The sequence below is a fragment of the Lontra canadensis genome, unplaced genomic scaffold, assembly GCF_010015895.1.
Source record: "Lontra canadensis isolate GAN:19392208 unplaced genomic scaffold, GSC_riverotter_1.0 scaffold194, whole genome shotgun sequence".
Classification (NCBI taxonomy): Eukaryota; Metazoa; Chordata; class Mammalia; order Carnivora; family Mustelidae; genus Lontra; species Lontra canadensis.
Window position 1 is genome coordinate 687,540 of NW_022631188.1, and position 70,289 is coordinate 757,828.

A 70,289-nucleotide genomic window follows, 5' to 3' on the forward strand; every position below is an offset into this window, starting at 1 on the left:
GAATAGAGTCCCGCATCGGGTTCTCTGCTCAGCAGGGAGGCTGCTTCCCTCCCTCCCTCTCTCTGCCTGCCTCTCCGTCTACTTGTGATCTCTGTCTGTCAAATAAATAAGTATCTTTTTAAAAAATGACCCAGTAATTCCACTTCTGGGTATGTATCCAGAAGAAATGAAAGCAGTGTCTCAAAGATATATTTGCACACCCATGTTCAGAGCAACAGTATTCACAATAGTCAAGAGGAGAAAGAAACCCAGATGTCATTGGAAGGATAAATGGATAAACCAAATGTGGTACACACATACAATGGAATATTACTTTGTCTTAAAAAGGGAGGAAATCCTGTCACATGCTACACATGGATAAACCCTGAGCTTGCTATGTGAAGTGAAATAAGCCCGTCACAGAAACACAAGTACTGTATAATTCCTCTTATACAAAGTTTCTAAACTAGTCCAATTTGAAACAAAATAGAATGGTGGTTACCATTCGGTGGGGAAAAGGAGAATGGGGAATCTTTTAATGGGTATCTGGTGTCAATTTTGCAAGATAAAGAGTTCTGGTGATCTATTCCACAATATGGATATATGAAACACTACTTACCACACTTAAAAATGATTAAGATGGAAAATTTTATGGGTTTTTAAATCACAACTACAAATACACATAAATATACATTTTTTTAAAAAAATCATTTGGGGGCGCCTGGGTGGCTCAGTGGGTTAAGCCGCTGCCTTCAGCTCAGGTTATGATCTCAGGGTCCTGAGATCGAGCCCCATGTCGGGCTCTCTGCCCAGCAGGGAGCCTGCTTCCTCCTCTCTCTCTGCCTACTTGTGATCTCTCTCTGTCAAATAAATAAATAAAATCTTAAAAAAAATCATTTGGTCACAAACATATGGATTTGTTTCTGAACTCTAAGTTTTCAAATTTTAATTCCAGTATATTCCAGCAGTGTTGTATGAGTTTCCAGTGTACAGTGTAATGATCCAACAATTCCATGCATTACTCAGTGCCCACCGTGATAAGGGTACTCTTAATCCCCATTAACTATTTCCTCCATCCCTCCCCTCTGGTAACCACTAGTTTGCTCTCTATAGTTAAGAGTCTGTTTCTTGGTTTCTCTTTATCCCCCCTTTGTTCATTTCTTTTGTTTCTTAAATTCCATGTAAGTGAAATCATAATTCTCTTTCTCTGATTGACATATTTTGCTTAGCATTATACTCTCTAGAGCAAGTCTTGTTGCAAATGGCAAGATTTTGTTGTTTCTGATGACTGAGTGATATTCCATTGTATATATGTACCACGTCTTCTCCATTCATTCATTCGTCAATGGACATCTGGGCTCTTTCCATAATTTGGCTGTTGTAGATAATGCTGCAACAAACACAGGGTGCATATATACCTTTAAACTAGTGTTTTTGTATTTGGGGGGCAAATACCCAGTAGTGTGATTGTTGGGTCATAGTGTAGCTCTATTTTTAACGTCTTGAGGAACCTCCATACTGTTTTCCAGAGCGGCTGCATCAGTTTGCGTTCCCACCAACAGTGCATGAGGGTTCCTTTCCCTGCACATCCTCGCCAACACTTGTGCTTTCTTGAGCTGTTGATTTAAGCCGTACTGACAGGTGTGAGGTGACATCTCATTGCAGTTTTGATTTGCATTTCCCTGATGATGAGTGATGCTCTCTAAGCCATCTACATGTCTTCTCTGGAGAATGTTCAGGTCTTCTGCCCTTTTTAAATTGGATTATTTGTTTTCTGGTGGACTCCCAGTTCTTTTTTTTTTTTTTTTAAATCAGTACACTCATGGAAAGATTTAGCATTCTTTTTTTTTTAAGATTTTATTTATTTATTTGACAGACAGAGATCACAAGTTGGCAGAGAGGCAGGCAGAGAGAGAGGAGGAAGCAGGCTCCCCGCTGAGCAGAGAGCCCGACGCGGGGCTCAATCCCAGGACCCTGAGACCATGACCTGAGCGGAAGGCAGAGGATCCAACCCACTGAGCCACCCAGGTGCCCCATCCCAGTTCTTTTTTTTTTTTTTTTAAGATTTTGTTTTTTTGACAGAGATCACAAGCAGGCAGAGAGAGAGGAGGAAGCAGGCTCCCCACTGAGCAGAGAGCCCAATGCAGGGCTCAATCCCCAGGGCCCTGGGATCATGACCTGAGTGGAAGGCAGAGGCTTTAACCCACTGAGCCACCCAGGCTCCCCATGGACTCCCAGTTCTATCCCACTGGTCTGTCCGTCCTTCTGTCAGTACCACACAGCTTTGGTTACTGTAGCTCTTACGAAGCTCTGAAATCAGGAAGTGTGACTCTCCACATTTGTTCTTCTCTTTCAAGATTGCTTCAGCGATTCATATTGGAATTTAATATGAACTGGACGAATGGCTTTTTCTTCTCTGCAAAAAAAAAAAAAAAGAAAGAAAAAAGGTTTTTGGACTCTTGATGGGGATGTATTGATCTGTAGACCACTTTGGGTAGTACTAACACCTTAACAATATCTGTCTTCCTATTTAGGAACATGGATGTCCTTTCTGGGTCCTCTTTAATTTCTTTCAGGCACGTTTGATAGATTTCAGTGAACAAGTCCTTTGCCTCCTTGGCTGAATTCATTCCCAGGTATTTTATGCTTATGCTATTGTAATTGGGATTGCTTTCTTGATTTTCTTTGTGGATTGCTGTTCATTGCTGGTAGATAGAAACGGAACTGATTTATGTGATTGTCTTGTACGTGCAGCTTTGCTGGGTTCATTGTTAGCATTATACAAAGGACCTATGGGTTCTTTGGGATCATATACCTCTGTGAATAGAGACAGTATTATTATTTCCTTTCCAACTCAGGTGTCTTGGATTGCTTTTTCTTGTCTCCTTCTCTGGTTGGAACATTCAGTACAATGTGAATAGCATAGTGGTGAGAAAGGCATCCTGTCTCATTCCCAATCTTAGGGAGGAAGCTTTTCTATTCACCCAACATTTAGGACGATGTTCACTGTAGGTTTTTCGTAAATGCCCTTTATCGTGCTGAGGAAGGCCGTGCTGTTTTAAGTGGTGAATCACAGTCTCTTTTTATCTCATGTTCCACGAAAGGGGAATATCTGTAATAAAATGGAATGAAATGGAGTTAAAATCGGAATACTGTGTCATTTCAATAAATTCTACACCAAATTTATTTAAAAACTGAAGGATCCCAGAGGACTCGCTGAATTCTCTACTGAAGAGTCCTGGCCTAATGATTCAGAGAGAAACAAGTTTGGGTACTTGTCCTGGGACTGTCCCAGGAGCCTTCTGCTGCTGGAGCACACTTACCTCATGTATGCTCTCTTGTCGGTGCTCACTTGTCGGTGGAGGTATCAGGTACTTGGGTCACCTGACCTCTGCACCTACTTTCTATGCTGAATGTTCTGCCCCTTTTCAAAATGTATCTTCATTTTTAGTGAAGCGGGAGCTAGTCACAATTCAGCTGAATTTTAACTTGACTTTTAAAATCCTAGACATGCTTTACCCTGGGGAATATTGGCTTCACCATGATAGGAACTCAATTGTTAGGATGACATTTGCCATCCTAAGGAGAGCTTAGTCAAACCTGCATTTCCTGTTTGATTTAATTTTTAGTTTTTTAAAAATATGGAATGCTTCATTACTTTGCATGACATGCTTTTTTGCGGGGCCCAAGCTAACCTCTGTTCACTTTAACTCTGGTGTATGTGTGCCCAAGCCAGCACTATTCTGTATTATCTTACTCACATGTTAAAAGCCAAAGGAGTCAGGTGCTGACCTTGTATTACCCTCTGAACTGTTTCATTCGTGCACAACCATGTAGCCTTGCCTGTGCCCATCGGATTCGCTTACAAGCAAGCTGCTCTGTGTAAGACCCAAGGGAAGCAGAGCCGATCTGGAAATTAGACGCTGGGGACAGGGAAGTGATGACCCCCAGAGAGACCTGCTACTGTTTCTTTCACAATCCGTGGGTTGTCCTAAAGTGCTGTCCACCTAAATTCTTATTCTGCTAAGAAGTCTGTGCTTCTAAAGGATGAAGAAGAGAGGCACCTGGCTGGTCAGTTGGAAGAGCGTCTTGATCTCGGGGTTGTGGGTTCAAGCCTCACGTTGGGTGTGGAAATTACTAAAAAAAAGAAAGAAAGAAAGAAAGAAAGAAAGAAAGAAAGAAACTTTAAAAAAAGGGACTGAGGAAGTGAGATTGAGGGAAGACTGAGAGGCTATCGGCAGGGGACACTGGTTCTTAACTGCGAACACCAAAAACACATGATAATGTATTCACAAACCTGTAGGGAAAGGAGAAAAAGGCAGACTGCAATGAGTTCTCACAAAATTACATTTACTTCGTTTAAGGATTTTTATTCTTTGGACATGTGCTTTTCAGTTTTGATGTTTAAAATGCTTTTCCTGGGTGGCTCAGTGGGTTAAGCCTCTGTTTTCGGCTCAGATCATCATCTCAGGGTCCTGGGATGGAGCCCCGCGTTGGGCTCTCTGCTTGGCAGGGAGCCTGCTTCCCCCCCCCTCTCTGCCTGCTTCTCTGCCTACTTGTGATCTCTGTCAAATAAATAAAGTTAAAAAATAAGCAAATAAAATGCTTTTCCTTTTGTTTTGATACTTTAGCGATTAATGATTAATAATAATAAAAGTTGTAGTTTCAGACCAGATGACTTTATATTTATCTAAACGTATCACATCCAAATTTGAAATAACTGGTTGCAAAAGAGTCTCAGAGTATGAAGAACAAAAGGCATTCAACACAAAGGCCATTTGGGAGAGAAAGGGAGGGCCCAGACTTCTGCCTTTTTGGAGCTTCTCACCATATAAGCTGATTTCACGGACTGTCCAATATTTGGCTTTCCAATAGCCACACACAGTAAATAATATAAAATATTATATGTAACTGCATTTCACTACTTACACAACCCTGAATCTGCAAGTAGGCTGAGATTTCTTGTGGGAAGGTAAAATTTATTTGTAGCTTGTACTGAATGAAATTGTAATGAAGCTCGAAGCGTCAGATTTCAAATAAGCAGGTTAGAATAAACTTCCAGTGACCAGAGTAAATGTCTAAGGGGACAACATCCTCCCAGGGTGCTGGCTTGGTGCAGACAAGCAGACGGCAAGGAGGGCAGGAGCTGAGAGGAATCCCCACTGACTGTCAGAGCTAAACAGGGCTGTTCTGACTTCCGCGCAATTCCAGAAGGCACAAGATGCAAGGGTAGAGAAGGAGACAGAATGCAAGATAGTGAGCGAGAAATAAACCTCAGGACCCCAGAATCAGATCTGTTCATTTGAAGGTGAATGAAAGACACAATTTCTTCCTCCAGGAGATGAACCTAGACAGGAAGTAAGCCAAAGAGACAAGTAAATTTAGACAGTAACATCCACAGGGTGGTTTGGGGGCCACACAGAGGAGGTTGTGGAAAAGGCTTGAGGACCAGGGGAGTGTGTGCTTGTGAGACAGACAGAGACTTAAAGCCTCCTTGGCTCTTTACAACCATGGAATATAATTCCATAATCTTGAAGCACCGGTAGGCTTAGCCTTTGGCCTAAGTAGGTTAGCCACCACAGCATCAGACCCTTTAATTCCCTTATCACACCACATGGCATTAACATAAAGGAAATGCAACACTTTGGATAAAGAAGAGAGCACGGTTCAGTCTTACTTGCAGCTTGAACCTAAGTGAATTAATAAACCTTTGTTTAACCCCCTGGGTTGAAAATACTCCCTACGCTTTACTTCAATGTTTTCCAAAAGGAATATTACTAGCAGGTTGGATGGAAAAATTCTTTCTTTATACTCCACTGCAATATACTCTCTTCTACACAACTGTCTGTACGACATATGAAAATATGTGCTATTTACTATGCCATGTTTAGAATTTCTGGACCCCACCCACAAAATAGAAGTAACACATCCCATTCATTGCAACAACCAAAAAATATCCCCAAATATGTTTCCAAATGTAGTCACAAGGTAGCGACACTCTGGCTGGAGGACCCGGGAATATTCGCACAGAGAGTTTCTTTACTGCTCGAATACACCAAGTATTTTGTTGTGATTTGCTCTATAGTTTCCTTTTAATTCAAAGTTGATTCTTTTTTGGAAGGGAGAATCATATTCCTTAGCTGTTTTTTGTTTGTTTGTTTTTAAGATTGTATGTATTTATTTGACAGAGAGACAGAGAGGGAACACAAGCAGGGGGAGTGGGAGAGGGAGAAGCAGGCTTCCCGCCGAGCAGGGAGCCTGATGCGGGGCTGGATCCCAGGACCTCCATCCCAGGACCCTGGGATCGTGACCTGATCCGAAGACTTATCGCCGGAGCCCCCCAGGCGCCCCTCCTTAGCTTCTTGTGTATGTGTTTCCACTGTAGCAAGTAAAGAAAGGCCATTTCCCAAGCAAGTGGAGAGCACACAGGCTGCATCTCCTAGACAGGGCAAACCTTGAGAAACAGAACACCGCTTCATAGTTTTAGACAGAATGGAACACTTGTATCAACAAATATACTGTGCTTAATAAATGTGTTACTTTTTTGTTTGTTTTTCTTTTAAGAGCGTAACTTAAAAAACGGTCCCCCGTGGTCGGGGTTTCGGTCCTCCCAGACCAGTACCGCATGCTTCTGACACTGCGGGGTGCAGTAATGTTCTTCTAGACGTTGAGTCCCATAGTAGTCAGGTAAATGAGTATGGGAAGGCTTTCCACAATAAAGCCAGCCTTTCTCGGTACTCAAGGACACACACTGGAGAGGAGGACAGAACCCCGCAGAGTGTGTGAACTTCAGGCATCCCTGGGGCCGGCTTGCAGAGGCACTGACGGCCCGCGGCGGCGCGGGACCACGCGACGTTTCCACGGCCGCTCCCTCCCTCGCTTTCCTGCTTCCCGGCGAATTCGCGGCCCTTCCGCTGGGACCCACACACGGCTCGCTGCTCGCCTCCGGCGGGTCGGGTGCCGACCCGGTGAGGCACTTACTAACGCCTCCACGCCTCCCTCCACCCCAGCTCCCGTCCACACGTCCCGTTTACATGGATTCGTCCCTCAGGGTTTCCAAAGCGCCGCGAGGCCCATCAGCGCCGGTGCTGGCCGCCCTGGAAACGCACGCGAGGCCTGCGGGGCGATTCAGAAAGGCCCTCCCTGGGGCTCCTGCCCCCGCACAACCGTGGCGCGGACGGGAGAGAACCCCCGGGGCCGGCGGCGAGAGCACGCGCGCACCGCAGGATCGTGCTGCTTCCGGCGCCTCACGTAGCCCACCGCGCTCCATCCCCACCCTGGGGCGACCATCCCTGCTCTCGGAGCGCGAGCCCGTGAGAGCTCAGGCCGGGTCCGCCCGGTGCGCGCCAGACGGGGCTCCCGCCCCCCCCATCCCTGCGCCCTGCTGTTCCAGGGGCGCAGACTTCCGGCGGGGACAGCCACCGGGCGCGGGGTTCTGTGGCCAGGTTGGGGGCCCCGAGGCCGTCCCCGCTCTCCCGCCAACGTCCTGATGTCACAACCAATCAGGATGCGCGCGCAAACCAGCAGTGCTCGGTCATTCCCGGTGACTCCAGGCTCCGACAACGGAGACAGGGAGGTCTCGAGTTCGCGCCTCTTCCTGTGAACGTCCCCGAGCCCGCACCGCGCGCGAACCCGCGGGAGCTCCGGCGGCCAGCCTGGAGGAGGGGGCGTGCGTCGGGCCGCGGGGAGGCCGCGTTCCGAGACGAGGGGCACGCCGAGGGGCCTAATCAGGCCCCCTCCGGCCGCCCCCCTGCAGGTTCTCAGCGTCCCCGCAGGCTCCCCGACCCCGCGGGCCGCAGCCGGAGGACTGAGCAGGGATCCCACGGAGGCCTGGGCCGCGCGCGCCGCAGGAGCGTAAGTAAAGTTCGGCTCCGGCGGACCTTAAAGAGGCGCGTCCTAGAGCAGCCGGCGGGGGAACCAAAGTCTCTCTGGAGGGCTCTCTAGGACGCGGGCGGTCTCTGTTCACTGTGCTCAGAGGCCTTCCAGGCCATCCAGGGGCGACCACTGCACCGTCCCTCCAGAGTTAAGTTTGCTCTCCCACCAGCACTGCCCAGAGCACCTGCAGACCTCTTTCTCTGTGCTGGGAAGAGGCGTGCACGGTGCACACATTATCTCATTTGATCCTGGAAATAAGGCCTGAGGTTAAAGGGTCTAATGGTCAAAGAACTCAACTGGGAGGCAGCCAGATTGAGATCTTCACAATTTTACTCAGCAGCAGTGCTTTCCCCCCACGCCTATGATAGCAGAATTCTGCAGTTTGACACCTTTGAAAAGCCATCCTACTTGATTGTCTAACTCATGTTCCACAACCTCTCTAGACTTACTTGGGCTCTAAAACATGAGCAAATATTAATTGCTAGTTCTCACATACCTGAAAAGCACAGTAAGGAAGCAGGATCTCTCAGGATTCTTGACAATGACCCTAATCCCATTTAGGAGGGTTCTACCTTCCTCACATCTTAATCCTAATTATCTTCCTAATACCATGACCTTAGGGGCAGGGTTTCAACATACGAATTTTGGAGGGACCCATTCAGTCCATAACAGTGATTTTCATTGATTTTGAGCTATCTCAGAACTCTGAGTTGTAGGAAACTGGTAACAGTGCAAATGATTTTCATCCACAGAAATGCAAGGGAAATTGTGCCCAGTGGAATGCAAATGATCATCGCCTTGCAAATTGACAGTTTAAAAAAACCCTATTTGTAAATTTACTTCAGCATTCCAGATTGTCTATAAATATGTAACACTTCGATTTTTTTTTCTTTTTTTAAACATTTTTATATTTAAATTCAATTAATTAGCATATAGTGTATTATTGGTTTCAGAGGCAGAGGCCTGTGATTCATCGTGAATTTTCTTCTGAGCCAGTTGTAACATCTTACTGTTTGTTACATTATTTGACACATACTCGTTTTCATTTATATGAGAATCATAAATTTGTAATTTTTTAAAACACAGTCTATTAACAACTTGGAAACTAAGAGCATACAAACCAATGACAGAAAAAAAATACCAACCTGTGGTTGGCAAACGTAGACCAAAGAACACGGTTTGGATCTGAAACTAAAATGGGCTTTCTTTACTCCTTCTTCCCATGTCTATACCTGGAACCCAGTAGACACACTCATCTAGCAGCTCTGTGAAGGCACATGTGTTCTATCAAACCACCAATACAAAGAGCTAAAGAGACCACTGGACCACAGCTGAATATTACTGCCACCCAAAAATGTGAACCCAAGAGGGAAAAACTATTACTCTCACTCAGATTTTTCTTCCTATGGGGAGGACAAAGAAGAGGGTGAAGACAGTTAAGTATCTTCCCAATAATTCCAAGAGGCATTTATGAGTGAAACAGAAAGGGGAAAGTTCCTCTCAGTGGGTTGGGCCTCTGCCTTCGGCTCAGGTCATGATCTCAGGGTCCTGGGATTGAGTCCCGCATTGAGCTCTCTGCTCGGCAGGGAGCCTGCTTCCTCCTCTCTCTCTCTGCCTGCCTCTCTGCCTACTTGTGATCTCTCTGTCAAATAAATAAATAAAATAAAATCTTTTAAAAAAAAGTTTTGTCAAAATTCTGAAACCATGTATTTTGGTATTTGTTTTAAAACTAAAATTAGGGTGCCTGGGTGGCTTGGTTGGTTAAGCGACTGCCTTCAGCTCAGGTCAGGATCCTGGAGTCCTGCGATCAAGTCCTACTTGGCAGGGAGTCTGCTTCTCCCTCTGACCCTCCCTCTTCTCATGGTCTCTCTCTCTCTCTCAAATAAATAAATAAATAAATAATCTTTTTCAAAAATATAAAACAAAAGTTAACCTTTTAAAATCCAATTATGCCAGAGATATGAAAAGTCAGAAGCATCTTTATTTTTTTCCTTCTAGAATTTTCCAGGTGAAACGGTTACTATCTCCTCTCCCTCACATTATCTTCCTGCCTTTTTGTAACTCACCCAGTGAGTCAGAAGCTACAGATTCTTCCAGGGTCTTCAGAAATCCATTTATCGGCTCCTCTGAAAATGATTTTATGAGGACAGTGTTCATACATGCATAAGATATAGTATGTGTTGTACGGGTGTTTAATAATAATAGAAACCTTGTCAGAGTTGGTTTTGTTTCCCCTTGTCTTTGTTATGCCCCAATAATGGGTCTGTGATTAAAGGAGCAAGACTGATACAAAGCAAAGGTCAAGCAAAGCTTTATTTCACGCCAAGCATCAAAAATCTAACCGAACATTCGGGGACCCACCTCTTACAGGAGAGGGCGACCCTTCTCTGTTTCACAGTCTACCTTTTAAGGGCAAAGGCCATGTGGTCGGGCCTGGCCACGCACAGGTGACCAATGAGATTGTAACACACACAGGAAACTCCAGTGATGCTAGGTGACCAATTGAGCTACAATTTACCCTAGTAGACATTTGACCCACCCTATCACCTTGGTTTGGATTGGCACCAAAAAGACTCCCCAAGGGCGGGGCCAATACTCCTTGGTAACCAGGGAGACAGTAGGCATCCTCCCCCCCCACTCCTCCCGCGACTGATCGGATGTCTCCACCTGGCGTGACCCACCCTTGTATCTGGGCTTTGTTACCTGGAGCTGGTTTCCGGGACTTGTTTTTGAGTGAATCCCCTGGGGGAAGGGGAGCAGGGACAGTTTAACCTTAATGAAAGCCTCTTGCTAAGTAGGTCTTTACAGTCTTAAGTTTCATTGCACATCTCGCCTGGGCACAGTTAACTTAAGTAGCGCCGGGAGTGAGCCTACTTGGTAGTAGTGAAACCACTTGGTTCCAGCCGTCTCAATTCAGAACTGGGCCCTTCAGATGGGACAGTTGGATCTCGTCCATGACGAATGTCTCCAGAGAATTCTGTTGTTGTCTCTTCACCCGCGCCCTCTTTCCCATTTTGACGATTCCTGTAAAATTGATAATGAGAGAGTAGGGTCCTGAGCAGTGTTGATGCTGTGCTTATGGAATGCAGGTGACGTCAGTTGTGCGGTGGCTGCTTATTTACGATGGGCTGGGGGAGGTGAGGAAAAGGGAGGTTTGGAAAGTACTGTCAGGTGCTAAGGATGGCTCACAGGATACCCGGGCCCTGCTACTCTCAAGTTAAGTTGGTTTTCCCCTGTAGCCAGGTAGTCACTGTAAGACAGTTGGGAGCAGGAATGTTCCATTTCTCCTATCCCACGTCCTTATCAAGAGGCTGCAGTTCTAAAACAAATTCAGTTTTATTTATATTTCTTTCTGCCTCGGCCCCCCTGTTTTAGGGAGGGGAAGATGTTAGCGCTTCAGGAACTGAGTCATGGGTCTCTGGAAGTTAGGCTACTGGTAAGAAAACCCCTTCCTTGTAAATCACTAGGACTTTTGCAAACTGAGGGAGACTCCGGCCTTGCAGGATCATCTTCTCTACAAGTCAGCTGTCCGTTCTTCCTTTAGGGCCGCCGAGTCCCTGAGGATGTCACACATTCCCCTGGCGGGGGCTGCGGCGCGCCTGCTGCTCCCTCGTCACCAACGGCGAGAAGCGCTCGGGCACCCAAGCCCGAGTGTTCCAGAGCGACCTGACTGGGGGCGGACGCTGGTCCCTGAGACGCGGAAGCGCGGGCCTGCGCTCCGGAGGCAGAGCCGAAGTCCTTTCATTGTAACACAAGGACAGGAATTTACTTTATTCTAGTTTTTTTACCCTATTTGGTGGTGTCCCCGCCGCAGCCCCGGGTGGCCGCCCCTGACGCACACGGGCCCTCCTCCTTCGGGGAGGCAAGGGCGCCATCGGGGCGGGACGCAGGGGCTGCGGCCCGCGGTCTGTCCGGAGAAGGTGCCCCCGGGCGCAGCCGGGCGTCCGCGAGAGGACGGCCGGGCCGGAACACGACCAGCGGGGCCGGAGCGGGCGGCAGCCGTCCCCTCCGGGTGAGTGAGAAGGGACCACGTGGACCGAGCACACGAACCCGGACGCTGCCGCGGGGAGGGGCGTCGGGCTCCACGGCTGCTGCAAATGCCGACCAGCACCGAGGACCGTGAAGGCCTTCCTGGGCACTGCGGCGGGGAAAACTGCCGCAGGGGTGTGCCGGGCGGGGACGCGGTCCGGGACGGAGCCGGCCGCCCGAGCCCGCGAGGAGAGAGCCGCCATTACGCCGCCCCTCCCGCGCGCCGCAAGCCGGCGCCGGCCCCAAGTCTCGCGCTTTCCAGACATCTCGCGATGCCATCCTTCAGGGTCGCGGCTCTCCTTTAAGGCGGCGCCAGATCGCTCGGCTTTCAGAACGTATCGCGATATTTTCGCTTCCGCTAGTTTCGGTGTTTTAAGAGCCCCTGTAAGAAAAATTTAAGTCAATTTTTAATAATGTAGGTCGTTAAGACCGCTATCCCCGCTGCTCCGATCCGTCTCGTTGTGTAGGAAATTAGGAGGAGGAGAAAAATGATGTGTCAGAAGTGGGATTCGAACCCACGCCTCCATTCGGAGACCAGAACCCCCAGCGCGGGGAAGCGGAGCTTGAGTCTGGCGCCTTAGACCACTCGGCCATCCTGACACCCTGCGGAAAGTGGCAGATTTTTCGCTAAAGTAGCTGTGGAGGAGTGACGCGCCTGTGACGTGCGCCCGCGCGCCGGCGGGAGTGCTGACGACACGGGGCGGCCGCCTCACGAGGGAGCTCGCGGGAGGACGCAGCTTTCCCCGGCGGGACGGCGGCGGGCGCGCCTGGAGGACTGAGCGCCGGCTTCCCCGCCCCCCGCTTGGCTCCAGCCTCTCGCCTGCAGCCGCGTCCCGGCCCGCCTGTGCGGGTGCAGGAACAGGTACCGTGGCAGCGGCAGGTACAGGGGGAGGGTCAGGGAGAGGGACAGGGCAGCGGCGGGTGCAGGTGCAGGGCCAGGGAGCTGCACAGGCCCTACTCCCAGTCCTCGGGCCGCTCTCGCGCGCGGGGATCCGAGCCCTCCGGCCCGGGTCAGGCGGGGGACAGCTGAGGCCCGGCGCCACGCCCCCCCACGCGGGCTTCCCCCGCTTTGCCCTCTGTGCGCGGAGTCCTCCGGGCCCGGGGCCCGGGACCGCAAGCCGCGAGCCTCGCCGGGGGCCGGTCCTCCGGCCGGACGCGAGCGCGGGGGCTCGGGGACGCGGCGGAGGAAACCGCGCAGCCTGAGGGGCGGGAACGGAGCGGGCGAGCGCCCGGGGCGCAGCAGGGGGTCGACCCCTTGCCTCGGCCGCCCTGCTGGGGGCCAAGCTCAGAGCGTGGGGACGGATTTGAGACTTTTAAGTACATTTTGTCGCAGCGGGTTATTTTCTGTATTCACGCGAAAACGTTTTTCTTTGTGCTAGGCAAAGGCTGGGTCTCTCTTCTTCGTGAGGAGAAATAATGAGCTGTGGTGGCCGCCGCTTAGATGTCCAGACTCCTCGGTCTCGCACCGTTTTTGGTGGTGAAGGAGCAAATGGCTTTGCACTACGCGGCGTTCCTGTTCCGTTCCTGACCCACATCGAAGGCCACGTGAGAATCGTGGCTGCAGAGCCTTAGTCTTTATAAACAAAAATCGCTATAAAATGGAAAGCTGCTGTTGAGCGCAACCTTCTTGCCGTCAGCCTAGCATTTCTGTGGCGTTTTCTCTCACACTATATTGTGAATACAATTTTTCTATACAAATTAAATAATTTAAAAACTCACATATGAAACATTTCATGCTTTTCAGCCTTAATGCTTCATGGCTGATTTTGTTACTTGATGTACTGATTTGGGCAACTTAATTCACATTTTAGCAATCTGTGTAGAAAACTAAAAGCCCCGTTAAGTATTTTATAATTTTAGGCTGTGTATAACCATGCTTGGGATGTTGTTTGAAAGAAAGAAAAATACATTTCACATATTTCTGCACCTTCATCTTCTAAATAAACCTGTGGATGACTTAGTGAGGGGTAAGCGGACCTACGTCTTCTACACGCCGACCAAGGATATACTTGTGGCTAAAGTGAGTTGATAATGTTATGCAAAGGATAATTGTCACCAGCTCATTTCCTTATGGTCCATAATGAAATAAACATCCTGTAGACTGTTAATTCTGTAAACAGATGCATGTTCAAAAGCTCTATGATGGTTTTGTAATCTTACTTTAATATATTTTAGCTATTTTATTTTTTTCCCTCTGGGGGAATACATTTAATATGGTGTAGAAAATGCTTAATGACATTTTCATATAAGGTTATATAACTTTTCCTACATAAACATAAAATTTGTTGTAGAAAATTCTTTAAACCAAACATTTTGATCTAGGACTTCAGTTTAATATGTTCCTTGAATCTATTTTTATGTAGCCCTTAAAAACATCCGAAAATTCATTGCTAATATAGCAATAAAATACTTTGGGTACTGACAGCCTCTTTGGAGTGTGTATATATAAAATTACAAACTTGAATTCATATTCTTTTCTGTGATATGTTGTACTTAAATCAAAATGCTTTTGCACCTTTTTTTTTTTTTTTTTTTAAAGATTTTATTTATTTGTCAGAGAGAGAGAGTACACACAAGCAGGCAGAGAGGCAGGCAGAGAGAGAGGAGGAAGCAGGCTCCCTGCGGAGCAAGGAGCCCGATGCGGGACTCGATCCCAGAACCCCAGGATCACGACCTGAGCCGAAGGCAGCGGCTTAGCCAACTGAGCCACCCAGGCGTCCCCTTTTGCACCTTTTTTTAAACAATTTTTTCTTTTGATGTTGGTGCCAGATTTACCATACGTGACTGCTGCTTTTGGAGTTAAACATTTTGTTAGTGAAGATACAACCAGAACACTACATTATGGGATAAAATTTTCATAATAGGTGGCATAGGTAAATATTTTTAGGCTTCATTTAGAATTTATTATCAAGCCATGCCATTTTTTCTGGAAAGGAAAAAAAAAAGTGTTTTTCATTGTTAGGTTATATTTTTCTGTAGGAAAGAGGAAATTTTTTGGTCTATGTTGTAAGCCTCATTCATACTTCAATTTTAAGGTTGTCTTATGTGTATTCTAGTAAATAGATGACTTTCAGAATCGAGCCTCCTACGAGTTTGATTTGCTCATTTTTCCTTAAAATAAATATTGTCTTTCAAAAAAAAAAAAGGAAAGAAAATGGTAGTGAGGAAGACAGGAAACAATGGTTTCCTAATTTCCCTCCCTCAGAGATGAGAGATTTGCTGTACTCTCTTTCATAAGCGATAGTTCTATGGGAAGGAAGTTACCCCAGAAGGGATTCTAGAGGTGGCAATTGTAACCTCTTAAAAATGTGGAATTGCTCCTGTTCTTCTGATTGCAAGCTACTGCAGATACCCCGTATCAAACTGGCACGCTGGACACCGGATTATTTCTAATTTCTCTCTTGTCAGCAACACTCAAAAGAACATTATTGTGTAGATAAATATTTGCAAATGTGTCTAGTTATTTCCTTACATTTCTAGAAGTAGACTCCCTAGATTAAAGTTTATCCAGTGTTAAAAGCTTTTGATACATACTGTCCAACTTCCTACCAGAAAATCTGAAGCAACTAGATACGGCAAACCTGACCAACAAAAGATACTATGATTAAGCAGCAGAAGGTTTTAATGGGTGAAACGTGGCAAGTCATTGTTCCAGAGCTTTATTAGTGAGGTTCAGCATTCATGTTTGCAGTTAGTTGCTTATCCAATTCTTAGCGAGGTGTTCATCTTTCCTTATTCATTTGCAAGACTCACTAGATGAAAGATAAACCCTTGTGATAGGTTCTATTTACCAGGAACCCAGGCAGAAATTCCTTTTACTATTTTTTTTTAAGGTTTATTTATTTATTTGACAGGTAGAGATCACAAGTAGGCAGAGAGGCCGGCAGAGAGAGAGAGGAGGAAGCAGGCTCCCCGTGGAGCAGAGAGCCCGATGCGGGGCTTGATCCCATGACCCCGGGATCATGACCCGAGCCGAAGGCAGAGGCTTTAACCTACTGAGCCACCCAGGCGCCCCTCCTTTTACTATATTTTATCTTTTAATCTCATTGTCCCTTGTTTACTTAATTTTCATCTCACAGAAACTATGAGCTATAAAATTAACAAAGTTCCCTTAACAATCTTTAAAAACCAAGGTGTGGTCATATTTGTTTCTTGTTATCATGCTATACATTTACTTGTATTCCTGGTCACTTTTGTCCCATCCTTATTTCTCTTTCTTCTTTTACGGCATGTCAAACTCCTGCTCCTTTCTGGAATAAGGTGAGGTATAATTAAATATGTAAATATTTTATTATTTACTAACATTATTTACTGTGCAATAGGACCCGCCCATCCTACGTTTTTATGAAAACATCTTCCACAAGAGGGACTTTGAAGGACCTGAAAATTTTAAAGGGTAGAGGGAACTAAAAAGAAAACAAGCTGACAGTGGTCTATACCTATTTAAAAAAAATAATAATTTAATTCCCAACCTCTAAATCAATGTTTTGATTTAAAAACACATCTTATTCTTTGATTATCATGTCCAAGATTGGCTTTAGAGTAACAGGGATAGGGTGGTGGGTGCCTACGTGGCTCAGTGGGTTAGGTCACTGCCTTCAGCTCAGGTCATGATCCCGGGGTCCTGGGAGCGAGTGAGTCCCACATTGGGCTCTCTGTTCAGTGGGGAGCCTGCTTCTCTCCCCACCGCCCCACCAGCCCAGCCAGCCTCTCTGTCTACTTGTGATCTCTGTCTGTCAAATAAATAAATAAAATCTTAAAACAAAAAATAAAATAAAAAACAGGGATAGGGCAGAAATTCAAAGGAGGTTACAATGGAAATGGGACTGGCCATAAATTGATTGTTGAAGCTAGGGGATGCTATAGGGTTTCCAAATTGTTCCCTCATTTTGTGTGCGCTTAAAGGTTTCCATAGTGAAGGGTTCAGTACGGGGTGGGAAGGGAATCATTCATAATCTCATCAAAAGCATCTGTTAATACTTTGGCATATTTCTTTACGGTTTTTAAAAAAATGTAGGTTGAGAAATGTGAAATCTCGACATGAAAATAAAAATCTCTGTTACATTCTTGTCGTGCATCACAAGTCCCAAACTAGATTTGGCAACTGCGTCCCGCACTATTATCCAGACACATCCTGTGACTTCTGAATGAGGCATCAGGGAAGAATGTACCTCAAAAAGTGACCTTCAAATGCCCTGATTTCATTCAAACTTCAAGGATGAACTTAAGCCCACAAATAAGCCAAATCTGAGGTATTTGTGCTTTCTCTCCAATAGGGAAAAAGGAACTGCGGCAGCAATACTGTCATGGTCAGTTACAGTGTGGAGTTTGAAATCCAAGCTACCCAAGTCACATGCTAGCAAGGCCAGTGCCTGTGATCTACCTCGGCGTGGCTGGGCTCACTCCCTGTTCCGGAGACCTGGCACAGGGGACTTCCTGGGTTAGGGGAGGTGCTTGGGTCTCGAGCTTTAGTCACATGATCAAGGACAACTTCTACCGCAGGCCTGAGCTCAGGAGTACCCGCCCCTCACCCTCGGAGTGAGGTGGTGGGACTGCGGCCTCCTCAGAGCAGGGCCATCTGTGCCACACGTTGCACTTGCCCACAAATCAGCTTCAGTTGACACTGCATTTTCATTATTTTTTCTCCCCTTAACTGACTTCATGAACTTTTCCAGGAACAGAAGCCATGTTCTCGTCTCCTCCTGGGTAGTCAGATTCCGCTGGGGTCCCCAACACTGGGTAATTGTGTCATTTGAATCAAAGAATCATTGTCACCCACCATTAGTGCACGAAGAGAGAAGCTCTGAAGTTTTTTGATTTTGCTGGGAGGTGTGTGGCAGACAACTTCCGTGGCAGACAACGGGAGGCATGGACAAATGGCTCATTCACTGTCAGGACAGCGATTAGCTTTCCATCTCCTACACGGCACTGGTGTTAGGCACTTATCCCAAGTGTTTCTCATCTTCTCCACTGCACATCCTGGGAGGCAGGACCCATGTTGTTTCCTCTTGTTCTCTGCCCTGGCCTCTTCCAGGGCGAGATGCTCTTCTCAGCCTGCCAGGCCAGTATCAGACACAACAGAGGTGGCTGAAGACAGACAGTAATAAATATCCTGGGGCAGCAAGGTCTAACCAGCGAGTGGTTGAAGTCCTGCTAATCAACAACTTCTGGTGTTCTGAGGAAAGGACAGGAGCCAAAAGGATGGTACTGGGCCCCGCGTTTGCCTTGAGGGCCCAAATCCTGATTCAACGAATTCAGATGTTGCCTACCTTTTGGCAGATGCATAATTTTAGAATCATTTACAAGTTCATGCAACCTCATCCAGAATGGCAGGGTTGCTTTTTTTTTTTTATTAAAAATTTAAATAATGTTTAAATACCTAGGAACCCACAAGAACCAGAAGCTAACCAGTAACATACCTCTTTGCCATCCTCCCACACTCCACTGGTAACCACAATCCTTTGCTCATATTATAAAAAGGGTATCGTGGAGCGCCTGGGTGGCTCAGTGGGTTAAGCCTCTGCCTTTGCTTGGGTCATGATCTCGTGGTTGTGGTATTGAGCCCCACATCGGGCTTTCTGCTCAGCTGGGAGCCTGCTTCCCTCTCTCTCTGCCTGCCTCTCTGCCTACTTGTGATCTCTGTCAAATTAAAAAAAAAAAAAAAAAGGGGGCGGTATCATGAGGTATGTGTCTCTTGACACACCCTAACACCTCCCCCAGCATGGTTGGGAACACTCACTCCTGAAAGCACATCCATATCTTGCCAGGAGGCGTGTTGTTGAACCCAACACTTATCGCTGCTCTAGCTGCTGCGGCTGTTAGAAAAATGCTGCTCCCAGAGCCCTGGGTGTCCTGGGGAGCCCCTGTAAGCCTGCAGACAGCTCCAAAGCTGGCCCCAAGGACAGGCGTCCACGCCAAGGACATTTGCTCTGACGCCCGCAAGGCATCCTCTTTGCAAGCTCTTGCTCCTCCTCCCTGCCCCGGGCGCTAAGCTAGGTGAGACTGGAATGCAGTGTGGACTGGGACTCTCACCCAACGTCAGACCCTTACATGGAGTAGACAGCTCCTGGGAAGGGCAGGGGGCCTGGTCAGTGGACCAGCACTGGACCAGCACGGGAGGCTTCCAGCCCACGCTCTGCCTTCCTGCGCACGAGCGCATCGTCCGCATATCCTGAGGGGAGGGGTGAGGTGTATGTGGTCAAGTATTCCGTCTTTTTTTGGTTCCTGGCTCGGCTGCTTCCAGGCTGTGCACCTTGGATGAGCAAGGTGCCCCCCTGTGCTTCCGTTTGTGCATCTGTAAATTAAGGGCAGCCCTAGAAACTACTGTGTGCCTTGGTCCGTGTCTGTTAGAGTATTTTACACAGCGTATGTATGTAAACAGCCCTCTCCACAGGCCCTGAGTGTATTACGCCCTTTAACAGGATGAGATGAATGAATTAGGACCTCATTAATGATCTTCAAATACGGAACCTCAGTGCTCTGACAGGACTAAGTAGAGACCACACAATGTTGTCTTCTGAGGCCATGTCCAGACGCAGAAAAGATCCAAATCCCTGGAATGAGCTGTTCTCAGCCTGGTGTTGCCTCCTCAGCAGGGGGCGACCTTTGCATCCCCAAGGGCGGAGGCTGGTGGCTCTCAGCCCTCTGATCTATGCCAAGCGTTGCTGCGTTATCCCACTGCCAGCTATAAAAAGGGCTCAAGAGAACCCTTTCCTACTGAGGTTACAAGATCAGCCAGTACAGAGCCGCAGGCTTCTCCACGCCTTGAGACCGTGACATGGTACCACCGAGCAGTTTTATTGTCCAGTCTGACGTAAAAGATTGGCTGGAACAGGATTCTGGACCCACGAGGGAAATCAACACCCTTAACCAAGGCCTTCACTCCCACCCCGACCTCCGCCAACCCAGTCCTACCAAGACCCAGAAAACAACAATGTAAACAACATCCATACTCACTTTATTTTCAAACAGAGGGCATGTATCCAAAGGGAAGCAGGACTAAGAACCACTGTGGGGGCCTGAAGTCATCTGCCTTAGCCTTCTGGCCCCAGAATGCCTCGTGACCCGATGGCCGTGGGGACGGAACTGCCCCTTGATGGTACACATTTCAGAAAGGTCAATTCCCCCATTCCCCAATGGGGGCACAAAGTCAATGGGCCCCCAGAATACTGCCTCAGAATCATTCCAGGGACGGCGTACGACTGACCGTCAGTCCACAAACGTGAGCGGGAGGGGATCCAGGAACCATGGATGGTGTTGGCAGAAAATTATCCTGGGTGAGGGGCGCCCAACACCAGGATGCACCTTCCGTTAGCGTGAAGGGAGCAGACAGAGCCCTCGGAAAAGATGCAGAGGCAAAGAGCACATTGATTAGAACATTATCCCGGAACAGAGGTGGGGCCACTTCCCACCGTTACCGTCAAGTAACTGTAACGAATCAAAACACAGAGAAGCCTCTTTACTGGAGTTAATCAAACTACGGCAGAGTGGGAGTCAGGGCGGAGGTCCTATTCCCAAAGGAAATACTGGGACAGGGGGAGCCATGCTCACAGGGCCAGGTAGGTCCACTCTAAGTCCTCAGAAAGGAGCCCTGGTCCGGAAAACAGCAAACATCCACGATCACTATGTGGGGCCGAACCGGGGGGAGCCAGGTGAGCTGCGGCGAGGAATCTGGTCTGGCTCTCCAAGGTCATCCCTGCTCTTTACCCCTCCAGTGACACACAGAACCAAAGTGTGGAAACACCGGAGGTGGACGTCGGGTGTTTATGTCTGGGCAATCTTCTGACAGTTTACGTGGGAAGGGAGAGGGCAGTGGACACCCGTCTCCCACGGCAGGGTCACGGGGAGCAGCGAGGACATCCAGCTGTGGCACGTGGGAAGAGGCAAGGCAGCCAGACACCTAGGCCTGGGGCAGGGTCACGGCCAATAGCCCTCCCGGCCCCAGCTCGCCGCCTGCCTCAAGGGGAGGTCTCCATAGAATGAGCATGATTGCCAACGTGGCCAGAAAAGCCATCGATGCCGCTCATGGGGCAGATGATGAGGGGGGCCGCGCTCTTTCCCCCCGAGTAACTCAGGCTGAAGTAGGGCCGGACAGGCCCACAGAAGGTAGCATGAGAGAAAGTAAAGGTGTGACACCTCTCTGTCACGTTGTAGAAGGAGACCTCACCAGCATCATAGTCCAAGAAAATGCCCACCCGCTGGAGGGGGGTTCGCAGGGGGAGGGCAGTCATCGGGGAGGTAAGAGCCCAGTACTCCTTCCCATACCACAAGGACACTGCCCAGAATCCGTTCTGGGGGGCCGAGGTGACTCCGCCTTTCCTGCACACGGAGTCTTCGCAGACACCTATGGTCCACTTGGCTTTATCTCCCACCTCTACCTCCCAGTAATGTCTCCCAGCGATGAAGCACGGAGAGCCCAGGACACAGGGGAACAGATTGAACCGCTCGGGGTTGTCAGGCAGGTCCTGCTGGAGGTAACTGTACCGCACTTGCCGCAGGTTATCGGAGAGAATCAGGCTGGGGTAGGCCGTGTCTGGGTCCAGGGTCACGTCCACTGCGGAGACACGGGGGGGACGGGGCAGTCAGCCAAGGGCCGGGCGCACAGCGGAGGACACCCAGCTCGGGTCCCACCTCCCTACGAGAAGAGAGCACGCACGCCCCACGAGAGGCTGCGTTCTCTCATGAAGGTGATCCTGGAGTTGATGCTCCAGAAACTGTCTGCGTTGGCCGACTGCCTTTCTAAGCCAACAAACGTGGAAAGTACTGCTTTCACCTCTGCTCCCTTTTTTAAAAACACCTTAAGCCACATTAACCATTATAAACTTAATTCCCTACTTAAATTTTAGCGTTCTGGGTATGTGAACAGGGGACTGCAAACCTGTACCACCGAGGGGCACAGTAGCCGGGCGTCCGACTCCTAGTTTCGGCTCAGGTCCTGATCTTAGGGTCCTGGGACCGGCCTGTGACAGGCTCTGTGCTCAGTGGGGGCTCTGCCCGGGCTTCTATCCCTCCCTCTCCCTCTGTCCCTCCCCACCACTTGTTACACACACACACTAAAATAATCTTTACAAACAAAAAAACCCGAATCACTATTTTATACCCTCCATTCCACGAGATCTTACTCAGCACCTGCAAACTCCTTCATCCTTTTCTAAGGTCCGTGCAACCCCCACATCTCCCTCCAAGCGGCGCTGCTCACCAGCCTTCACCCTCACCCTCTCCCGAACCCAAACCCATCCTCCCTGTCCTGGTTTTCCAATCTTGCTCAGGCTAAACACTCCCAACATGGTGTCCCAGGACCATGGCTCAGCAGGTTGAAGGGCTCCCATGGAAGGTTCGTGATGAGCAACCATGGAGGGGACCAGGAGTGCCAGGTCCTAGATTCGTGGTTCACCCACCCCCCGTGCACAGCAGTCAACACTCTGTCCCCCAGGCCATGGGTGTGCTCCCCAATCAGCGAACTCCAGCCTCTTTCACGCCCCCACAGAAGCCCACACGATGTTCAACAGTGTGGGACATGCACATGGTCTCCAGCTAACACTTGCTGAAAGAACGAAACATGGACCACACGGGAGGACACCATGGAAAGAACACCTGTTGCAGGCCTCTCTCCACGGGGAGGGTGCCGCGTCACCATGGGAAGTACACACCTAAGATGCAAACACCCCCGGGACCACAGAACTACCCAGTCTCCGGACCCTTCGGTGACGGTGATGGTCAAGGACAGCTTCCACTCCTGCTCCGGCACAGGGAAGGCATGACCCGAGATCCCCACACTCCCCAGCACTCAGGAGAAGAGCCAAACCCCCTAAGTCTTTCTGGAAGGATGACTGCTTTCTGCAGAGCATACGCTGCCCTTAGGGCAGGCAGGCAGGCAGAACCCCTGTTTGGGGACTGAGCTTTCTACTCAAGCACCTGACCTTGATTTCCTCCTACTCCAAAGGCCACCAGCCTCAGCTCTGAGGCATTTTAGGAGGTAAAGATACTGTAAACGCATAGAACAATCAATGTTTTTTTTTTTCATGGTTGCTGTTTATCTCTTTGATACACGTCATCTAGAGAACCCCAATTCAGGCAATTTCCAAGATCATTCACAACAGCAGTTAGGTGTTTAGGAGTTTTACTCCTGTTAACATCACCTTCTTGTCTCCATCACCTACCTGAGTATAACTGAGCTTCCCTCAATTCTGAAAGAACAAGACAGAAGAAGTTATGGATTTGTGAGTATTTCCAAGAACTACCGAACCAAACCGCCAGAGCCCACGTGAAGCCAGGGTCTCAGGAGACAGCTGGGGACTGCTGTCGTTGGCCGTGGGCTGCCGTCTCTACCAACATCTGACTCCATCGTTCAACCAAGAGCCCTAAAGCAACAGGGACTGGGAACTTTGGGTGGAAGGGTAACCATGTGCCTGAGATGGGGAACAAATGGGGTCAAACTGAGCCAAGATCAAGGATTGCGCCCTCCAGCAGGCAGATGACCCTGCAGCGGGAAACACGGTTCCACATTCCCAGTCATGCGCAACTCTTGGCTCTCCGAAGCCACCTCTGTTCCATGGCTGGGGGGCTCCACGCGTGGTTGTCCACCACCATGCGGGGGCGAACACCACCACTCCCTTGACCAGCACTTAACAGCAGACAAAGCATGTTCACAAACAAGCTCTCATGAGCCTTTTAAGTGGCAGGAGAGAAGGAGAAATCAGTGTGAACCAGTCAAGGAAAGTCCTGCCTTCCGGTGTCACCCACTGTGTCTAGGGCAGCCTGTCCCTATTTGTGTGATTGTGGAAGACACTGGAGTGTCTCCTACATATATATCTGGAACGATAAAATGCAAACAAAGTCTTAGGATACATTGCACAGGAAATCACCTGAGATTAGGGGGATTTGTGATTTGTAACAAAGAAAAAAAGGGTTTCCCTATTTCAAATCCCAATACACCATCCAGGAATTTTAGCATTTAGGATACAGACAAATCTTTATTGATAATGTGGCTCATGGAGAGAAAATTTTACAATTAGAAGGCCTTCCCTTGAATACCTAAGCCACTGTATTTAGTAAGCGCTGCTTGACGCCCCCGTCCTGGCCAGCATGAGCGGGAGGAGCTCGGCAAATTACAACTTTAAATACTGCCTCAAATGAAATGCAGCTAGGATAGTTTCTGTTCATTCTTCTTCCCAATTAAAGAAAGAATTAAGCAAATCCTGGATTAATTTTCGGATTGCCTTTTTTTCAGCCCCATTAATAGAAACTGAGAACTGAGTGCACGTGAGGCCATTAACTGAAACAAAGAAAAGGAGGACTCAACAAGATGAGAGAGGCTGCCGGTGGGTGTCACCCCTGCCTGTCCCCCCACTTTTAAAGCAGATGTCTATCTTCCCAGGAAACTTCAACATCAAAAGCCCAGTAAATATATAAATTTACCTTGGATTTTCTCCATATCTGACTGCATTTTTTCTAAGGGGAGAAAAGAAGACAGTCAGTTTTCATCCCACACCTGGCTGAGAAATATATCCCCCTCTCAGGCAAGACAGACATCCAGAGCACGAATGCATTCCCCTGACGGACGCCTCTTCTCCTATTACCTGTGAACTGCTTCAGGCTCTCGGTCAGGAATAGACATTTCTGCGCAAAAATGTGGATCTTCTCTTGCAGATCTGGAGGTGTGATCCAGGGCTCAGGGATCCTGATTCTTTCCGCTCTAAGTTTTAAAAAAAAAAAAAAAAAAAAAAAAAAAAGTAAATCCCTCCCCCAACCCCACACCTTGAAGAGCCCAGACAAAGCCCAGGTTAAGCCAACCAGCAGTCTCTAAGGGCAGCCACGCCAGCTCCCCCAACCTCCTCCTAGACTGTACTGCTCTACATGGGAGCAGGAGAAACAGCTTACTCACATTCACTACCCCCACAGCCCCCGAGCTCATGGATTTTCAAATGGCTTGTCCTCAAAAAGGGTTACGGAACTAAACTGAATACAAGGCTGACCTTGCAAGAAAGCCCTGGATTCCTAGACAAGATCCTAGAGATCCAGAGTGGGCAACAAGCCAGAGCCCTCAGGTTCCCAAAACGGTGAGAACCCTCCAGACAAGTACCCGCTCTGCTCAGGTCCGTGGCGAAAATGGACTGCTGGATGCCTCCCTAATATCCCGTCTCCCATCATCCAAGTTCTATAGGGTTCATGGCTGCCCAGTCTAGATGTGACCCTGTGACTGAGTTCTGCCCAGTAAGAGGTAAGGAGTGTCTTGTGGCAGTTTGAGAAGCCTGCTGAAAAAAGGACTATGCTGAGACTTCTCTCCCCCATGCTAGGTGGCATTCCAGCAACCATCGCACTGTCATCTCAGGCTGTCACATCGAGGCAGGAGAGTGAAGGGAAGGACACCAGCAGCCCAGCCCAGGGGTCCCTACCTGCACACTTCCTACATGGCAACAACATCTTAAATTATGTTTAAGCCTTAAGCCAATGACATTTTGGGATTCCTGTCTCATACGGCCACAGCCAAACACTAATGTCACGGAGTGCGAGGCTCTGGACATCTGTATGCCCGTGCTGGACCAGAATCAGACTGGCCTCAGAAAGCAAAAGTGACAAGTTAGGGCAGTAATCGCTGGGGCATCTGGCTGGGGCTGGACATGCACTAACTCCTCTCCCTCAAAACCCTCAACTCTACCCACACAGTTTACCCCCCGGCACTTGCAGCCGACCTATTCCACCTACACGGCCCTGCCCAGCCCCTCAAATGCTCCCACACAGCCCCGCAGCCCGCCTCTGGAGGGTCTTCCCCGTCCAGTATCTGAGCCAGCTTCCAAGCTAGTCTCTGCCCTGTGGACATTCCTGCACAGGGAGCACGTTCCCCACGCCGGCCTCGCCGGCCTGCGCAACAATGAGAACAAGGGCCAGGACCCAGGAAACTCACACGAATTCGGTAACTCTGAGCCAGTCACACTCTTCTAAGACCGTATTTTCCCCACAGAGGGACTGGGGTGGGGGTGGGGGTCGTTGGGGGAGGACTCTGAAACCCGGAGGCAGCGATGACCACAAGAAACCCTGCACTGTGCCCACTTGTGTAGGAGCCTCCACTCTCACCATGGCTACGTCCTCATGAACCATGGCAGCCCCAGCCACCCACGCCCCCTCCCGGCTTGTCCGGAAGTCCCAAGCTTTATGGAGAACTGGTCCATCCAGCTCTGTGTACTCGAGTGATTTGTGCAGAGACGGGCAGGGAACATGTCGCTTTGGTGAGCTGTCCTCCGGCTCTGGGCTCCTTCCAGGATTCACCAGCATGAGGCAAAAACAGCCTCCTCACTTGCTTTAACACTGGGGAGGGGGAATACGGTACCTGCTCAGTGTGTCCCCGATGTCCTACAAGAGAAAGGAAAAGGATGACCATGAGAAGTCGTAACTTCAGTTCTCTTTCAGCTGTTTGCTGAAAACCCAGCTAACCTGACCCTCCTGCGAGAAGCCAGGGGAACAAGGAAGAGGAACAGGACTCACAGTCTAGGAGCAAGAAATCTGGGAGGCGCCACTCACTACCCCAGCATTTCCCGTGTCCCGCTCCTGCCCCACCAGCCAAGGATCTCACGGTTTCAAGCTTCCTAACGAGCGCTCCACACGTGGAACCACAACGGCCTACCTATCCAGCTTGCTTTGACTTTTTATTGTGAAATGATTTCAAATATGCAGAAGAGCTGCTAGCACAGAGCTCCTGTATATTTCTTCCCAGATGATTATATCCACGTTTATATTCAGAACCATTTGAGAGATCACTCTTTACATTCTCTAATGTGTCCCTGACCCCTTAGCCTTCTGTATTTCCTAAGGGCAAGTACATTTTCTTACACAACTACAGTAGTTATAAGCAACAGTGATCTAAAGATCAATGAATCAAGGGTCTAAATGAACCTTTATCTACCCCACAGTCCAGAGCCCATCTGACCAGTCTTCTTAATGAAGCTCCTCTCAGCTGCTCCCCTCCATGACCATTCTGCACACGTAGCATCACAACACATATCTGGAACAGTCCCTTCGCACCGATCTGTCTTTCGTGGCAGTGCCGTTGGTTTCACGCATGCTGTGTCATCTACAGGCGGCCATCCCTCCACGGCGTCTGTCAGCTCTTCCCCGCGTGACTAAGGCCAAGCTATATCATCTTTGGCTAGCGCATGGTATGTCCTTCTAAAGGTACATGATATTCGGGTGCCCCTGATGGCTCTATTTTGATTGCTGTATAGCTACTATCTTTCCTTTTGTAACTAAGAACCAATCAAAAAGTGATACTTTGAAATTATGTTAATACTCCAACCCTTATCAGACTTCCTTACCAGATTTAGCACCCATTGATAATCACTGCCTGAATTACCTTTTACTATGATGGTTATTAAAGGGTCATTGGCTAGCTTCAAAATTCCTTCTATATTAATCAACATTTTACTAGGAGTGATTTCCCCATTTATTATTATATGGACCCATATATTCTTATTTTATTTAACAGGTTATAATCCATCACTGTTTTTATTTATTTTGGTGCTCAAGAAGTCTGAAACTGGGTCAGAGTCTCCATCACTTTTTATCCTATCTCTTCCCACCCCATTTTCCCCACTCCCATCTGGTTTATCCTTCCTGTTTCCTCTGCAAAAATAAGCAGATACATGATGTTCCAATTATCTTTTTTCTTACACAAAAAGTAGCACACTCTATATTTTCTGTACTATGATTTTCACTTAACAGCACATTCCTGGAAACCACTATCAGTTCAGAGGTTATCTTCCTTACTCTTCTACACAGTTGCATAGTATTCCACTGTATACACACACAGTTGGTTCAACTACCTTTTCTTGGTTTGGAAGGTGGTTCCCCCCGTATTTTGCGGTTACAATGTTACACTGAGTACCTTGTACGTATATATTTCTGTACCTACTTTCATACTTGAGTATATCTTCAAGGTAAATTCCTGAAAGGACTCTTGGTCAAATTCTAACTGCATGTATACTTTTGTTAAATGCTGCCAAAACAATTTGTCTTCCCACCAGTATGTGAGATTCTCTCTCCCACATCCTTGCTAACAGTGTACTGAATTAAGAAAATTTTGCTATTCTAATGGGGGAGAAAGGGTATTATATTATGGTTTTTAATTAGCATCTCATTAAAAGTACAACAGAACACTTTTTCACAAATTCATGGTCCAGTTTCATATTTTTTTGCAAAGTGCCTATTCATATCTTTTGCTCATTTTTCTATAGAACTTGCCCACCCCCCAATTTTTTTAATGTTCTTTATATACTATTTCTATGGTCCCTATTTGTGATATTTGCTGCAATTTTCTTTCAATTTGGCACTGGTCTTTTGAAGACTTATTTGTTATTTTAGAGAGAGAGAGAGTCTGTATGTGCACGGGAACAGAGAGAGAGGGAGAAAGAATCTCAAACAGACTCCTGCTGAGCACGGAGGCTGACATGCGGCTCAGTCCTAGGACACTGAAATCATGACCTTAGCCAAAATCAAGATGTGGACGCTCAACCGACTTAGCCACCCAGGCAACCTGTGACACCGGTCTTCTGAATGGTTACAGCGTCTGTGTGTTTCTCTGTGGTGCTACCATGAGCTGTCTTAGCCACACTAGCATCACAGGATGTTCTCATGTCTAACAGGGCCAGTTCCCACCCCCAGTTCTTCATTCTCAGTGTTTCCCAGCTATTTTTATGGGCTTATTTTTCTATCTGAAATGTACCATCCATTTGTCTAGCTCCAGATAAAGTGTGTTGTGGTTTTGTTGGGATTGCATTAAGTTTATAAATTAACTTAAGATGAACTGACGGGGGGCGCCTGGGTGGCTCAGTGGGTTAAGCCCCTGCCTTCAGCTTGGGTCATGATCCCAGGGTCCTGGGATCGAGCCCCGCGTCGGGCTCTCTGCTCTGCAGGGAGCCTGCCTCCACCTCTCTCTGCCTGCCTCTCTGCCTACTTGTGATCTCTCTCTGTCAAATAAATAAATAAAATCTTAAAAAAAAAAAAAGATGAACTGACAGGATGATGCTGACATGTCTTAGACAAGTACAAGAAATGTCTTTTTATTAGTTCAAGTCTATCTTTTGTCCATCAGGAGTGTCTTATAATATTTTCCACACAGGTTTTCACACACTGTTTTTAAGTTTATTTATGTTTATCCCCAGGTATTTTGCCTTTTTCTTTTTTTAAAGATTTATTTATTTATTTATTTGACAGAGAGACAGAGATCACAGGTAGGCAGAGTGGCAGGCAGAGGGAGAGGTAGAAGCAGGCTCCCCACTCAGCAGGTAGGCTGATGCGAGGCTCGATCCCAGGACCCCAGGATTATGACCTGAGCCAAAGGCAGGTGCTTAACCAACTGAGCCACCCAGGTGTCCTCTTCTGTTTTTCAATAGGAAATGGGGTATTCTTTCCTAAAATGTCTTCTGATGGTTATCTGCACATACAAAGCCTGCCGATTTCTGTCTGTTAACCCTACATCCTGCTGCCTTGCTGAATTCTTTAATTAATTTTAGCACTGATTCTTTATAATTATATATTTTCCAAATGACATGGTTTAATGTCTTTTATAACACTGTTCTTTTTCATTTTTTTCTTTTTAAGATTTTTATTTATTATTTGACAGACAGATCCCAAGTAGGCAGAGAGTCAGGCAAAGAGAGAGGAAGGGAAGCCAACTCCCTGCTGAGTAGAGCCCCTGACGCGGGGCTTGATCCCAGAACTCCGGGATCATGACCTGAGCTGAAGGCAGAGGCTTTAACCCACTGAGCCACCCCTTTTTCTTCTTTTTTAAAAAAGATTTTATTTTTAAGTAAACCCTACACCCAACACGGGGATCAAACCCGACCGTGAGCTCGAGAGTCACCTGCTCCACCCAGGGAGCCAGCCAAGTGCCCAGGCTTTTCCCACTCTTATGCTTGCAACTGCTTCATCTACACCGGCTGAAACCTCCGTACAAGGGTAACAGAGGCAGACAGCAGTGGGCATCTTGCCTCTTCCTGACCTCGGTGGGAACGCATCTGGGTGTCTCCTTGAGGAAGACTTCGCTTGCTTTTCCAGTGACATCCGCCTCAGCCCTGTCTCCCTCTCATTCCACGTCTGTGACCCCCTCTTTCTTCTACAGAACCATCTGTTCAAAAATGTCCTCACGAATATCCTCCACCTTAAAGACCTCCAGGGCCTCTCCCTGCAGCGCACAAACGCACAACCGACGCGTCCCCAGCACAGGCGAGCCCGCGTCCGCTGGCGGCTCCCGGGCACCAGGTGGCGGGAAGAGCCCGCGGCCCGGAGCTCCCGGACGCAGCCGGGAAGCGCGCGGGGCTCGTCCTGCAGCGGAGCCGCAGCGGGCCGAGAGAGAGGGACTGACGCGCTACAGGCGGATGAACCGTGACAAAAGGACTCGCGGTGAAAGAAATGCGAGGCAAAAGGCCACGTACTGCAGGCAAAGCCGGGAGACAGGCAGACCCGAACGAGCGGCCCTTCCGCGGACACAAGGTGTCCTTCTGCGGCGAGGCCCGCGTTCCAGAGCGACACAGCTGTGGTGACCGAACTCTCACTTCCTGACCCGCCGGACGCGACCGAGTCGCACACCCTGAAACGGCTGAAATGACGAACTACTGCTGCACGTATTTTATGACCAGAACAGAACAAACCCAAGCGCTCGGCTCCACCTTACGAAGCCCTAAGGCGGGCGCACCTGCGTGTCCCGCATCTGCACCACAGCAGTCCCGTGAGAGCGAGGTCACCCAACGAGGCCGACCGGCCCCAGGACACGAGCACTTGGCCGCCCGAGGAACCCCCGTGTCTCACAAGCTACCTGCGAACCGCCCGTCTTCAGAGCGAATGTTCTCCTCACGCCTGCTCACCAGCCGCAGGGAACCTGCTTTCCCACGTCGGGAGAACAGAAGCCGCCGGTTCCTGCCACCCAACGTCGACTGCCCACCGCACCCGCCTGCTCCCCCCCCCAGAGGATCGACCAAAACCACCTCCTAGACGCGCGCGTCAGTCCCCTTCTCGCCCGTCTTCTCCGCACAGCCGGGAGGGGCAAGTTCATCAATCACAGCCTCAGCGACTCTCCGCACCAGATCCTTATCCAGACTCTTCTGCAGGCTCTTTTCCACCAAGTTCAGCTCGTTTCTTTTTTTTTTTTTTTTTTAAGATTTTATTTATTTATTTGACAGACAGAGATCACAAGTTGGCAGAGAGGCAGGCAGAGAGAGAGAGAGGGGAAGCAGGCTCCCTGCTGAGCAGAGAGCCCGACTTGGGGCTCGACCCCAGGACACTGGGATCATGACCTGAGCTGAAGGCAGAGGCTTTAACCCACTGAGCCACCCAGGTGCCCCTCAGCTCGTTTCGTTAAGCATCCCTCCCTGGGAGCCCCACCAGCCCACCGTCCTCATGGCCTTTCTCCCTGACAGTCACCTCCTCGTGCCGGTCCCCACTGCCCCGACCGCGACCCCTGCCCAAACTGCTCACGGCGGCAGTACCTCTGCCAGCATCAGTGATGCCCACGGCTTTAAACCACTCGGATGTCAGCCCCCAAGGGCCTGAGACTCTGCTGTCCGCTCCCTCTTTGCTGGTCATACTCTGCGTCGCTAGCCAAGTGTTCCCACTGCAAACTCCTCCTTTTCTCCCTGGCAATTAAATACTGGTGTTCACTAAGGCTCAAGGCTAGGCCTTCTTGGGAGTCTGAAGCAGGAGCCAGGCAACTTTTTCCTAAAGGCTGGATGGTACATATTTTGGGTTTCGTAAGCCATGCACCATCCGACAAGTGCAACTCTGCTGGGCTGCGGCGGCGGAAGGTAAGCGCGCACAGTACGTCCGGGGACGCATGTGGCTAATGCCGACGTATGGACAACGGAGCCTGAGTTTTATATGATTTCACTTATTGTGAGATAAAATGCTTCTGATTCTTCCCAATCATTAAAAACTGTAAAAATCAGGGGTGCCTGGGTGGCTTGGTCGGTTAAGCACCTGCCTTTGACTCGGGTCATCTCAGGGTCCTGGGATCGAGTCCCGCATCAGGCTTCTTGCTCAGCAGACAGCCTGCTTCTTCCTCTGCAGCTGCTCCCCTTGCTTATGCTCTCCCTCCCTCTCTCAAAGAAATAAAATCTAAACAAACAAATAAATCTGTAAAAACCAGGGGTGCCGGGGTGAGGGGGCTCAATCGGTTGAGCGTCCAACTCTTGACTTCAGCTCAGGTCATGATCTCAGGGTAGTGGGATCGAGCCCCCGGTTGGGCTCTGCACTGAGTGTGGTTGCCGGCTTCAGATGCTCCCTTCCCCTCTCCCGCTGCCCCTTCTCCACTAAAAACAACAACAGAAACACCGAGAAAACAAAGAAACAAAAAACACATACAAAAAAATCCCCAAAACTGTGAACACCATGCTTAGCCTGCAGGACATACAAAAGCGGAGGGTGGAATAGTTTGCTGACTCCTGCCCTAGGCCTCCAGGCCCTTCTTACGACCTTTATCAACACCAGTCATGCCCACGGCTCACTTCTCTCCCATTTGCCCTCCACAGCAGATCATAAACTCTAGGAGAGCTTCCTCACCACTTAATCCTGCTGCCTGGAACACTGCCTGACCCAGAACAGACAATTCACATGCACCGAACGCACAGCAACTCGTGTCCTGCGGTCCCGCTGAGGTCAGCGCAGCCGGATCGCCCAGGATCACCCAGGATCGCCTGGGATCGCCTGCACGACACCTTGTCGCAAGCAGGGACCACTCGGCCAGCTGCCCCGGCTCAAGGGCTCGCTGTTTCGTGGCCGGGCCGGTACACACACAGATGTTCACATTACAAGATACTGCACTGAGACGGTCTCTAAATGGCATGGGGGCCGAACCTCTCATTCCATGGGGTCACCGGGCCCGGAGAGGTCAAGAGCCTTTCGTGTGATCAGACCAGGTGGCACAGGACGGGCCTGGGCATATGGTCCTCTTTTGCCCTTTCTGTGAGACCACCCAACCTCCCAACCCAAGCCATGGGGACCCGAACTTCCGCGAGGCATGTCTTCCCTCTGACAAGCCGAGAGCTGAGCCAGGGCCCTCCAAGAGCCGGAGCAGACAGGGGAGGAAGGGCCCTGAGCTGCCCGGCAAAGAAAGAAGGGAGACGTTGGGGCAGGGCTGCGCTGGCAGGTGCCACGAGCCTCACCTGCAGGAGCTCCCTGGTGGGCTGTTGCTGCTTCTCCTCCAGCTGCGAGATCAGGCCGCTCAGGTGGGAGATGTTGCAGGAGAACTGGGTGATGGCGCCGTTGATGCTGTTGTAAATGGCCAAATCCAGCTCCTCGAGCCGGGCCAAGAGGCGGTACTCGTGCTCCTTCAAGGAGTGGTAGAGCTGCTCGAACTCCCAGACGATCTTCTCCCTCTCCATCTGGGTCAAGCTCTGTGCAGACGACAGGGAAGGGTGCTGACCGGAGGGAAGGCTCCCTCCAGAGCCTTCATGTTTGCTCCCGACTCCTCAGCCCAAGAGCTCATCATCTCATCCCAGCATCCCGTTCACTAGCTCCCAGTGTCAGGCTTTAGGGACTGGACACACAGTGGCTGAGAGGCGAGTCGCCCCGGGGATAATAAAGCTATCAGTCCCATGATAGTCATCCCAGATGTGAGGCCGGGACGGCCTGCACTGCGAGACCTGGTACATCCTCCACAGGAGCACAGGGAAGTCTTGTTCCCTGTGGTCGGAGAGCAGACGGGGCTTCCTGACAGGGGAAACGACACTGGAAGGACGGGCAGAGCCAACGATTCCGTCCGGCAGAGCCATGAGCTCAGAGGGGAAGCCAGAGAAGGTAAGAGGGTAAAACACCCGCCAGGCCAAGTGGGGCAAGACTTGTGGCAACTGGGAGCCACGGAAGACACCAGGGAAGGGATGGGGTCAGCCAGGTGCCACGCGGCAGTGGACCAGGACACTCCATCCTTGGACCGGGACTGGGACCACGGCCCTGAGGCCCTTCCTGTGTAGCCCGGACCCTGTTTCTGGCTCCCCGCAGTGTTCCTCAACCACCCCTCACAGCCTTGGGTGCGGCTCCTTCTCCTGCAGATTTCTGAAGCCAGGGTGCCCTTCCTTCTCCCCCCGCGCCCCCCGACAGGACTCTAGGGCTCTGTGCTCAAGAAATCATCAGCAACTCCCTTTCTTTACTCCTGGGGAAGGAAGATTTTCTGGGGCACGGCCACATATGGCCCACAGAGCCAAAAACACTGTCCGACCCTTTCCGGAAGCTTGTTGACACTTGCTCTCAGCTCCCCTCCCCGAGAATCTTCCCGTTAACGGTCCTCTCCGTCCCTCTCACAGCCCTTCCTGAGCACTCACTGGGCCGCACACACCTTCCTTCCAAGTCGCTTTGGTAAGGTTACAGCTCCCCTCAGCTAGAGCCTTTCAAAGACACAAGTGATACAACATAACCTTAGAAATGGAAAACTAAGGGGCACCTGGGTGGCTCAGTGGGTTAAAACCTCTGCCTTCGGCTCGGGTCATGATCTCAGGGTCCTGGGATGGAGCCCCGCATCAGGCTCTCTGCTCAGCAGGGAGCCTGCTTCTCTTTCTCCGCCTGCCTCTCTGCCTACTTGTGATCTCTGTCTGTCAAATAAATAAATAAAATCTTTAAAAAAAAAAAAAAATGGAAAACTAAAGCTGAAATTGGCCGTAAAGAACAACTGATTCTCAGCTTCTAGAAGGTGCCGCTCCTGGCGGGCTGGTTCGTTGGGGCGGCAGGGCGGGGCGGGGGAAACGAAGGGACAATTTTGCCCAGCGTGGAACTCCCTTGGACGGCAGGACATTTGGCATCTCTGCCCTCCCTCCCCAGTGACTCAGTTCCTCGAGTGACAACCAAAGGAACAGCCACACACCATAGGAGGGAAGGAGAGGGCAGCACCAGCCTTGATGAAAACCACAGGTCGAGTCCAACGTCCTCACTCCACAGAGGAGGAAGCAGGCCAGAGACAGTGTACCATTCTCCCCGTAAGTCCAGCAGGGAGGGTCAGAACCAGAAGTATGTCCAAGTGTCCTGACTCTCAGGGAAGGGCTTTTTCTGCCCTGACAGTCCTCCCACAGGGAACACAATGGCTGTGTGTGTGGGGATTCTATGCAGATGTGCCAGGAGACTGTCCAACCGGCAGCCCTGTTTTCAAGCTCAGGGAGATGAGGTCTCAGGGAGGAGTGTGGGGGCAGGACAAATGGTGGAATCCGACGTTCCCTGCCCAAAAGTCCTTTATGACACCCTGGCCAGGACTGACAAAACCTCACAAGTTGGTTAACAGTTTGCTCCTCTTGAGAATTTCTCATATTTTATTTACTGTTAAAAAAAACAAAACTGCTTGAGCACCTCTGTGGTGGATATAAGGATTTATTATAAAAGTCTCCATACTTTGTATTATTTTTTATTTTTTTGGTTGTCAGAACAAAAGCCCCATATATCCCTATCACAAATGGGCACATCTGTCCCCTCCTCAGCCACCCTCAGCAGCCATCTGCAGAATGGCGCCAAAGGAGGCTAACTGTGCCCAAGAACTTCCCCTACATCAGTGTCGTCAAGAATCAGCCCTGATCTACACAAGACTAGCGGGATAAACTTCCGATAGGTCAGATCCCCACAGGTTCCAACTCAGATCCTCTATCTCTTCCCCCTGAACATGGGACTCCTCTGGTTCTCCAGGTGAGCTCCCCACTCCCACCTGGGGCTGTCTCACCCACAGCTGAAGTTCCGGGCGTCCTGATGGGCTAAGGGTAAGGGAAGTAACGTCAGCCTTACAAAACACACAGTGGCCCGCAGAAGCGGTGTCATCTGTGAATTCCAAATCCCCTTACCAAGAGTTCAGCCCGTGCCTGCTCCCCCTGTGCCCGACGCCTCTTCTTTAAGTCCTTCACTCTTTTCAGGTGGTCCAGCTGGTTCTGGATTTGCTCCTGAGGAAAGCACAAACAGGTGCACAGTTCAAGATTAGGCAGACCTTAGCATCAGCACGGCTCACGTGCTTATCACATGCAACCACTCCTGAGGCCACGTCCCTGCTTAGCGCCTGTCCTTGGACTTCCTGCCATCGGCAGGGCACAGGGGTCTCCACACCTCTCTGTGGCAGTCTGTGTGTATCTTAAACTGGTGGGTCACCTGCCCATCCCTGGACGGATACTGGACAGCTCAGTGGAAAGGTGAGTGGACTGTGAGGCTTAGAGCTGGGTTGTGGCTCTCCACAGACACATACAGAGAAAATGAGTTAACGTCTCATTTTCCTCACATGTGGCATAGGCGAATACCACCTCCCCAACCTACTCCTGAGTTACTGCCAGTGTAAAACAATATATCCAAAAGTACCATGAATGCTAAGTAATTAATTATGCACAAACGTACACACATTTAAACATAACTGTATACCTTTCTGTCCTCCAGCGGGCAAATACACAGATAACAGAATGTTGCCTTACAACTGTTCTAGTCAGCACTTTGTATCCATGTCATTGTTTGGCCGTGCGCCTCCACCGGTCCAACGGTTCACAAAGATCTACCCACTCATTTGATTCCGTGTAATCTTCATGGTAACTGTGTAATCTGGTTAAAGGACTTCAGCGGGAAAGAGCTGCTCTTTTCCATGGGCTTCTAGAACAGGCCGGAGTACAGGGAAGCGCTGGGGAAATGCTCACAGACTAAGTGATGGGCACCTGCGGGAGGGGCACATAGCCAGTTGACGTCCGAGTGTGTTTTGTGTGAGATCACCCGTGATCCGATAGGAGCACGAGCTTGGCGGTGGGTGCCTGCTTTTACGCACATCCTTTACACCGTCAGGGAGCGGGCGGGTTCTCGGTGCGTAACGTGCCGGAGAGCCGGGAGACCCAGGGGCCCCTCGGGGGGGAGGTGCGGGGGTGGGGGGACACTTCTGGCTTCCTCACCAGCTACAGGTTCTCCCAAATCTGAGTGCGGAGGCTCTGGAGCGGACAGAGAGGAAATGACGGCTGTGAACCACACGTCCGGCTCAGCCATTTTCTAGGCGGAAAAGAGGAAGCCCCTTGGCTCTCTCCTCCCTTTGTCCGCTCGCGCTCCCGCCCCTCCCTCGCCGCGCCGCCCTCACCTTGAAGCCCTCCACCGCCTCCTCGAGCGGCAGCACGCTGTGGCCGCGGTGCTCACGGGAGCGGTCGCACACCACGCAGATGGGCATCTGGTCCTCCTCGCAGTACAGCTTCAGCGGCTCGCGGTGCTTCTCGCACACGCCCATCTCGCCCCCGGGCCCCGACGGCCGCTCGGTGCGCAGCTGCTTCACCAGCTGGGTCACGTTGGCCAGGTGCCGGTTGGGCCGCATGTGCCGCTGTGGGAAGGTCTCCCGGCACTGCGGACACGACACGTTGGTCTCCGCCGCGCCCCAGCAGCGGGTGAGGCACGCGCAACAGATGTTGTGGCCGCAGTCGAGCATCATGGGCTCGGCGAAGTACTGCAGGCACACGGGGCAGGTGGTCTCCTGCTGCAGGCACTCGGCCACGCTCCCGGAGGCCATGGCGCGAGCCCGCGGGGGCGCACGGGCATGGGCCCCGGAGCCCAGCTCTGCGCGGAGCCCAACTCTGCCGCGCGCTCTCCCGCTCGCGGCTTCCGGGCGGCGCGGGGAGGCGGGCGGGCGGAGGGCGGCGCCTGCCGGCCCGGATCACAGGCGCGCGCGCGCGTGCGGGTCCCCGGCGTGGCTCGGGCCTCCCTGCGCCGCGGTGTCCCCGCCGACCGGGCCTAGGGGGTCGCGCGGCCCCGCCGAGCCCCGCGGCTGCGCGAGGGGCCGCCGAGGGGCGCCGCCGGCCGGACTCGCGCAGCCGGCGCTCGGGGCGCGCAGGACAACGTGGCCGCGTCCGAGCGGATCCCGGAGCGAGCGGAAGGGGCGGCCCCGGGGCGGGGCTTGGCGCGGGCCCCTTTCGCGACGCGCCTTAGCGGCCTCTGGGGCGCACGGTTCCACCCGGAGCGAATGGCGCCCCGCCAGGAACCCGGAACGCGGTAACCCCACCTGCGCGCTGCGGGCCCCGCGCCGAGTTCCCGCGGCCTGGGCCTGGACCCCGAGGCGTTTGTTGGGTGTCCTGCCGGGCGCCCAGGCTTCGGCGCCGCAGAGCGCGGGCTTGATGTGGGTGCGGCTCGGGAGATGCCTCGCCTTCCCAGGAGGCCGGAGGAGGGGAGTAGCCAACTGAGTTGCACCATTCAACATCCCTACTTGCAGGCCCTTGCAATTTTGTTTCGAAAAAGAAAGTTAATTACCTGATGGCAACATTTCTGCAAGACAGAATGAGTCAGACAAGCCCTGTTCGGGTTCTTCCCATTGTGCCGGAGCCAACTGGTGTCTCTTCTCCCGAGAAACCGGGATGAGCATTATAGCCCAACAAGGAGGGAGACCTCATCACATCTTTGAGGTTTTTAACCAGCCGGTGTTCATCCATTAGCGTAGAAAACACACAGTGCGTGCGGTATTGAATAGGACCCAGCTCGCGCGTGCTCCTTCCCGAAGTGCAGGAGACTCCAATACGATCCAGTGATCCAGTAGATTTACCCACAGTTCCGGCCTTGGCATTTCCGGGTCTCCTTTGGTGTTTCCTCAGTATTGACTTCATCCTCTTGATTTCATTGAATCCAGACAGCCTTGCCCTGCTTTATTTCTCAACTTGCCTCTAGGTACTGTCATTTCCATTATTACACCTTGGCCAGAATGATTTCAACAGGTGTCAGTTTGCAGGTGTGTTTAGATGAGTTGGTAGCAGGCTGGCTGTGAGCATGTCCACTCATTTCCCTATTGCAAGTCTTTCCCTCTAACCCTCTCACCTCCGGGGTGAGAATCATCCTTAGAAAACTCCTACAATGCCCCTTTCATTCTCTCCCTTCTCACTCAGAAATCTTCATAGCCTCCTTTTGGGCCTCCAGGACATTGTTCAAACCCATGAGCATGGGGTTAGCACTTCTGGCCTCCAGCATGAACTAACGCCTTCACTCTCCTCCTAGGAAGCCATCATCCCAACCCAGCCTGGTGGGGCTTGGGCTGTGCCCACCACAGTCCTCTGCAAGGCCTGCTCAGCAGTCCTGCTCCTTCCTGAGCGGATAGCCTAAACAAATGACCACACTGACCTCTCTCCTTTCCAGTCAGCCTCCCACATTCAAATAGAACCTCAGATTCTGAGTACTTATTTTCTGGGGGAGGACTTTGATTACCTTGTATAGAACACTCACCTCTCTCTCAAAGTTCTCCATCAGGGCATATGTTTAAATTAGGAAGTGTCTTTGGTTTTCATGTAGTTCAACATCTTGCTGACGCCTGAGATTTCCCCAAATGTGGGAAACTCGACCACATAATTTGTGGGAGTTGGGGACTGTGTTCTTTCTTTCCCCTGTTAAAAAATAATAAATAGGGCGCCTAGGTGGCTCAGTCATTAAGCGACTGCCTTTTGCTCAGGTCATGATCCCAGGGTCCTGGGATCGAGCCCTGAGCCCTTCATTGGGGCCCCTGCTCAGCGAGAAGCCTGCTTCTCCCTCTCCCATTCCCTCTGCTTGTATTTCCTCTCTCGCCGTGTCTCTCTCTGTCAAATAAATAAAATTGTAAAAAACAAACAAATAAATAAGGAAACTGGTATCAGATGCTTAAGTGGAAACAAAGACTCCCCTCCAGACTCTCTCTGATCTCAATTTGTAGTCCCTCTAATCACACTGAAAGTCATCATTATTATTTATCTATTTGTAAAGTGACCAGCATGCAAACATAAATGCTGGTTAAAAGCAAGAGGGGAACTGCAATGAGCAGTCTAGACCGGGGGCCAATACAGAAAGACGAGGACAGTGACTCATGGTAGGACGGATGTGTCTCCCCAGAGGCAGCTACTTCTCTCGCTACAGATTGCCATTGAGAACCTGGGCCCAGCATACTGCCAGATTTTCAGTCAAGAGAAAGCAGAAATCTGGAGGGTTTTTCTTTTTTTAAAGGTTTATTTATTTATTTTAGATTGCCGGGAGAGCATGAGCTGGGGGCGGGGGCAGAGGGAGAAGGACAAGCTGACTCCGTGCTGCGCACAGCCACCGATGCTGGCATGATGCTGGGACCCTGGGACCACAACCTGAGTCGAAACCAAGTTGGAAGCTTAACCAAGTGAGCCACCCAGGCCTCCCAGAATCTGGAGTTTTATATGAAACCTATTGACTTTTAAGTGTTGGAAACTAAAAATTGTACAATCATCTGTGCAGATGAGGTCGAGCTCCTGGCCTCCAGCCTGGGACTTCTGGTACACATATTTGTTTTAATAAGTTCTTTTCAACCTTAATACAGCATAGAAAGGACTGTTCACTATTTTATTGCCAATCTCCACTCCTTCCTTAATTTTATTGCAGATGGCAATATACTCAGCTCAAAGGTACTGCCCTTTGTGGCCGGCACTCAGCCAGGCTCACGAAGGCAACACTACCAGCGGAACCGTGTCTGGCTGCTTATGATCTGTCGCGCAGGTCCTGAGGCCTCCATCCAGCCTGGCCCAAAAACGTCACCAAAGGTTCTTGGTCTCATCAGGAGACAGAATTCAAGGACAGACACACAACATAGTGGATGAGAGACACAACCAGGGAAGTTTACTAAAGTGAAAGTACCTGAGCACCTGCCTTTCGCTCAGGTCGTGATCCCAGGGCTGGCATGGAGTCCTGCCTCGGGCATCTCCATCAGCAGGGAGTCTACTTCTCCCTCTGTCTCCCTCTCTGCCTGCTTGTGCTCCGTCTCTCTGGCAAATGAATAAATAAAATCTTTTTTAAAAAGCAGTGAAATTACCTCAAGATGTGAGAGGAAGAAACAGAGAGATGGAGTGGGCTACAGGGGTGGAGAGGGACAGGGCAAGGGAGTGTGCAAGCCAGCGAGCCGCCTGCCTGTGGGGTTCACCTTCTGTCTTCTACCAACAGTTGTTAACTAGGGCAAGGATTTCTTGGAAGCAGGGATTCGATGCCTTTTCCTCCTCACTTGCTCAAGGGTTTCCTGTCGTGGTGCCGCCATCTTGGGCCTGTCTGATGGGATCCGGCTTCTCTTGGATGCTGCCTGGACCTGCCTCTGACCTTCCCCACAGCCTGACATGGCCTCCTCCTTGCTGGCCTCCAGGCATCCTGTTAGAGTCTAAAGTAACTGTGAGCTCTAACACTGGGATGAACCTCTGTCCTTCCTTCTCATTCAGCCCAGAATGTGCACAGGATGGTTGGAACTTGGGCAGCTGCCCTGGACCATGAAGCCGTCTTGAGCGCCGGGAGCCAATTAGCATGGTGTAGTGAAAGGTAAATAAGCCGGTCCTTATACACTACGGCTTACGTCAGACTTCGTATATGTGAGTGGGACTAAAGCCAGTGTCTTGTTTAAGCCTCTTATTTGGTTTGTCTGCATATGCAACAAAAAACTAAACCTAACTAATAAAGTACAGTTATTTTTAAAAACAATTTTCCATATTTTTAAAAATTTATATTCAATTAACTAATATATAGTCTACTATTACTTTCAGAGGTAGAGGTCATTGATTCATCAGTCTTATATTGTTGGGTCCATGGTCAAAGGAGCGAGACTGATACAAAGCAAAGTTGAAGTAAAGCTTTATTTCGCGCCAAGCATCAAGAATCAAACTGACCTGCCAGGGCCGTCCCTTGCAAAGAGGCGACCCCTCTCTTCTTTACAGACTAGCTTTTAAGGGCAAAGGCCATGTGGTTGGGCCTGGCCACGCACAGGGGACCAATGAGACTGTAACACAGAGAAAGCTGCACAGTCCTGCTAGGTCACACATAAGTGACCAATTGAATTGGAATTTACCCTATAGTAGATATTTGAAGTAGCCTATCACTTTGGTCAGAATTGGCGGCCAAAGGGCACCCAAAGGGCGGGGCCCATACTCCTTGGTAGCTAGGGAGACAGTATGCGCCGCTACTGATTGGCTACCTCCACCCTGCCTGACCCACCCTTGTATTTGGGCTCTGTTACCTGGGACTGGTTTCCGGGACTAGTTTTTAAGTGAGTCCCCTGAGGGGGGCGGGCAGGGCCAGGGTGGAGCGGCTCTGGCTAAACAGGCCCTCACAGCATAAAACCCAGTGCCCACTGCATCACGCGCCCTCTGCAATGTCCATCCCTGATTACCGCCACTCACCTCTCCTCCCGCAGCCTGTTCGTTTCCTGTGATTAAGAGTCTCTTATGGGGGCTCCTGGGTGGCTCAGTTGGTTAAGAAACTGCCTTTGGCTCAGGTCATGATCCCAGGGTCCCGGGATCAAGTCCCACATTGGGTTCCTCCTCCTCTGTGGGGAGCATTCTTCTCTCTCCCTCTGCTGCTCCCCCTGCTTGTGTTCTCTCTCTTTCTCTCTGTGTCAAATAAATAAATAAAATCTTTAAAAAAAAAGAATGAATTTATATATTAAAAAATAAAAGAGTCCCTTATGGTTTGTCTCCTTCTCTGATTTCATCTTGTATTATTTTCCCCTCTCTTCCCTTATGCTCCTCTGTTTTGCTTCTGAAATTCTACGTGAGTGAGATCATATGGTAATTGTTTTTCTCTGACTGACTTATTTCTCTTAGCATAAAACCCTCTAGTTCCATCCACATCATTGCAAATGGCAGGATTTCATTTTTTGATGGCTGAGTAATACTCTACTATGTATGTGCGCGTGCGTGTGCGTGTGTGTGTGTGTGTGTGTGTACCACATCTTCTTTATCCCTTCATCTGTAGGTGGACATCTAGGTTCTTTCCATAGTGTGGCTATTGTGGACATTGCTGCTATGAACATTCGGGTGCACGTGCCCCTTTGGATCACTACGTTTGTATCTTTGGATAAATGCCCAGTAGTGCAATTGCTGGGTCATAGGGTAGCTCTATTTTTAACATCTTGAGGAACCTCCATGCTGTTTTCCAGAGTGGCTGCACCAGCTTGCATTCCCACCAACAGTGTAGAAGGGTTCCTGTTCACATCTTCACCAACATCTGTTGTTTCTCCTGAGTTGTTAGTTTTAGCCATTCTGACTGGTGTGAGGTGGTATCTCATTGTGCTTTTGATTGAAAATACAAGTATTATATTAATAAAATATTTTATTTCATTTTAAAGATTTATGTATTTATTTTATATAGAGAGAATGTGCACAAGCAGGGGGAGGGGCAGAGGGCCAGGGAGAGAGAATCTCAAGCAGATTCTATGCGGAGCATGAAGCCTGAGGTGGGACTTGATCCCATAACCCTGAAACCATGACCTGAGCCAAAACCAAGAGTCAGATGCTCACCCAGGTGCCCCTCAAATATTTTATTTCAAAATTGATTCCTACCTACTCCCTCTACTCAATCCAGCTACCCTAAGGGTACCTGTAATTTCTACTAGTCTTAGCTAAATCCAGAGGACACTTTGCAGTCTTTATCTTAATGGTTTGGGGACATTTGACACTCTTGACCCCTCCCTCCTGGGACCCTTCATCCCCAAGGCACTAAACTGAGCGGGATCGACCCCATCACCCACGCTCTAATAAAACCATCTTTCTTGTACTGAAAATCTCTCTCTTTTTTAAAAAAGATTTTATTTATTTATTTGACAGAGAGAGATCACAGTAGACAGAGGCAGGCAGAGAGAGAGGGGGAAGCAGGCTCAGAGAGCCTGACGCGGGACTCAATCCCGGGACCCTGAGATCATGACCTGAGCCGAAGGCAGCGGCTTAACCCACTGAGCCACCCAGGTGTCCCTGTACTGAAAATATCTTAAGAAATCTTTCTTGACTGTGGTTGCCAGACCCCCAACATCATACCACATTGATGTGGTTTTGGAATACAGGTGAGGTTCAGCAGGGTAGAGTCTGGAGCCCATGACCAAGAAGGAACTGTGGAGGCATCTTTGGTGCAAAACAGTGGTTTATTAAGGCACGGGGCCGGGGCCTGTGGGCAGAAAGAGCTGCTGCCTGGGGTTGTGGGGGGGCGGCTGATTATAGACTTATGGGGTTGGGGGAGGTAAGGAAAAGGGAGGGTTTGAAAGAACTTTCATATGCTAAAGAGGACCTGAAAGATACCAGAGGCCTTGCCATTGTCAAGTGAAGGTTGTTTTCCCCTCTAGCAAGGCATTACGTTTGAGACTTTGAGAGGGCTGGGAGATCCTGGAGGAATGTCCCACCCAGGAGTAGGGGGTGGGGGGAGGTCGCAGGGAGTCAGCTTCTGCTTTGTCCTCAGCTTGCCTCCTGCTCCCTCGTCACCAGATAAAGCTAGACAAATCATCACACTGTCTTGAAAATCCTATTCAGAAAGTAATTACCTACAACCACTTTCCCTGAAATGTCTTTGGCCCCTGCGAAAGGACGTCGGGAAGGGCAGTCTTTCAGAGCACATATTGCTAACCAGTATGAACACTGGGGCTCCTATGCAAAGAAGGAGGAAGGTGAACGTGGGTATTAGCAGTTTCCGTCACAAGCCCTGAGTCAGCAATATCTGTGACCTAACTTCGGTGTCTAGGAAACACCTTCTTTTGCCTCTTCCCTTCGCCCCATGTCCCTGATGTCACTCAAAATAGTAGGTGAAATATGACCAGAGCCAATCCTGCCCTGTTCCGCATCTCGTCCTTGTCTGCTTCATCTTCCAGCATCTTCCCTCAGCCCAGAGCCAAACGTCACAGGAAGACAGCCTGACGGGTGTGTGTGCGCGATGCAGGCTGAGTCACGGGGGCCACACAAGCTGTCATGTGCGCTGGGAGGGCCCACGGAATAACAGAAACCACTGTGCTGGGGGGAATACCACGTTCTGGAGAAGATGAAGGCCAGACCTGTCATTAACCAAGGCCCAGTTCCTGATGGCACAAAAACCATGAACGCAAGATGAGAAAACCTTCCTAACAAAATGAGAACCGTCTCCAGTGCAGGGATGGTAAAAAGCCTGCTCCTCCTTCGCTCATCTTACCCCAGACGGATGAGCATTTCGGGGCAGTGCGCAGAAGGGGACAAAGTCAGGAACCCTACAGCCCCTCGTCAGCCTCTCGTTTCCTTTGCCATCTTGCTGATCTGGAAGGGATGGATGGGTAGCCAGGGGGAGGGGTGCAAAGAGCAGGGTGGAGGGAGGGGCTTGCCAGGTCCACAATTTTAAAATCCTGCCAAGAAGTGATCAGACTTCAGGAATCTGGAGGCATTTCCACATTTCTGCGTTGGCGTGAAAAGCTGGTGGACCCTTTGTATTTTTTGAATTTTGTGCCATGTGCATGCCTTCATTCTCCAAGGCAAATTAAAAGAAAATAAAGACACAGATGAATTCTCAAGGATATAAGACACTCCTTTCTGCACAGAAAAATGGGTACTCTGCTTTAAATTTTGACCTGTCAAAATGGTTTTGCCTGAGTAAAGGAATCAGAAATTGCCTTTTTGATTTTGAGAAATATTGGCCCATTTACAAACAACCTCTGAAATTTCTTCTAACAGTAAAAGAAACGAGGTATTTCATTTTGAGATAACAGTCTCTCAATTCCTCAGCATCTGGAAATTTCTGTTATAAGACGTCATCCATCTTGCTATTTTCAGGTTTACTTACTATTCAAATCTTTTTTTTGGGGGGCGGGGTTCTAGTGAGAAAAACAAGGAGAACCAAAGTAGTTAAAAAGAACAAAGAGCAAAGAAAGAAATCATCAAAAATGTGTTAGTTTAAAAAAAATGTGTTAGTTTAAAAGTGATGGTACACACTACAATGTGATTCTGTCATTAAAAAGAATGTATGTAACTGTACACAAAGATAAACTCGAAATGGATAAAAGACCTCAACGTGAGACAGGAATCCATCAGAATCATAGAGGAGAACATATGCAGTCACCTCTTTGATATCAGCCACAGCAACTTCTTTCAAGATATGTCTCCAAAGGCAAAGGAAACAAAAGCAAAAATGAACTTTTGGGACTTCATCAAGATCAAAAGCTTCTGCACAATAAAGGAAATAGTCAACAAAACAAAGAGGCAACCCACGGAATGGGAGAAGATATTTGCAAATGACAGTACAGACAAAAGGTTGATATCCAGGATCTATAAAGAACTTCTCAAACTCAACACACACAAAACAGATAATCATGTCAAAAAATGGGCAGAAGACATGAACAGACACTTCTCCAATGAAGACACACAAATGGCTATCAGACACATGAAAAAATGTTCATCATAACTAGCCATCAGGGAGATTCAAATTAAAACCATATTGAGATACCACCTTACACCAGTTAGAATGGCCAAAATTAGCAAGACAGGAAACAACATGGGTTGGAGAGGATGTGGAGAAAGGGGAACCCTCTTCCACTGTTGGTGGGAATGCAAGTTGGTGCAGCCAATTTAGAGAACAGTGTGGAGATTCCTTAAGAAATTAAAAATAGAGCTTCACTATGACCCTGCAATTGCACTACTGGGTATTTACCCCAAAGATACAGATGTAGTGAAAAGAAGGCTCATCTGTACCCCAGTGTTTATAGCAGCAATGTCCATGGTCACCAAACTGGGGAAAGAACCAAGATGCCCTTCAACAGACGAATGGATAAGGAAGATGTGGTCCATATACACTATGGAGTATGATGCCTCCATCAGAAGGGATGAATACCCAACTTTTGTGTCAACATGGACAGGACTGGAAGAGATTATGCTGAGTGAAATAAGTCAAGCAGTGAGAGTCAATTATCATATGGCTTCACTTATTTGTGGAGCATAACAAATAACACGGAGGACATGGGGAGATGGAGAGGAGAAGGGAGTTGAGGGAAATTGGAAGGGGAGGTAAACCATGAGAGACTATGGACTCTTGAGAAACAAACTGAGGGTTTTGGAGGGGTGGGGGGTGGGGGTTGGGTGAGTCTGGTGGTGGGTATTATGGAGGGCATGTATTGCATGGAGCACTGGGTGTGGTGCAAAAAACAATGAATTCTGTTACGTTGAAAAGAAATTAAATTAAAAAAAAAAGAATGCAGTACTGATGTGAAAGGACACCACATTCCATTTTGTTAGAAGCAAGTTGCAGCACCTTGTGTAGAATGACTCTCTTTTTGAAGATTGATTGATTGATTGATTTGACAGAGAAAAAGAGAGAGATCACAAGCAGGCAGAGAGGCAGGCAGAGAGAGAGGGGGAAGCAGGCTCCCCACTGAGAAGAGAGCCCGATGCGGGGCTGGATCCCAGGACCCTGAGACCTTGACCGGAGCCGAAGACAGAGGCCCAACCCACTGAACCACCCAGGCGCCCCTAGAATGAATTTTTTTGTAAGATAATAATGTACAAATGTACACACTAAAAAAATACATAGAGGAATATAACCCAAATCTGTAAGGGTGTGATGCATTGTGGGCGCCGGGGGTGGCTCAGTGGGTTGAGCGTCCAACTCTTGGTTTCGGCTCAGGTGGTGATCTCAGGGCCGTGAGATCAATCAGTGTGGAGTCTGCTTGGGATACTCTCTCCTTCTTCCTTAGCAGCCCCTGCTCTCGCTCGCGCTCTAAAATAAATAAAGTTTTTAAAAATGGGTGTGATGTATCAGAAGAACTGGGAGGAGGAGACGAGTGACGTCTACAGTCTAAGCTGCATTTTTCTACAATATATGTTTTATTTTACTACAAGCAAACACTGTTCAGTACAGATAATTTAAGGGTTATAAAGAGGGAGGGATTTTAGAGAGCTAGGCAAGAGACCAGAGGGTTACAAGCCTAGAAGTCAAGTCATTCTCTCTCCTCAGATTTTTTTCCCCCAAAACTTAAAACTGTCCCTCTTTGTGCTCAAATCCTTTGCGGCTTACCCGGAGCCACCCAGGTGCCCCTGACCTGTCCTTCTAGACAGCAAGGGTTTGGGGGATTTTTGTTGAGTACAGGCACTTGGATTATTTTTTTTTTAATTTTTTTTTTTAAGATTTTATTTATTTATTTGACAGACAGAGATCACAAGTAGGCAGAGAACCAGGCAGAGAGAGATAGGAGGAAACAGACTCTCTGCTGAGCAGAGAGCCCGATGCGGAGCTCGATCCCAGGACCTGGGATCATGACCCGAGCTGAAGGCAGAGGCTTTAACCCACTGAGCCACCCAGGCGCCCCTTGGATTATTTTTTTTAATTAAAAAAAACTTTATTATTTATAAAAAGGGAAAAAAAGACAAAATACAGAAACAAAAGAAGCAAGAGTACGTGTAATGGAAGGCGTTACATTTTGCTGTGATTTGCTGACAGATGATGGGAACTCATAGTTTTACCTGTTTACATTTTATTGGGACTGTACAGAAATTCTTTAGTATAGACTTTTTTTTTTGTGGCATAAATGAAGTTAACCTTAAGTATTTTAACTTTTGTAAGTAATGTTCATCCAGAAACATTTGTCTAATGAAAACAAATCTGGACTTAGCGGAGACTTTATTCAAAAGGATAATCATAAGGAAGAAAAGGGACTCTTGAAATAGGGAGAAGTCTGTGCAAGTCCCTGAGAAGTTAGAGTTTTTTGGGATTTTTCAGTTTTGTTTTCTTGTTAGTTTTATTTATTTCTTTTCATGGTTAATTACATATTTCTTGAGCCCGCATCATAATACAGCCCCTGGGGTACAACGATAAACAACAAAGCCATGTTCCTTGCCCTTATGGTTTCTATATTCAAGTAGAGAAGACATATAACTAAGCCACCAATCGTAACCAAAATGTATGTTATAAAAATTTTCCAGCATACAGAAAGGTTGAGGGACGTGTATGGCGAACCTCCAGTTAGCCCTCGTTCAGCTGGAGAGCAGCCAGGAGCATTTTGCATAGACACTGATATGAGCACAGTGCCTGGTGAACAGCCCAGCCAAGACGCCGGCCCCTCGGGAACTCACAAACCTCCAGGGGCGGGGTGGGGGCAGTGACAGCAGCGGCCCCCAGGGTGCTCACCCTCAGCTTCTCTCCTCCCCATGTGCACACGGTGCCGCAAAGATGTGAGGTCTCGGGATGCCTGGGGGGCTCAGTTGGTTAAGTGTCTGCTTTCAGCTTAGGTCCTGGTCCCTGGTCCTGAGTCCACACCAGGCTCTCCGCTCAGTGGGGAGTCTACTTCTCCCCACGCCCCTTTCCCGTGCTCGTGCTCTCTCTCTCTCTCTCAAATAAATAAATAAAATCTTTACCAAAAAAAAAAAAAAAAGAAAAAGATGTTTGGTTCTATTCCACCCTTTTGAGTCTGGGCTGGCCTGTGAACAGAGTAGGGCAGAGAGGTACCCCCATGCCGGGCCGGCCTGAGGAGGACTGACGTCCTCTGCCGTGGTGTCTTGGGGCCACCAGCCACCAGGGAAGGTGTCTTAGTCTGCTCTGGCTGCCTTGACAATACCAGACTGGGTGGTTTGCACATGCAGAAACTTACTTGTTCAATTTGTTTTCTGGAAACTAGAAGTCCAAGATCAAGGTGTCTGCAGAGTCAGTTTCTCCTGAGGCCACTCTCCTTGATGTGCAGGCGGCGACTCTCCCCGTGTGTCCTTGCAGGGCCTTTCCCCTGTGCACTGGCTCCTGGAGCTCCTCCTCTTCTTCTCAGGACACTTGCTGCACCCTCATGGCCTCGCTGCACCTTAACCACCTCCATAAAGGCCTTGTCTCCAAATAGGGTTGCACTGGGGGTTAGAGCGTCAGCATGTGAATTTTGAGGAGACACAATTCAGTCCATGACACTGTGTGACTGCTCTACGGCAGGGGGGCTCCTCTGGGTCCATCCTTCCAGCCATTCCCTGACGGAGGCTGTAGGTGAACAGAGAGCACCTGCCTTCTGACTGACCAGTCGATGCCCCCCGGAGAGAAGGGGTCACCCCAGGGAGCCCTTGTTGGGGTGTACTTTGTTACCCGTTTGAAAGAGTTATAATAAGGAGTGGCCTTGGGTGATCAGGCAGATCAGCATGTGGTTACGAACTGTACCCCTGGGGGGTGGGAGTGTCATCCTGGAAAGCAAGGAGGAAATGATGGAAGGACCAGAGTCCGCTGGGCCTGAAGATCATGTCACCTCTTAGAGTGGTGACTGTTTTGCGATGTGTACAAATACTGAGTCATTACATTGTACGCCTGAAACTAATAAGTATAATTGTGTAATTATATATCAAAAATTAAAAAAAAAAACTATGGGGTGCCTTGGGGGCTCAGTGGGTTAAGGCCTCTCCTCTGCCTTTGGCTCAGGTCGGTCCAGGGATCGAGTCCCACATCCCTCTCTGCTCAGCAGGGAGCCCGCTTCCTCCTCTTTCTGTCTGCTTCTCTACTTGTGATCTCTGTCTGTCAAATAAGTAAATAGAAAAAAAAATCTTTAAAAAAATTTTAAAAAACTAAAAATAAATAAATAGAATCATACAATAAACACTTTTTGGTGTCTGGCCTTTTTTCCTTTTTTTTTTTTTTTTCTTTTCTTACCCATTACATTTGTAAGATACAGTCTTATCCATAGCAGTAATTCAATTTTTATTTCTGCTGCTGTAGGCATTCACTATGTGAATATATCATGATTTATTTGATCATTTTCCCACTGATAGGTATTGTGCTGTCTTAAGAATTCTGTTCTGCTGTGAATAAAACTTCCCTGAACATTTCACACATGTCTGTAGATGGACAGATGCACTCATTTCTAGGAGCAGAATCAACGGATCAAAGATGGCTTATGTTCAGTTTTTTAGAAAGCGCCGAAAATAGTCCAAAGGGATGGTACTAATTGACATTTCCAGTGGTCATATATGGGAATTTTAATTGCTCTGTGTACTCACCAACATTTGGTATATTTGCTTTATTTTTTAAGTTGGACATTCAGGTCGATTTGTAACAGTAACTCACTGTGGTTCTAATTTATAGTTCCCTGATAATTAATGGTCTTGAGCCTCTTTTCATAGGGTTACGAAGCATTTGAATGGCCTCTTCAGGGAAGTGCATGATCAAGTCTTGCCCTAAAAAGTTAAGGTATTTGTCTTTTTCTTGTTGATTGACAGGAGTGCTTTGGCACGAGTCCCTTGCCAGATATATATATGTATATATATGTATATTTGTTTTATATATATATACATATATATATACATATATATATAAAACAAATATTTTCCCCCGTTTATGCCTTCCCTTTTAACTTTGTTAACGATCTTTTTTTGATGAGCAGTCCTTAGTTTTGATGAATTCTGCTTTATCAACTTTTTTTTTTTTTTTTTTAGTTACTACTGCTGTTCTTGAAATCTTTGCCTACCCCAAGTTCATTCAGATATTCTCCTTCTTCTAGAAGCTTTACTGTCCCTTTTTTACTTAGGTGTATGATCCATTTTGAGTTCATTTTTGTGTTTAATATGTTAAAAAGAAAACCACAATCCCAAAATGGCACCACTTAGGTTAAGCCCCCAAGTCATGAACCAAGACTTAATCCCTATGGGGACTGCAGTTTCAGCCCCCAGGAATGCAAGCTTTTACCAGTCAACAGGGAATCTCCTGGTCAGTACCCATTAACCTGTAACATGGGCCCTCTTCATCCCCCAAAAGTCATCCGCCTACTAAACCCTTTCTACGCCAACTACTAAACCCTTTCGTCCCCAAATGAAGGTGATTGAACCTGAAATAATCCTTCTTTCCGGTTGATGACTTTCTTGTCCTGCCTTTAAAAACCTTCCCCTTTCTGTAGCCCTTGGGAGCTACCCTCTACTTGCCAGATGGGGTGCTGCCCAATTCACGAGCTGATTAACAAAGCCAACAAGATCTTTAAAATTTAGTCAGTTGAATTTTTGTTATTTAACAGGTGTGAGATAGGGGTCTAGGTCCATTTTTTCCCAGCTGGTCCAGCACCAGTTTATGAAAAGCTGGATCATAAATTTGCAAATGCTTATATGTCTGTTCACTTCATTTTAGCACTATGTCCTTAAAACCAGAAAGTAGATGTGTTAATGGAAAACCAGCTCACCAAATTTACTTGTTTCTTTTAACCGGTTATAAAATTTACATCAATTCATATACATTGGGGGTGGTTTTAGCAGCTTTTAAAGACTTCTGTGAGGTTATAATTGACCATTAAGATCATTATTTGTCTTAATAATGGCATTTTAGGGAAGACTTCATTTGTCCTTGGCCAAGCAGAGAAAGAACAGATTGAGGGATGTAAAAGAGCATATATTCTTGAAAGCATATTTATGATAAGAATATATCCATAAGAATCCTTCATATTTAAGCATATGTTCTTCATGAATTGCTTTTTGTGGATATATTTATTTACTCACTTCCTTATTAATTTAGGAAATACTTATTAAATAAATTCTCAAATATGTATTTCATTTTTAGTTTAATCAGCGTTGAGTCCTCGTCCTTATGACTTCATAATAGTTTGCAGAGCGGGGCTACATGATCTACCATAATTACTTTTCCTCCCTCTGACAGCCTTTGTTCCTCCCAGACCTAATTGGCCCCCTCTGTCTTTGGTTACTTTTCTAAGTGTTTATTCCTAATTAGACAGCAGCTTTCTGACCATGTTACCGCCAAGCGCAGGGAAACGTCCTGTCCCTTGAAGCTCGGGCTGCGATCCCTGCTCCCTGCTGCGGGCCCGCACCTGCTGCTCCCTGGAGAGGGTCCGCGCCTGCGTCCCTATTCCAGTTTTCACATCTTCTTTCTTAATGGAACTCCATGTTTGGAGGAACAGTTCCTCAGAAGTGTCCGGGAAAGAGGACATGGGAGGCAATTTCTTATTTCTTCTTATTATTTTTTGAAACATTGCAAGACCGGAAAGGCCCGCTCGCGCTTTTTTGGCCGCGAGGCTGGGTTCTGAACCCGCACGTGCGGGGTTCTCTTTCGTGGACGTGATCTCCACTTCCTGCTCTTCCAGCTGTGGAGAAGATGCCATCCTGATCCTAGCCCTTTGCGTGCCACGTTTTTCTTTTCTCTCTGGAAACGTGTAGAATCTTCACTTTATCCCTGAGGTTCCGATATTTCATGATGTGGGGCTTTTCTCACACGTGGCTCAGGGCGTTTGATGGACCTATGTTCGCCTGGAGATTTAAGGTCTTCGGTTCTGGAAAATAATCTTGTGTCATGTTTCTATCTCCTTTCCTTCATTTTCCCCTTTTCTCTCCTTGGAAACCCCGGTGGCTTGATGGCACACCTTCTACCAAACACCATTTTATGTTCTGTTGGACTCTCTCCTGCTTTCCATCTCCACTCCACACTTCAAAGGAACTTTCTGCAATCTTATTTTGAAATTATTAAAAAGACATTTCTGCATCATAATATTAATTTTCAGATTTCCCCCTTCTCTCTTTGTTCCAAGAATGCTGTATCTTCTCTTACCTGAGGACTTAATTTTAATTTTATACAATTCAGTTTCCCGCATGTGTTTGTTTCGCTTTAGTTCTTTACCCTGGTCCTGTCTGTGAGTTTTGGTCTTTATCCTAGAAACATTTTCACAAGCATCTGATGAGTTTTGTTCGTGGTTCGTGGTTGAAGCACCCGCAGGCCGGCTCTGGGACTGTGGGCGCGGGGCAAGGTCTTGGCTGGAGCGCCTGAGGACGCGTGGAGACCGTGTGGTTGCGGGGTCTTCAAGGTGCGTGTCCTTGGTCGCCCGCGGACTCCGGCTTCCGCGGGAAGCACACCCAGCCGGCGGACCTGTCCTCGGGCTCCGGGATCCGCGGCGAGGGGGGTCGGGACTCGGCCCGAAGTTCCCTTGCAACCGCGCGGGATTCCCGCGCGCGCAGCCCAGTGCGCAGCCACCTGCCGCTCCCGGCCCGCTCGCTCCGCCCCTCTGCGGTCTACACCCGCGCGCCTGTGCCCTCCCAGTCTACACCCGCTCGCCCATTTCCCGGCTGGGCTGCGCGCGTCCTTCCCGAGCCGCCCCGCGGGGAGACACAGGAGCTCTCCAGGGCCAGCCAGGGTAGTTCCTGCGCCCCCGGGTCCGGCGGGGCGGTGAAGGCGGAGGGCGGCAGTGGGATCCCGAATCGCCTCCTGCGCCAGAGCAAATCCTCGCCAGTTCGCTCGGATTTCCGGATCTGCCGAGAAAGTGATTCCGTTCGTTCCGCTTCTCAGATGCGCCCTAGGCGGCAGGAAGTCCCAGCGGCTCCTAGTGGGTGTTCGTTCGTAACAACGACAGAGTTTACTCATTTGGGGACTGCGCCCGCGGGTGTCAGGATGGCCGAGTGGTCTAAGGCGCCAGACTCAAGCTCCGCTTCCTCCGACAGAGGGTTCTGGTCTCCGCATGGAGGCGTGGGTTCGAATCCCACTTCTGACACACCTTTTTCCCCCCGCCTCTCGTCTCAACCGCGTGTCTCCCGGCTTCTCTCTGCTTTTCCTTTTGCGACCCAAACGGTGGGCCTTGGAGAGGTCGGTCTCCTTCTTCCCCCCCTTTAGGTTGCAGTCGACCAGGGCCCTCGTCGACCCCTGTACCCTGCTTGTGCATCACACGCCGTCCCCCGGCGCGCGTGGACCCAGGGCCGGAGAGGTGGCGGCCCGCGCGTGGGTCCTGCCCCGGCCCATCAAATATCCGCCGGGCCAAAGAGAAGCGGAGAGGTCAGGCAAAAAGGACGCAAACAGGAAGGTTCCACCGAGATTTGAACTCGGATCGCTGGATTCAGAGTCCAGAGTGCTAACCATTACACCATGGAACCCCGCCTGGTGACACACGTCTACACTGTCCATCTGAGATCTCTTCCTTCGTGTTTTTTTTTTTTTTTAATTTAAATGAGCGCTGTATAGAATACAGCCGAAAAAGAAGCACCACTTTAAACGACTGTCTCTTCTTCCTAACTGATTTATTTTACATCTACGAGGGCATTTTGGGGTGGCGGGGGGATGGAACGTCCCTGCACTTCCCAGGCTCAAGGCGATGGACCAGCCAAATACAGGAGTGGCAGGTGGGTAGCAAGTGGTGGGAGGGGGCCCTCCCGACCGCTTTCACCCCGCCTGACTCCCGGTTTCTTTCCCTCGATGTCGGGGCGGCGCAGGTCCGGAGGGTGTCTGGGGGTTTTGATCTTGCCTTCATTTCTGACTCGCGCAAAGGCAAACTGCATTTTCATCTCACCGTTCAAAAGGGAGAAAAGAAAAGTACAGCATCTCCCTTCTACAGCTTGCTCATCAAAGTCCCGCAGACGCCTCTAGGGCGATGGGCTCGGAATCGGAAAATCTGTGGTCCCGCTCCAAAATGTCTCCAGCGTCGGACCCGCCTCGTTCCTCCTGACACCGCAGCTCCGGTACCGCTAGAAGCTTCTTTGAGCACGCTGCTTGGGGACATAGAAGGATCAGCGCAGGAATATTCAGGGGAAGAGCCCAGCGATGAACTTTTGGGACTTCTCTTTCTCTCCATAGGCTGAATTGGTCAAGGCTGAGCGGGGTGACTGTTGCATGTTGTGTTGTGTTTTGGTTTGGTTTGTCCTTTCCAGGTCCCAGCTCCCAGGCGGACATTCCAGGGTTCATTCGGAAACAAATAGGTGTCCTCGGCCAAGAGAAGGCATCCTCGTGCTAGGCATTCTCATTAGGTTTTCCAAAATCTTAACTTTATTGGGACGACTTGATTATTTACCAAGTAACTGTAAGAGCATCACACAACAGAGAGATTGTATATACAGCACGACTGGAAGAAATACTTGGGTGTCAATCAGCCTTCACTCAATGTGAGTATTAAGCATTGACCCTCTGTTCTCACTGTGCTCTGGTGGTCTCCCAAGGCTGAATTGCTAAGGAATCCCGGATCATTTTTTGTGACTCATCCTTTTGCTGGATCTCCAATGCAGCAAGGTGCCTGTAACAAAACAGAGGCTCAGCAAACACGGAGGAGGGAGGGGAGCTGTGGAACTGGAAGACTTCGGGCAGGTGACCGAAGTCCACGTGTTTACACACACAACTGCATTCCATGGCCACGGGTCTCCTGGCCTTAGAAGAGGCTCTAATTTAATCTTCTGTCTGAGTAATGAACCAACTCTTCTTCCCCCAGTACAGGCGGCATCCTTTGTATTCCCATGAGCCAGAACCTTATTTCTTAAAGAGTAAGAAAAATGTCTGCTGGCTTTAAAAGGATACCAGCACATCAAAAGTCCCGTATTTTAACTATAGGCTTTCAGCTCCTCTCTGAGGATGGGCAAGCGGGAAGGGGTAGGAATGACTGCTTTTTCAACCTTAGCACATTTATTCCCTAGGAAAGGACAGTGGGTAAAGACCTGGAAACTGGGGCAGACGGCCATGGGTTGGTTCATTTTGGAGGGCAGAATTCAAAAGGCTGCACCTTTCCCTTGGATTGCCCGGCGGGGGGCGGGGGGTTGGGGGGTTGGTTCACAGATACTGCATGGTGAATGCAAAAAAGAAAAAAAAAGAAAAAAGAGGAAGCCCACCAGGGAGCGGTGGGGAGGGCGGAGAGATGCCTGGGCTCCACACGCCAGGAACGGTCTATTGTCTGGTAATCTAAGCAAGAATGAATGGCTTGCAGGCGCCTGGTAGCAGAGCTGAATCCAGAAAGAGCGAGTCATTATGGCAGAATCAGGAGTCTACAAATGAGAAAGCTGTTCTTTGGTATGTTTATTCATTGGCATTTAGCACAAACATCTCTTCAGTCTTCCCGATATCGGGAAGCCAGAGAAATGTGGTTCTGTATCTGAGAAAGGTTATGATGCACGAGGGAAAGCAGGCAATTACACAAAAGTTACCAAAAGTTACAGTAAAGGCCACGTGAGGGATAGAGCGACAATGGAGCATGCCTGCACATACGGACAGCGATACCCAGTGAAGGGCAGGGAGCAAACGAGGACAGCCTGCCGGGGACAGGCCGGCGCGCTGAGGCCTGCTGCACTCTCCCCAGCTCGCCGCTTTTCTCCTTTGCTAGGAGACTGGGATTTTCAAAAATTCACCTATAAAGTCGTGAATCCACTCATTTGATTTATGAAACAAATGTGCACTCTTTCTAGCAAAACGAACTTATATCTCCCCCTTTTCCGTCCTTGGACACTGTTAACCAGCAGAACAAGTGTGTCCTTCTACACCCTGTGCTCTATCCGCCTACGCTGCTGGCTCTGCTAACACTATCATCGAGCTCGTATTCAGAGTCGAAGCGCACTCTGGACGGTAGAAGTCGCGTCGCGTTGAGGCGTCCTGCGTCTAATGCTTGTCACCAAACCTTGCTGTTGTTCCTCTCGACGTCTTCAGAGACTAGTTGTAATTCTGGAGGGGGAGATCAAGGGAGGCTTCCAGGGGAAGGCGCTTCCAAGTTGAGACCTAGGGCGCAGGAAGTGCTTGGAGCGGGAACACGGGGAGCCCACGCGCGCGCAGGGACGCGGAGGGGCGGGCGCTTCTGGTCCGCGGGATGAGCGCGGCGGAGGCGAGGCGGTGCGCGCAGTCGCCGCGGCTCCAGTCCGCACCAGGAACGTTCAGAGCGTGAAACCAAAGGCTGCGGGCAGGCCCAGGACAGCGGACTCGGGCGGACCGACCGCTGTTCCTTCGTCCGGCGTTTATGGAGTAATTAGTAAGTGCTGCTGTGTCTGCAGGGTCTAAGAAAGCCCCCGGCCCACGGAAGGTGCCGAACGAATAGCGTCTAAATTCCATGAGTGTATTGAATGGGGGTCTGACACACGTCGGATCCTTCTGGGGGGCGAAAACACGCGGATGGGGGGCGTCGGTAGCACAAGCAGTAGCTGCTCACTACCTTCTTGTCGATTGAACGCCCACCGCGCACTCGGGGTGGTGTGCACGGCTGCGCTCTGCGGCCCCGGGGAAAACAGGGTGCAGCAGAGAGGCCGCTGCCTGTACTCGGAGCCTGTGGGTAACTGTCCAAACTGCGAGCGAGAAATGACGTTTTCGCGGAAAGTCGTCAAAAACATCTTGGCAGCGGTGGGATTCGAACCCACGCCCCCGAAGAGACTGGAGCCTTAATCCAGCGCCTTAGACCGCTCGGCCACGCTACCGCCCGTCTTCTAGGCGCAGCCTGCGCTTTTCCGACCTGATGGTCGCGCGAGCCCGGCCCTCCTCGCGTGCCCTCGCAGTTCCCAGCCCCAGTTCGCGCCAGGACCCCGGGCCGCCCTTCGCCCCACTCGGCCTCCTCGCGACTCCAGGCTGGTCCTGAACCCGACGCCGCGGGCGGAGCCCCCCACCGGCTGGGACACCAGCGCTGCAGCGAGGGTGTGGCTGCAGATGAGCTGGGTCGGCGGGAAGGGAGCCCCCCGACCCCAGGAGCGAGCAAGTCCTGCAGTTCCGAGCCGCGAAGGAGGAGCGGAAGCCGGCGAGAAGTCCCGCGGACCGGCCCCTGCGTCCCGCCTCCGGGGAGGTCCTGGTGCCCGGGGTGGGGCGGCGCGGGACTGCGGTCCAGCCCGGCTCAGGTGCGCGCGCCGCCGCGTCTCCGCCGGAAGGGCCGCGAGGGGCCGGCCACCCTGTCCAGCGCAGCTCCCAGCCCCAAACTGGGTACCCGGCGCGAGCTGTCCTGAAACCCTGGTTTGCGGAGTTGGAAACCACTAGGTCGCACAGTGGTGTTGGTAGACGTTTTGCAGAAGGAAGCAAGACGGGTGCCTCCTTAGCGCAGTAGGCAGCGCGTCAGTCTCATAATCTGAAGGTCCTGAGTTCGAACCTCAGAGGGGGCACGCGTTTTGCTTTCAACCTTGACGAATCTTTGTTCTTTAACCTTCTTCCCCGCCCCAAACTGTACTATATATATATATAATTTTTTGTATTCGAGGAAATCGCTTGATAAGACTGAGGGGCAATTTGCTGTTGTTCAACAGAACCATGTAATGTTTAGTTACAAAATAGCGATTTTCCACTAAGCGTTCAATATTCCAAACTTCCGGTTCTTTCTTATACCAATTGCTGATATGGTGAGAAGATTTCCAAAACGCCTTTCAGGTAGGCTTGGCAATTGTTTTTGTAACAAAAACACCAGGGTCAGAAACTTACTGGCTCTGGGGCGCTGAGAGGAGGGGCAGACCGAAGGCTGTTTGGGGATGAGGGGATGTAGGTTGGGGAGCAACACATTTTTATTATTACACATTAGTCATCTCTTACCATTATGAAATTGCTTACCGCCAGATCACCAGTGACATCCTATGTGAAAAAAATTATCCTGCTCAGTCTCCTCGCATTGTCCCTCTTTTCCTGTGCCTGGCACTGTTTACTGGACTCTAAGTCACCAAAGAGAAACACAGAGTGATGTTCAGAGTCAAAGTAAACACCGGGCTCAGACAAAAGCGAACATGATGGATATTTAATACCTTGCTCTTAACATCGCAGCTTATGGAGCAAGCATTTACTCAGTAAGAATAAGTGTAAGGGAACCGACTATACGCCAGGCACTAGTCAAAGCTGTGTCCTTCCCTCTGAATCCGCTCTCTTAAGCTTTAAATCCGTCTTTGTATACTCTATGCTGTGAGGTCAGGGCTGGGCTTCCGCCAGTTACATTTCCCAAAGCTTTGCCAGGGGACTTGAACGCAATCAGCTGAACCACATGTTGGAATCCTGGGCCTAGAACGTGCTCTGCACCATTGTCCTCCCGCCATACAGCCACTGGGTTAAATCCGTTAGGCCTTCTTCTGCGCACTGGCCTACTCTGTGTTCCCATCACCTCTTGGCCCATTCTGTGTGTGAGACCAGCATAGTTTCTCCAAGATCATTTCCGATCATGTCGTTTCTCCCTGCTTAAAGTCCCCAGTGACTTTGCATTGCTGCAAGGGTGAGGTCCCCACTCCACACACCTGCCACAATAACCTCAGAACCTGTCGGTCTCTGCTAGGCCCCTGCCTTCCTGTCCCCCCTCCCAGCCATCAGCTCTCTCCCCAGCCTTCTGCCTGCCTGCACCTGGGGCCTGCCTTCAGCTCTCTGAAGGTGCTGTGCTCTCTGCTCTTCTGGGAGTGCTGGCTTTTCTCCAACTTATTATACCAAGCCTTCAATTCTCAGTTTAAACAACACTTCCTGGGAGAAGTCTCCTGTCACCCCCTTGAAGGGGTCACCTCCCTTTACACTCCGAGCTATTGGAGGTTGTGTATGAGGGTGTTGGAAGTACTATTTATAATATGCAATTTAAAAAAAAATAATTTTCTACCTCTGTTCTCCCTTTATCCTGATTTAAGTCTATTAACTTTTTCCATTTTAATCTTATAGTGAAGTTTTGAAGACCACCTCAAATCTGCCTTTACTGGTGGCATGAATAAATGCATAATTGAAATGAACTACATGACCATCATGGTGTTAAAACAAGGCTGTAAGTTACTTTTCCCCAGTGACCTGGGGGCAGAAGTTGTCTGGAGCCCTATTCAAAGGTGCGACAGATGGAGTTGGGAATAAGGAAAAGGAACACAAACAAAATTTAAAAAGAGAGACATTAAGACTATTAATAATGAAAAAATAAAAAGAAAGCTTTAGCACTTAGGACATACACTTTTTTTTCACACTAGGACATAAAAGGAACAAACTTTGCTTCAAGGCTTGGGTGGCTCAGTTGGTAGGACATCAGACTTTTAAGAGGGGGGCCCAGGGTTCTAAGCCCCCATTCGGCAGTATCTCCTGGTTCTCAGGGTCTAGGTCTACCTGCACCTTTGTCAGGTTGTTTGTTTTATGCAGGATGGGACAGATTACCTACGTTGCAAAACCAACAGAAAACCTGTGGAGTCAAGTATTTCTAGCCCACAAAATGGATAAGTAAGAAAAAAGATAGTGGTGAAAAAGTGGGAGCTTTACAGAAAGATGGCCCAAAACTTTGTGAAGAGAACTAACTATGCATGGTCTCAGAGACAAGTAATCTTTGCCTTTGACCTCATTTAACTAAACAAATTAGGCCAGAGTGAAGTTACTACACCCTCTTTGCACAGGATGTGTTTGGCCATTTCTAGAATCTCCTGGGGTGATTGGCTGTGGAGGCTTTTTTGGACATTCGAGTTTCATAAGGGTGACAAGTATAAAATTTAAGTAGAACTAAAGACTCCCATCTAACCTTGCGTTGTACAATACCTTATAAAGGCATTGTAATCTTTTTTAGGAAAATAGCATGCTATGATCAGAACTCCGTATTTCCGTGCCTGCCGGGGCCAACCACACGGGCGAACACAACTTTAAATCAGCTTGGCCCTGTTTTTGGGGGTGAACGTACCAGCCATTATTGCTTGATATCATAGTCATTGATATTTTATTACTTCCACTTCTCCTATCACAGATGCACATTTTTTTACATTTTTTATTAACATAAAATGTATTATTTGCTTCAGGGGTACAGGTCTGTGGTTCATCAGTCTTACACAATTCACAGCGCTCACCATAGCACAGACCCTCCCCAGTGTCCACCCCCAGCCACCCCAGCCTTCCCACCCTCCCCGCAGTCCCCTCCAGCAGCCCTCAGTTTGTTTTCCGAGATTAAGAGACTCTTATGGTTTGACTCCCTCTCTGGTTTCATCTTGTTTCATTTTTCCCTCCCTTCCCCTATGATCCTCTGTCTTGTTTCTCAAATTCCTCATACCAGAGAGATCATATGGTAGTTGTCTTTCTCTGATCTACTTATTTAACTTAGCATAATACCCTCTAGTTCCATCCACATTGTTGCAAATGGCAAGATTTTGGTTTTTTTCTTGGTTGCATAATATTCCAGTGTGTGTGTGTGTGTGTGTGTGTGTGTGTGTGTGTGTGTGTACCACAACTTCTTTGTCCATTCAACAGCCGCACAGATTCGGTTTCCACTGGAGAGTTTATTTTACACAGGTGAGAATATGCTAATATACCACAGATATGGCTGTAATATATTCACATTCTGGCTTGGAATGGCTAAACAAGGATCAAGCATTCTCTGAGCACCTGCCTGAATAGCCCATCCAGTTCTTTGGCCTCTCCCAAATCTTTAAGTGCATTTCTTAAACTGCAGCAGATGGAGGCTTCTGGAACCAGAGGCTGGAGGTCAGAAGACACTAAGATGAGCCATGTTATATGCCTTTTCAAGTCTGCATCAGAATGAACTGTTGAGAGAGCTCCCCTGAAATTCAAGTTCTCAGGTCCAGACATTTCGCAGGAGCCGTCCAAGTACTACCCTCTCCTTCCAGCACTGACTGAATCAGAGAGGTGTGGCCTGCAGGATGAATTTCAGCAGGTATGTCTCCTGCGGGGACTATCGCAAAAATCCAGATTTGCGATGTTCGTTGCCTTGAGTAAGAGAGTGGTAAGGAATGTGGAAGAAAAAGATTTAATATTCTAATGAATTCATTGGCTTAGTTGACAAGTGTTCCTTGTCCGATGCTGAGCTCAGCACTGGGAATACCGGAGTGGATGAGACAGACCAGGGATGACTTTCAGGGAATATACAGTCTAAGCAGGTAGATGGGTAATAGACAATACTGGTGTTAAATAAAAGGAGAAGGTAACCTCATATAGTAGTAAGTGCTAAGAAGAAGAAAAAGAGAGGCATCAATGTAGTGGGAGGTTGGTGGCTGAGAGGCAGAATGGAGTATTAATTTCCTAGGGCTGCCTTAACCAGTTGCCACAAATTAGGTGGCTTAACGCAATAGAAATTAATTTAGTCACAGTTTTGGAGACTAGAAGCCCCAAATCAGGCTATCGACAGGGCTGTGCTGCCTTTGACGGTTCCAGGGAAGAATCCTTGCCTCTTCTCAGCTCTGGTGGCTGCTGGCAATCCTTGGACATGTGTTTTTGTAGCTCATTGACCGCTGCTGTACAGATGGGAGACTAGTTAGGACCAGATTAGACAGGGAGGCCAGGGCAGGAAGATAGCATGCATCTAAGAAGAGGAAGCCACAACACTTGCTGAGAAAATTCAGTGTCAGGTTTTCATTTATCTGTCCATTGCCCCCCCCTAATAAATTAATTTGCATCAATAGAGGAATAACCTCCCAGGAAGGGATAGAAATCAGAGGAACTTGGACAAAAGAGCTTGTTCATTGGAAAGAGATGAAGTCATTGCAGGTATAGAAGGAAAAAAGAGTCTCCGTGTGTACGGATCTACCAATCAGGAAGAAGAAAGTTGGTACTTGCCCTCCGACAGCGGAAGGTCAGGCTCAGTGGCCAGGGTGTCATTTCCTGACTAGGGTAAAAAGTGAACTGCCCCCTCTGAGGTTCGAACTCAGGACCTTCAGATTATGAGACTGACGCGCTGCCTACTGCGCTAAGGAGGCAGGTGGGAAAAGGTCCTAAGCACATAAATTTAACAGTGGGTTTTACGTTGCTTCAACGTCGTTCTGTCCCAGGTTTTTTTCCCATCTCACTTCAAAAATGAAAGGTTCTGCTGCAAAGGTTCTAAAACTTGAGTCAGAAGGAGAAAGTAGCCGTTGGTGCTCCTGCCTTGGGTCCCTTCCCCTGAGCTACGACCCCGCCCCCGGCCCCAGAAGGACGTTTCCCAAATGTCAGTGCGGGAGACCCGCACACTTACCCGCCCCGCGTCCGCGCGCGTTCTACACGGAGACCGCCTGCGCACCAGCAGTCCATGCGCTCGCGTGCGACCACCTTGCACAACACGGCCAAGTTCCTCCTGCGGCCTGCGGCTCTCCGTTTCAGGAGACAGGCCCAAGTCCAGGGGCCGCAAGCGTCCGGCCCGGGGACCCGAGGGACTGTGAACGGTCCCCAGGGGGAGGCGTCCGGAGCGCACGTCTAGGTGTGCCAGCGCTCGGGCTGGGGTGCGGGACGGGAGGAGGGTCCCCCCCGGTGTCCACCTGCCCGGAGACCCCCTCGGTTCGGAGCTCAGCGCGCAGGGGTGTCACATCCTGCACGGCCTCGCCCCTCCAGCCAACCCGGGGCTGTCAAGTGCACCTGCCTGTGTCATCCCGCTTCTGCACCTGCCATCGCTGCCACCCCCCTGCCTGTCCCGCGAGCCCTGGTTTGTGGTTCGCGGGGGCGCGCGCTCGGAGCTGCGGCCCTCGGTGACTTCGCTTCGCCAAGAACCAAGCGTGGTTCTGCCTGGAGATGAACCGCTGTGCTGAGTTCAAGTGGTGCAGCTTAACGACTTCTGATTGCAGTGCGTTGACCCGCGGTGGGACAGAGGCCTCGGGTGTGGGGCAAGTCTGCACTTCCGCTGTCCCCGCGCAGCGCTGTTACGGGGCCCTTGGTTATTCCCTGAGCTACGTACCTGCCACCCGCGACTTGTTCGTTCCCAAGCTAGTTTCGTTGTTTTCCCTGTGAGTAGCGTGACCGCAGTGTCTAAGGGTTTAGATCGGGAAAATCAGAACGATTGCCGCAGGAACGCCAGCATGACCCAGACGTCACCGAAAAAGTCGAAGCCACTGTGTTATTTCAAGGCCAGTTGGACCACCAGGTACAGAGGGATGTGGATGAGGGGAAGGCACAGTATGCAGAGAGGGTTTGGGACGTGACCTGGGGGAGAAGGAAGTGTGGACTTGCACAGGGAAACTGAACCTACAAGTCCACGACATTCTGAATCAAGGATTTTTTTCTCTCCCCAAATGACACCAACACTCGGTTGAAAATAGCGCTGGGTCTAATACTAGAAAACACCCACGCATTATCTTACTGATAGTTCTATTTCCTGATTCGGAGGTTGTGTGGACAAACAACGCAGCATTTCCATACCGCCTATTGGCCTCTTGCAGGGAGGAGCTGATTCCAGCAGATGACCTGCTCTCTACAATATGACGTCAGATGACCTGCTCTCTACAGTATGACCTCAGATGACTGCTCTCTACAATATGACGTCAGACAACCTGCTCTCTACAATATGATGTCAGACGACCTGCTCTCTACAGTATGATGTCAGATGACTGCTCTCAACCATATGATGTCAGACGACCTGCTCTCTACAGTATGATGTCAGATGACTGCTCTCAACCATATGATGTCAGATGACCTGCTCTCTACAATATGATGTCAGATGACTGCTCTCTACAATATGATGTCGACTTGAGTCATGTGTCAAAATACAGCAGCAGCAGCACAAAATCCCCCAGCTCCGACCTACTTTTACTTGGTGCAGAGCATGGAAAACTTTCTTCCTGATCACTGTGTACACTTAATGAAACTATCAGACACATAAAACAAATGATTGTTGGTATCTTGTTCAAATACAAATGGGAACTTGCTCCAAATTCCATTTAGCCGGTAAACTTTTTACCAAAGAAAATGAGAAGATACTATCTGGTGAATGTCCCATGCATCTTATAGGCAGCACTGCTAAAAAGAAATGTGGTTTGTTGACTCATGATTGAGGCTGTCATGGTTTATGTAGCTTTATGGTCACTGTTTACTTTCTTCAAAATGTGCATATACACTAATGAGATTTCTGACTTTATAGAAATGGAAGGAAATAGCCTTCTTAGGTGTGTGTCTCAATGATGGCTATCATTGTTGTGGGCTGTAGGAAAAAGGTTAAAACATCGGCCTTCTGTAGAATCTTTACTTCCAAAGTGCAAGATAAAAAGAATGTCTTTCTTGAATTTGGAAACACTTGGAGAATGAGGGTTGTGAAAAAGACTACAGTAAAACAAATGTGTATGCTCTTTCTCCAACGTTGTTTAATGGTATGTGATGTAGATGGTGACAAAGGCTTACACACACACACACGAAAGACTCATTTTTTGGTGGAAATAAGATTGCTTCAGAAAGAAAAAACAATGGTCCCAGGAAAGGACAACCAAGCAGCCAAATGAAACAGGACTTTCTTCATTTCTTTACTAAAAGTGTAACTTATTTAAATCCAGGTTTTATTTCACAAGTTCAAATTCCTGCTGTGCTTTTATCAAGATGAGGAGAACTGGAGGAGAAGCAGGTCTGCTGGCTGGGGAGGAGATCAAGGCCTCTGTGAGCGCATTCGCGCCTTTTGGCCCTTCAGTGGAGATGGCAGTCCCATCCGCGGCTGTGCTCAGTGGGAAATGGGGTTGGAGGCGTAAGTCGTGGGAATCATCAGGGTGTAGACAGTACCTACAGTCATGTGATCAGTGATCTCGGGCAGGCAGAGGGTGTACATACAGAATAGACGAGAACTCAGGTCAGAGCCCTGGAGAACTCCAAAATGTAGAGGTTGGGAAGAGGAGGAAATAAAGGAGGAACTACAATGAAGTAGAAAGAAAACAGAGGGTGGGGTGTTCCAGAACCAAGTGAAGAATGCGTTTGCATAAAGAGGAAATACTGACTGGGCCGGATGCTCCTGAGAAGCAGAGCAAACCGAAGACCAAGAATCAGCCACCAGGTTTCTCAAGATGGAGTCTGCTTGGACTTGGCTGGATTTGTGGAGTGGAGGCTGAAGTCTGGTTCAAAGAGAGGAGATACGGGCTAAAGAGAGGAGCACAGTTAGAGGGATTCTCTACCCACGAGGACACGGAGATTTTGGAGAAAGTGGTGGAGTGTTTGATTTGACCAGGGGTTGGGAGTGGGACGAAGTACAAGAAGGCTATCTAAGTTAGTAATGCTGGCGATGGCCCATGAGATCGCGGTTGCATAAGGAAGGAGGTAAAGAGCTGAGGAGGAAGGAGATGCTTTACATCATTTGCCGGTGGGCAAGAGAAAAAGAGCTAGAAAGACCAGAAGAGGTCAGTATAAGGTACAATTGAAATGCGCATCTTGGGCTGCTACTGGAAATTGAAAAAATAAGTGTAAGGTCAAAGGTTGTGTGTTTTTCAAATCGCAGGTTATGTTGCCTTTGTGTGTCAGGAAATCATGTCAATGGATCAGAACTAGAATTTCATTTCATTTTCATTTCATTTAGGTGAAGGAGAATTGAGTCCAAAATGTCGGCATCATTACAAGTAAGTGAGGGTTGTGACGTGAATGGTATTTCTAATTATGGATCCCAGTAGAAAAGTTTGAGATACATCAGGGCAGGAAGGGAAAGGAAATAATCTTTAGAAATGAAAAGCCTAGGGGGGCATGGGGTGGGATGGGCAGCAAAGGCTGAGGGAACCCACACCCCATGTGCACACCTGGGCCCCGTTTGCTCAACAAGGTTTGGCAAGTCCACGGTGTGCCCTGTGCAGCAGCGGGAAAGGAAGACAGCGTGGCAGGATTTTTTCTCACGAGTTTCACATATACCTGGAGAGGGTGAGAAGTACAGGCAGCTCAGGTCCTGACAGAGCGATTCGGGCAAATGTACCGAAACTGGTTTGTAAGCAGGAGGAAACCACAGTTCTCAGATTAAGTGACGTGTTAAGATTTCTCTCCTTTTGACAAAAAGACTAGCCTAGATTTTATCCGATTTTATCCTGAAATATTTTCCTGTTACCATCTTCATATCCTTTTTTTTTTTTTCTCCTCCTTTTTCTTCTCAGTCTTCTCCCCTGTCCTCCTCCCCTGCTGGGATCCCCCTTCCGAGCCAATGCTCCAGTGGGTTTAGGAGCTGATTCCCGGCGACATGTCCTCATCAGCTCTGCTGGCTTCCTCTCCTCTGGCTCCGGACCCCATCGTGCTGACCTTGGGGAGTCCACGTGACAGCGTGCCGGCTCGGTCGTACCTGCCACACTCTGCCAGTCCCGGGAATCCACAAGTCCCGGGAATTGTCCCTCTTCTGTACTCCCTGGATCTGTCTTCCTTCTCTCGCTGCCAGATTTGTGTCTTCCTGCCCCTCCTCCCCGGGGCTTTCCTCCAGTCTGGTTTCTTGGCTTCTATTCTTGCGCGTCCCACGCTGTTTCTCCCAGGAGGTGCCCTTCAAGACGCCGGTGGGGCCGGGGCCTGGGGGCTGAGGTCGGCCTGAGCCCTGAGAGCTAAGCCGTGAGTCTTTGAAGTGAGGCAGCCTTCCCCCTTCTGGAACTTCATCAGGCCCGAGGGCTGCTTTTCTGGAATTCATCCGTCCAAGTGGGTCATTATTGCATGATTTGCATAAAGGCTCTCTGCATGCTGGCTGTGGTCGCCCTTGCACGTGCTGGCGTGATACCGGCTCCGCTGACCTCCGTGTTCAGAGGGACACTTCTCTGGCTCCGAGAGGCTCTGAGGTCAAGCCCGAAGTCTTGAGCCTTGTCAGGGTAGAGCTAGCACAATGTAACGAAGAGTTCCAAAGCAGAGTGGCTTGCGGTGGGCAGGGTGATGCCCCCCTGCGGACACCCACGAATTGCTGGGACCCGTGAATGGCACGGGCCAAAGGGACTCTGCAGACGGGAAGGTTAAGGACTGTGAGACACGGAGGTGATCCTAGTCACTGGAGTCCTTGAAAGTGGCGGGGGAAGCAGAGAGCCGGAAAGAGAGGTGTGATGTCAGAAGGCCCATGAATGATGGCTCCCATGAGCATGGCGGCCAGCAGCCTGTGCGAGCCGGACCGGACACCCGCTTCCAGCCCGCAGGAAACAAAGAACCGGGTTCTGCAAGCTTCCTGGAGAGGGATGCAGCCCGCCATCGCCTGGATTTCAGCACGGTGAGACCACAGCCGGCTTCGGAGCTGGGCCCCGGGAAGTCAGCAAGAACTCCAGCCCGCAGGGCTTGATTGGGCTGGGGTGTCCCGAAGGGCCCGCTTTCGGGACCGGCTGACGCTCGTCATCAGCTCGTGATGTGCTTGGAGCCCAGCCGAGGCTGCTGCCCAGGGTCCCTGGGCCTCTCCTCACAGCTTGGTTTTCTCGCAGTCCAGTCACTGCACTCTCCGAGGGAGCTGTCCAGGAGGGAGCTTTCCAAGACACCGGGTTAGAAGCTTCGAGAGTCCTTATGAGTCAGCCTGGAATTGTTGCCTGAAGGACAGAGAGAGCACAAGCAGGGGGTACACCAGGGAGAAGCAGGCTCCCCGCAGAGCAGAGAGCCTGAAGCAGGACTTGGTTCCAGGCCCCTGGGATCATGACCTGAGCCGAAGGCAGATGCTTAAGGACTGAGCCCCCCAGGCACCCTGGCAAGAAGGTTTATTGTCTGCAGACCTGAGAGCAGGCAGCTCATGGGACAGAGAGCTGCCCTCCCTGGGGTTTGGGCTGCTTTCTTTCACGAACAGCTGTTTATGACGAGGCAGAATAGTCATTACCTGATTTCTTGAAAACAAGCTCACACGCTTTTCTTCTGTTTACTGCCCTCACCCCCGTTTGGTTAGAGGTTTCTAGTCCTGGCACCCTAGGGAGGAGATTTTAGTATGTTAATGTAGCACAATCAAGGGAGATGGGAACTGTGGCCTACTTTACTTCGTCAGCCATCCTGGGCCTGTCTGGGTTAATCCAGTTTCTTGCTGCTTTGTTTTGGAGTGCTGCCAGGCCCAGTGCTGGCCTCTGACCTTCCCCACAGCGGGTCGTGGCCTCCTCCTTGCTGGCCTCCTGTTAGAGCCTCACTAACTGTCTTGTCCAGCAGAACTGTCACAGGGTCACTTCAGTGACATTCCATTAGGTGAGCTCAGATCCACTGGGACTGGGCCACAGGGTGTGACCGTCGGGTTAGTCTCCCGGGCTATTACACAACGTAGGTCTCCTTTCTCTCAGCCCGTGCATCTTTGACTCTCTCCTCGGGTCTAGTTGAACCAGTAACTAGTGATTTTCAAGGTTGGTTTCCCTGGCAACCGGTGTCCATCCACAGAGGACCTAGAGCTTTCCAAAGTTACCATTAACATATCAAAGGCACCTCTGTGGCTCTCCTCACTGAGGAAATTCCAAGGACTGTTGGAGCTCTGCACCAGGAACACCACAGACTGAATATATATTTATCATTGTTAAAAATGAAAACTCCAGGCTCCAGATGGTGTCATTTAGGGCAAATCACCTAACCTGGGCTTAATACTTAACCTGACTACAGTGTCCACCTCCCCCAGAAATGAAAGTCTTAACAGGTCGGTGTGGAATTTTCTGATTTGTACCGAAGAGATAATCTGTCGCATGGGCCTTCTCCAGCCTCACGAAGGAAGGTGAGGTCATCCACCAACTAAGACCCGCTGGCCCCTTCTCCTCTGGGAAGGCTGACTTCTGTGGGGGGTGGGTGGGTATCCCTCAGGCAGGCTACCTCACTAGTGCCCAACAGGAAATTCTCAATTGATTGGTTTAAGATTCCATTTCTGGGAGAGCCAAAACTGTCCTTAAGTCTTGGTTTGGTGACATGGGGCTTAGCAGAAGTGACTCCACTTGGGGCCTGTTTTTTGTTTTTGTTTTTTTTTTTAAACACTATCCTATGGTTGGCCTTTAGGTTTTGCCCGCGGGGAAAGGTGGTGTAGTCGGTTGGGACTGGAAGAAACTCTTCTTACTCACCTACTATCCTGGGGATTTCTGCATTCTGCCCTGGGCCTTTCCCAAAACAGTAAGACTGTATCACATTTTGTAAATACTGCTGTGGAGGAATTGCACTGTGTGAGGACTGTATAATCCATGACAGATTTGCAATGGGTCTGAACTTCAAGTTTTTTCAGGGACTTCTCACACAAAAACCTGGATGTGAATGTTCTTATTGGATTGGACAAAAGATCTGAAGGGAGATCTCACAAAGAAGATACAGAGATGGCAAATAGGCAGCTGAGAAAGGTTTCAACATCATTAGCCAATAGGGAAAGGCAAATCACAAGCACAAGGACACGCCATTGTCTACCTATCAGAGTGGCTGAAACAGCTCCTGCCAGCCGGGTGGGGCTGCAGCTGGGAGTCTGAAGCCATGCAGGCTCTCTGGAAAGCAGCTGGGCAGTTTCTTTAAAAACCAAACATCCAAGTACCATACCGCCCAGCAGTCGCACTCCTGACTATTTA

The 70,289-nt window shown here is 49.4% G+C and overlaps 1 protein-coding gene, 1 long non-coding RNA gene, 6 other non-coding genes and 1 pseudogene across 8 annotated transcripts; 4 read left to right on the top strand and 5 right to left on the bottom strand.

Moving 5' to 3' along the window:
- Positions 1-12,377: 12,377 nt before the first annotated feature.
- TRNAL-CAA lies at positions 12,378-12,483 on the bottom strand. Its single transcript has 2 exons — positions 12,446-12,483; positions 12,378-12,423 (listed from the first exon to the last, which is right to left on the bottom strand). It is a non-coding gene; the product is annotated as a tRNA-Leu (tRNA).
- Positions 12,484-19,819: 7,336 nt separating this feature from the next.
- Positions 19,820-37,351, bottom strand: TRIM27 (tripartite motif containing 27). The gene is made up of 8 exons (XM_032847785.1): positions 36,932-37,351; positions 35,679-35,774; positions 33,030-33,260; positions 26,210-26,232; positions 24,462-24,577; positions 24,301-24,333; positions 23,043-23,069; positions 19,820-21,436 (listed from the first exon to the last, which is right to left on the bottom strand). Exons 1-8 carry the CDS (start codon positions 37,349-37,351, stop codon positions 20,841-20,843), a joined length of 1,542 nt encoding a protein of 513 aa, XP_032703676.1. The 3' UTR covers positions 19,820-20,840.
- A 1,005-nt stretch (positions 37,352-38,356) lies between these two features.
- LOC116861249 lies at positions 38,357-43,419 on the top strand. The gene is made up of 3 exons (XR_004381454.1): positions 38,357-38,496; positions 41,016-41,112; positions 43,392-43,419. It is a non-coding gene; the product is annotated as an uncharacterized LOC116861249 (long non-coding RNA).
- On the top strand, positions 39,020-39,206 carry LOC116861304 (annotated as a pseudogene).
- A 10,470-nt stretch (positions 43,420-53,889) lies between the features above and the next one.
- TRNAL-CAA lies at positions 53,890-53,995 on the top strand. The gene is made up of 2 exons: positions 53,890-53,927; positions 53,950-53,995. It is a non-coding gene; the product is annotated as a tRNA-Leu (tRNA).
- A 304-nt stretch (positions 53,996-54,299) lies between these two features.
- Positions 54,300-54,371, bottom strand: TRNAQ-CUG. Its single transcript has one exon. It is a non-coding gene; the product is annotated as a tRNA-Gln (tRNA).
- Positions 54,372-57,568: 3,197 nt separating this feature from the next.
- Positions 57,569-57,650, bottom strand: TRNAL-AAG. The gene has a single exon. It is a non-coding gene; the product is annotated as a tRNA-Leu (tRNA).
- A 596-nt stretch (positions 57,651-58,246) lies between these two features.
- On the top strand, positions 58,247-58,319 carry TRNAM-CAU. The gene has a single exon. It is a non-coding gene; the product is annotated as a tRNA-Met (tRNA).
- A 4,448-nt stretch (positions 58,320-62,767) lies between these two features.
- TRNAM-CAU lies at positions 62,768-62,840 on the bottom strand. The gene has a single exon. It is a non-coding gene; the product is annotated as a tRNA-Met (tRNA).
- Positions 62,841-70,289: the final 7,449 nt, after the last annotated feature.

Excerpts from the sequence above, each read along its gene's own strand:
- TRIM27 (XM_032847785.1), bottom strand. The coding sequence starts at position 37,351 with ATGGCCTCCGGGAGCGTGGCCGAGTGCCTGCAGCAGGAGACCACCTGC. Across the intron at positions 35,775-36,931 it reads AGGCGGTGGAGGGCTTCAAG|GAGCAAATCCAGAACCAGCT; the intron begins GTGAGGGCGGCG and ends TGCTTTCCTCAG. Across the intron at positions 21,437-23,042 it reads GGAAGCTCAGTTATACTCAG|TGGACGTGACCCTGGACCCA; the intron begins GTAGGTGATGGA and ends GTGTCTCCGCAG.